The following is a 63,841-nucleotide window of genomic DNA, read 5'->3' as shown; positions in this document are numbered from 1 at the left end:
CCCTAAAAAAAAAGACTTTTGCAGGACTTCAAAAATTCAGGGGATCGGATTCCCTGACATGTGAAGCAATGGACAATAGATTGGTTTTGGACTATCTCTTTTGGGCTAAAGAAGGTGTTGTGTGACTGTTGTTTAATACCCACCTTCTAGGATTCTTGATCTTTTCCAACACCATGTTGATTTATTTGTTTGTTTCTGCTATTTTGGTAAATTCATTTTGTTACACCACATCGAGCCTAATGACTGAGGGGAGGTATCCAATAGCCTCGGTTATTGCTATGTGCTTGTGTAATACCTCCCATGCTGATGGGTTTGTGCAAATCCCTTGCCCAGAAACCTGCTAGCAACCCCATTTCCTTTTGGTGTTTTATTCCCTTCCTGGATGTCAGGTAGGGGATCATCTCCTTTTTTAGTGCTTTCACCTTTCCTGAGAAGTCAGGAGGCTTGATCACCTCCCGATGCTTTCACCTCCTTCTCTGAGGAAGTTAGGGGAGGCGGACCTTTGGGGGCTCACCTCCCTGAGGAATCAGGGATGGCATGACCATCTGTGTTCTAAAATAAAAAAAGCGGGAGATGTGGCTGGGTTTGAGTTGATGCACGAGGTCCCGACGTGAGGCTAAATAGTAATTGGCATACTTTATTAATATACATGATTGGATAAAGTGGTCCCTCCCACTCTCTTGCAAGTCCTGATGTTTGTATAGGAAATGGATTTTGGTGGTGGGGAGGGAAGAGACAGAAAGAAGCTGGGGAATTCCTGGGTTCCATACTCCTAACTGTGGTTTGTGGCTGTGGTCTATACTCTTGACTAAGGCACATTCTATCCCGATTCTCTTCCACCTCCTATCCTTCTTCACTGAGAATAAAGACTGACGATTTTCCCCTAACCTGAATTCCTGACTCCTGCTGATTTAAAAATACACAATCTTCACACTCTAGTTCATATACATACTTAGTATGGTGACATAATGGTTCTCTAGTTCATATAATACTTAGTATGGTGATGTAATGGTTCTCTCGTTCATATACATATTTAGTATGGTGATGTAATGGTTCTCTAGTTCATATTCATACTTAGTATGGTGATGTAATGGTTCTCTCGTTCATATACATACTTAGTATGGTGATGTAATGGTTTTCCTTCATACATATTTAGTATGGTGATGAATGGTTCTCTAGTTCATATTCTACTTAGTATGGTATGTAATGGTTTTCCTTCAATACATATTTAGTGGGATGTAATGGTTCTTAGTTCAATACATCTTTGAGGTGACATAATGGTTCTCTAGTTCAATACATACTTAGTATTGCGAATGGTTCTCTGTTCAATACATATTTAGTATGGTGATTAATGGTTCTCTAGTTCATATAATACTTAGATGGGCAATGGTTCTCTTCCTCATATACAATTTAGTATGGTGATGTAATGGTTTTCCTTCATATCCATATTTGATGGTGATGTAATGGTTTTCCCAGTTCATATACATACTTATATGGGACATAATGGTTTCTAGTTCATATACATCAGTTGGTGCTAATGGTTCCTGTTCATATACATATTTAGTTGGTGATGTAATGGTTCTCTAGTTCTATAATACTTAGTATGGTGACGTAATTTCCTCCATATACATTTTTGTATGGTGATGAGTTTCTAAGTTCATATTCATACTTAGTATGGTGATGTAATGGTTCTCTGTCATAATATTTAGTATGGTGATGTAATGGTTCCAGTTCATATAACTTAGTATGGTGATGTAATGGTTCTCTCGTCCACATATTTAGAGGATGTAATGGTCTCTAGTTCATTTCATACTTAGTATGGGATGTAATGGTTCTCTGCTCATATACATACTTAGTATGTGATGTAATGGTTTCTCCTTCAATACACTTAGTATGGTGATGTAATGGTTCTCTCGTCCATATACATATTTAGTATGGTGATGTAATGGTTCTCTAGTTCATATTCATACTTAGTATGGTGATGTAATGGTTCTCTCGTTCATATACATACTTAGTATGGTGATGTAATGGTTCTCTCCTTCATATACATATTTAGTATGGTGATGTAATGGTTCTCTAGTTCATATTCATACTTAGTATGGTGATGTAATGGTTCTCTCCTTCATATACATACTTAGTATGGTGATGTAATGGTTCTCTCCTTCATATACATATTTAGTATGGTGATGTAATGGTTCTCTAGTTCATATTCATACTTAGTATGGTGATGTAATGGTTCTCTCCTTCATATACATATTTAGTATGGTGATGTAATGGTTCTCTCCTTCATATACATATTTAGTATGGTGATGTAATGGTTCTCTCGTTCATATACATATTTAGTATGGTGACGTAATGGTTCTCTCGTTCATATACATACTTAGTATGGTGAAGTAATGGTTCTCTAGTTCACACATATCACATGCAATGATGTAATTGTAATAGGGTATTTAAACTGGGGACAAAATCAGACTTGGGGGGGGAAGACTGGTTGAGACTGGCAGACTTCTGGAGGATCCTGGGTCAGACGGAGACTGTGTAAGAGACAATAAAGACTTTGGACTCTATTCTTGTCCATTCTCGAGCCTGCTGAGACCAGGTCCTCCCGGAGGACCTCCAGAAATCTAACCCCAACATTACATGTCAACATGTAGCTATGTCATAGATGTAATTATACATATAGATATAATTATATATATGTGTGTGTGTATGCACGGTATCATTTGATCCTCGCTGACGACATTGGGAGGTGTTAAATTATGATTTACAGATGAGCAAAGAGAAGTTGAGAGATTATGCGATTTTCCCAGAGGCACCCTTTGCTAGTCCCTGGCGAAGTATCCGAATTCAAGCTTGGCAGAGTTCAAGAACATTTTATGTACTCCTCCGTGAGGACTAGGGCTCATTTAATCCCATTTCTTTTTTTACAGACTAAGAAACTGAGGTTAAGGGCAATTTTTTTTTCAGGGGCACAAAATAAGACTATCTAGAGTCTAGATCCAAATCTCTTTCCACTCCCTCACATTTTCATAACCAACTCCAGGTAGGGTTAACCCTTTAACAAGTGGGTTGATCCTGGAGATTAGATGGGGGGAGGAGGAGGGAAGGAGTAAAAAATCCGGCGCTGCCATTGGCTGACGCACCTGCCATTATTGCTCGGGACACCCTCTGTTCCCCGCCCCTTTGCCCTCTCCGCCCTCCTCCAGTCACCCTTCCCAGCCTTAAGCCCGCGCTTCCCCTTTAAGAGGCTGGACTTCCTGTTGCGTTGCCCCGGGAGTTGGAACGGGAAGTTTGCTTTCCGGAATACTCCTCCCGCCGCTCTCTTCTGTCGAATTCGGTCCCGCCACGTCTTGGGGGCTGCACCCCGTGGTCTCCGCCTCCTGTGTCCGTCTCGGCCGCCTGCCGCGGTTTCCGCCTCCACAGCCTCGCGGAGCCGGAGCCGGAGCCGGGGCCGGCCGCGTATCGCGGGGGCGGGCGGGGGGGCGGGGAGTCGGCGACGCTGCTGGTCCCGCGCGCTGGAGCTGCGAAGATGTCGGATCTCGGGGACTGGTTTAGGAGCATCCCTATCATCACGCGGTACTGGTTCGCCGGCGCCATCGTGGTGCCCTTCGTGGGCAAACTCGGCCTTATCAACCCAAGCTACTTTTTACTCTGGCCGGACGCCTTCCTGTACCACTTCCAGGTATCGGCCCACGGCGGGGCTCGGGAAGGGAGAAGATGGAGGGGGTGGGGTGGGGAAGAGAGAACTACAAGTCCCAGGTGACTTTTCGGCGGTTGGAGCCCAGGCGGTCCCGGGTCCTGGCGCACTTGGATCTCGGGTTTTGTAGTCCCTTATGTGCGAACGTAGGCTTCCTAGTGTAGGGTGGGGTCAAATCCTAGGGAACAGGGTGGAGAGGTCAAAGGCTGGTCTGGTTTTCTGTTCTACAAGGTTTTCGCACTTTTAACTCATTTCATTTTTCTCTGTTCAGTACAATCGGGCTTAGATAATCAAAATATAAGAGTCCAGAGAGGCAGAATGGGGTAAAGTCCTGGGATTTAGGACCACGACACCTGGATTTGAATCTGGGCGACCTTGGGCAGTTCTAATTAATCTGGGCCTCAGTTTCCTCATCAGTGAGATGGAGATTGGATTGCATGGACCCTTAGAGCCCTAAATACCGTCAACGTGGTGACGAATCAGATCTTCCAGAGAGAGAAGCATCTTTGAGTAGCCCATGACAGTCCTAAATTGCATTATATTCACAAGATTCAGAGTAAGCCATTCCTGAAGACAGGTGATCTTTACGAACTACTGTCTTCTCCCCTTCATTCCTTCCTTTCCTCCCTCCCGGCTTCCGTCCTCCGAGACACAAACGAGGAAATTAAGAGATGATGACAATTCCCAAGGGACCGGTTGGTTCTCAGATGCTTAAAGTGTCATAGTTACCAGATGGAAGGAGAGGAGGTGTAGGCTTTGGGTTTATTTGGGTTCCTGTGTCTTCACTTCGGTGAGTGGGTGGGTGACACTTTGTCATTTTATGTTTTCTTGTGTGTGAAGTTTCTTTAGATTCGACTTAAGGGTCTACTGGAAGAAGTCTTTGACTAAGTGCCACTCATTTTCTAAGTGAATATGATGACATCATGAGGGAAACACAAGACAAGTCAGAATTTGATGTGGATATCGGCATTATTGAAGAAATTCACCTATTCTAAAGTGTTAAGACATTTATGTACTAATTTGGTAGTGTTGTTTAGTTGTGTTCTACTCTAAAGTGACTCCTGGGGTTTGCTTGGCAGACACTGGAGTGGTTTGCCATTTCCTTCCCTGGCTCATTTTACAGATGAAGAAACTGAATCAAACAGGATTAAGTGACTTGCTGCTCAGGGTTACACTACTGGTTAGTGTCTGAGGCTGGATTTGAACTCTGGAAAAGGTGTCTTCCAGACTCCAGATCAGGCACACACTATGCTAGCTAACCAGTAATATAGTAGGATCTTTTATTTTATGGATTCAAATTTGCTGCTGGTTAAATCACATTCTCTGAAATATTATAATTGTAACTTACATGATATGGCACGTTGCTCATAATTCTGTTAGATTACATACTACAAATATCCCTATTTTATAAATGAGGAATGGGACTAAATAATTTCCCCATTGTCACACAACTAGCTAGTAGTGCTATAACTAGGAATTGAATCTAAATCCTCTTTCTTTAGTGGTGTTATATTAAAATAGAAAGAGGTCTCTGCAGCAGCATAACCAAAAAAACCACAGTTAATATTTACATATTGGATTGTATTTTTATTAAAAATTTACCAGTTATATTTTATTCTGGTTCAAGCCACACTTGAAAGTTTTGTAGGCCTCGAGCTATAAATTTGATATTCCTGAAATTAACAGCATGTTTTTCAGCAATTAATCTTATTTAACACAGCCTATTTCCTCACTGTTATAAGGGTTTTTCTCTCTATTTGCTAAGTGTTATCCTTATTGTCAGCTGATGACCAAATATGTTTAGAATCAACAAATAGTGAATGGCCACTATTTTTTCCCAAAGCTTTTCTTGACCCCTTGGGCAGTGAATGTACTCTTTCTCAGAACTGTCTGTATTTATGTTATTTTGTATAAGTTTAATATTTGTACATGGTTATAGTAATGTCTTCCTCATTAGAATGTAAGCCTTGAGGACAAGGAGTGTTTCACATTTGTAGCTCCAGATTTTAGCATAGTGCTTGGGGGCACCTACACTGCTTACAGTCTATTTGGGATTATTAAATGGCCCTTAAATTTTTAAGTTGTAAAGAGGAAGTTGAGAATGGAAATCTCACACGTCTTCAAATGAAATCTGATTGATTTCATGATCTAATCCTTCTCAATTTGTGTTTTTAGGGGGAAAAAGTGGTAACATGGATTTTTAAATAGGGGATAGGGTTAGGAGTGAGATAGAGAGGATATATGTGTGTCAGATGTAAACACCTTCTCCAAGAGTTTTCTCCACAACTAGTATTCTTCCTTATCAAGCATTTGGTTCAGAATTGAATGGACACAACCCAAGTTCACTTTTTATATATTATCCAGTGGGCCTAGGCTACAGCATGCCAGTAATTCTCAGATGTATAACTCCTGCTACACTTTATTCCACCTTGTCTTCTCCATTTATTGTCTGTGTCCTTGACTTCAGAAATTCTTTTTTTTTTATTTTTATTTTATTTAATAGCCTTTTATTTACAAGATATATACATGGGTAACTTTACAGCATTAACAATTGTCAAACCTCTTGTTCCAATTTTTCACCTCTTACCTCCCCACCCCCTCCCCTAGATGGCAGGATGACCAGTAGATGTTAAATATATTAAAATATAAATTAGATACACAATAAGTATACATGACCAAAACGTTATTTTGCTGTACAAAAAGAATCAGACTCTGAAATATTGTACAATTAGCTTGTGAAGGAAATCAAAAATGCAGGTGTGCATAAATATAGGGATTGGGAATTCAATGTAATGGTTTTTAGTCATCTCCCAGAGTTCTTTTTCTGGGTATAGCTAGTTCAGTTCATTACTGCTCCATTAGAAATGATTTGGTTGATCTCGTTGCTGAGGATGGCCTGATCCATCAGAACTGGTCATCGTCTAGTATTGTTGTTGAAGTATATAATGATCTCCTGGTCCTGCTCATTTCACTCAGCATCAGTTCGTGTAAGTCTCTCCAGGCCTTTGACTTCAGAAATTCTTAAAGCATGGATCAAGCCATGCAGAATACTAAGACGACCATGGTAAGTCCTTCTCTCTCTATGTATATTCTATTCTCTACTTGAAGACGGGTGAGCAAGCATTTATTACGGACCTGCTATGTATCAGACTACGCTAAGCACTCAGATTACAAAGAAAGACAAAAAATGGCCCCTCTTCTCAAGTTCCTCACAGTCTAATGATGGAGACAACATGCAAACAACTATGTATTGACTTGATATAGACAGAATAAATCGGGAGTGCTCTCAGAGAGAAGGCACTAAAATTAATTAGTTCTGGGAAAGACTTTTTATTGAAGTGGGGCTTTGGTTGAGACATGAAGGAAATTGGGGAATCCAAGAGGTAAATATGAGGAAGGGGAGGGTATTCTAGCCATGCAGAATAATCAATATAGATACTTGTAGAAGGCTAATGGAGTATAGTATTTGAGGAACAGCCAAGAGGCCAGGGTCACTTGATAATAGATTAAGTGCAGGGGAGTAATGTATTAAAAATACTTGAAAGAGAGAGGAAGAGGCCAGATTTTGAAGGGCTTTGGATGCCAAAGACAGTCTAGAATGCCTCCTAGCATATTTGATGGCTCACCTATAGAAAATGTAACATGTATATGTGTATAGTGAGCTAGATTCAGATTTTCAGATCTCATCAAGACAAAAAGCATATCTTCATTAGGCTGTTGAAAACAAAATTCAAATATGTATACATGTGTTTATATGTTTGTGTGTATACACACACATACACACATATTTCCAAGGGACTTTAGAAAGATGTTATTGAGTTCACTCATTTAATAGTTGAGGAAACTGAGGTCTCAGAAAGTGGTCAGGTCTACTTAGTTAGTTGCAGTTTCCTGTCTATTGCTATTTCTACTTTATCATGTTTTGTATTCTTCTGCCCTTTCCTGTTACTGTTTTAGACATGGAAGAGATCTCAGATATCCTCCAGGCAAATGGTGTCAGACTCAAATAGAAACGGGGACCAAGAGTCCTTGCTGTCAGCATATTGGCTAGGAAAATCATATATTATTTATGTTCTGTTTTATTTTTATTTGTTTTGTTAAAATTTTCCTATTAACATTTTAATCTGATTGTGGCCACACTAGGAGTGTTGTGGGAGGTGTGTTGGTGTGTTTGACACCATTTGTAATTTAAAAATCAATTGCTTACTTAGCCTTTTAAATAGTAGGCACTACTCTGTAACTTATCAATTTGGAACCTTAGGCAAAAGTAAATTATTCTTACTTTGGTGCAGCATAAATTTATTTGTCATAGGTGCTGCACCAATATGTCTTGTAACTTTTTGTAATTTTGTAATGTTCTCAAGCTTTCAATGTATGATGTCTGGAATTTCTTTTTTTTTACTCATGTACCATTCTCATGTTTCTAGCTTTTCAAATCTCCTAGTCATAATGGTGATGAAATTCCATTTTTTTTTTTTTTTTTTTTTTTTTTTTTTTTTTTTTTTTTTTTTTTTTTTTTTTTTTTTTTTAGAAATTCCATTTTCTTTTTGAAAACTTCACAGTGTTTGACTTTGGATGCTTTACAGATATATAATGAACATGTTAGTATCAGATTAGGGCAGGGAGAAGATAAAGAATTACTATTGCCCTTGATAAAGCTTTCCTTTATATAGTCCTTTAAAAATTACAAAGTAAAGGTAACAGTATAGTCTTGGCAAATCACTTTCCTTGTCAGTTAACCTGTTAACACTCTAAGAGCTATAAAGTTATGAATTTACATTGATGGAGTTTTCCATATTGGAACTTCTTTACCTGTGAAATCACAGACCAGGGACCCAACCATTGGACTTTCTTCCTAACAGTTCTGATCAGAGGATCTTAGAATGGACCTGGATAGGATCTCAGAGTGCATCTTGCTCAGCTCCCATTTTATATGCAAGGAAGTTGAGATCCTCATTGCATGCATTATTATGGTTAGTCTGGTCCATTTGAAATCAGAAGTACCTGGGTTGAAATCCTGCCTTTGATAATTACTAGCATTGTGGACATGGGCAAGTCACTTGAGCCTGGACTTTTCACATTTAACACAGATGAAGCTTAAATGAAATAATATGTTTCAAATGTGTGGAAACCTTTAAAGTGCCATGTGCATGTCATTTGCTGTTAAGTGATAATACTGCCATTTTACAGATGAGGAAACTAAGACACAGAAAGGTTAAGTGACTCAGGGGTCACACTTATGGCAAATTAGAACTGTTCATGTTCATGTTGGTTGAATCTAAACCACTGTTCTTTCTAAATATTCTAAAAATTAACATAATGTTAGTGATAAAAATATACATGTAAATTTATCCCTAGGTTGAACTAACAAAATTTACCTATCATTTCCTAAAATGATCTGAAACTTTTTGCTTTCCACCTGTTTTCTCAACCTACAGAAATAGAAACTGAAATTATAGTTTTGATCTTAGCAGAAAAAAATGATTCAGTTTCTAGGTTTGCTTGTGATAAAGAGGGAATTTCATCATTGCCTCTTTAATTCTGATTATTTTAACAAGGATTTTCTAATTGCTCTATTTTTCAAAATTAGCTTTCATTTTTTTGCATTCATAAGAATAAAACAACATTTCTCATGAAGTTCAGAATCTTGTTTGAGGGGAAGATTCTCCTTCCAAGTTGATTCTAACTAAGATATTACAAACGATTTTATTTTAGTCTTTAATATTAAGCTTTATATACTTTGCTCAATATTTCCCAATTACATGTAAAAGTTTTTTAACATTCATTATTTTAAATTTTGAGTTCCAAATTCTCCTCTTCCTGTCCTGCTCCCTCATTAAGACAGCAAGCAATTTTATATTAGGATACACGTGAAATCATGTAAAACATTTCCATATTAGGCATGGTTACAAACTAGTTTAACTTCATATCATTGTGAGGTTATTTGTAAAAAATTGTTTTTATTCTGTATGTAATGAGAATTAACATTTCCACGTTTAAAATAGCAAAAGGGAATTGTGTGAAACCATGAATCCATTATGTACAACTTACTTTTAAAAAATTAATAATAAATTCAACATATTAATTTCAAAGCAATCCTGTTTGCCTTTGTTTCCTTCTGAACTTTGTTCTGTTTTCTTTGTTGCCTTTTAAAAAATACTTAAGTGAGCATGAAGTCGTTTTCAAAGTGTGTTGAATCTGGTCTTGTTACTTCTGACTCACATTGAAGATTTTATCAAGAAATCAGAAATACTGGTTTCTAAAGCTAATAACATAGTGAATGATAGTGTTTGTTATTTGAAAATTTGTGAATTCCATGATCTTAATTTATATTGATACTGTCTACTTAATTCCTTTATATAATACCTAGCAAAGTATATAGCTGATGTTTAATAAAGATATTTTGTTATGACAATCTACACAATAAATTAATTTTCTCTTATACTTCTACCTACTATATTCACATCATAATTAAATACGGTTTTTAGTGGTTCTTTTTCTTTTTTCTTTTTTTTTAAGAAAAAAATACACACTGAAATGGGAGAGAATTGATCTTCAAATTTTATAGACTTATTTCAGGACATATGAAAAAATCCAATCACTCAATCCATGTCTGTTGGAAGACCCAGTATTCTGGGTTATTTTTCAGGGTTTAATTTTGATTTTTCTTCTATCATGATATTCTCTCCCTTGGTGATAGAATTTGTTTTTTTGGCTTCAGCTATTACTTCTCCATAGATGATTGTCATGTCAGTCAGTCAGTCAGTCAGTAAACATTTATTAAGTAAGCACTTACTGTGTGAAGCCCTGGGCTAAGTGCTTGGGATACAAAAGGAGGCAAAAGACAATGCTTTCTCCCAAGGAACTTACGATCTAATAAGAGAGATAATAAGCAGACAAATATATACAAACCAGTTATATATAGGGTAAATGAGAAATAAAGACGAGAGAGGAGGCTCTGGAATTAAGTAGTGTTGGGAAAAAGTTCTTATAAGAATAGGGCTTCTTAAAACTTTTTCCACTTGCTACCTCTGCCTGAGACATTTTTATAGGACTCCAGATATATAGGTATATAAAATAGGTATACAAATAAAACATTTACCGATGATCATAATTTTGTGATCTTTATATTTGGTTACAAGACTCTATATGGGGTTGCAACCCACAGTTTTTAAGAAGTTGGGTTGTAGAAGATGGCATTTTAGTTGGAATTTCAGGGAAGTCAGAGAAGCCAGTAAACAGATGAGAGGGGAGAGCCCCTCTAGAGCACATCTAGAATGAGAGCATTCTAGATGTGGGGGAAAAGCTAGAGAAAATTCCTGGATCTTAGAGATGGAATGTCTTGTTCTTGGGATATCCAGGAACTCCATGTCATTGTATCAGAAGGTGTGTAGCAGGACTTAAAAGTATAAGGACATTGGAAAGGTAGAAAGGAGCTAGGTTATGGAGAATTTTGAATTCCAGCAGTGTTTTATAGTTGATCCTTCGATGTTTGGGAACTATGAGAGGTTATGGAATATTTGGTCTCGCCTGCACATTTGGAAAATCACTTTGTTTGCTAAATAGAGGATGAATGGATTGGAATGGGGTGAGGCTCATAGATGCACCAGCAGACAGGGATATATTTCAAGAAATGTTGCCAAGGTAAAACAGAGACCATGGGGGGGGAGGGAAGTGAGATAATAATGAGTCACAGAAAACATTTGATTGTCCATCTGAGGGAATATGAGAATATATGTTGTCCTTTAAGAGTAATAGGGAAGGTAGAACATTAGAGGGAAAGATAATGAGTTCACTTTTGGACTTGTAACTTTGGAGATGTCTACTGGACATCTTCAAGATGATTGAGGTGTCTGACAGTTGGAAATGAGAGATTGGAGGTCCACAGATAGATTGGAGCAAGAAAGATAGATTTGAGAATTGTCAGCATAGGGATGGTTATTAAATCCATGGGAGCTGATGAGAACATGAAGTAAAGACTTATGAAGGGAGAAAAAAAGAGGGCCAAGAGATAGTGACCATTAGAGTTTCTAAAACTAAACCTCTCAGTCATCCCTCTGTACCACCCACAGTCCATTTTCTGTACTGTATTCTTCCTATCATCTCTCAATATATCTTAACATCCCTATTTATGAATATCTCTTATCATTCTTGTAATTCAGGTTCAAAACTTTGGAATTGTCTTTGACATCTCTGTTGTACCTACATCCAGTTATCAAGGCATATTGAATCTTCATTTCTAATTCCCATTCATTTTCATCTATATACCTTTCTTTCTATAAACCATCTTCAGATCCTCATTACTCTTTCTTGTTTGATTAAAATTATCTCCTGGTAGTTCTCAACACTCCATTCAGTGATGCAATCTTGTTCCCATGCTTTCCAAAGGCAAGTTTTGATCATGTTTGTCACTGTCTCATTCAAAAACCTTCAGTTGCTCCATGTTTCCTATCATTGTTGTTCCAAGCCCTATTTGGGATTTTCTTGGCAAAGATATTATGGTAGTTTATCATTTCCTTCTTCAGCTTATTTTACAGATGAAAAAACTGAGGCAAGCAGGGTAAGTGACTTGTCCAGAGTCAGATATACTAATGTATGTGACTTGTATACTAGTATGCTACTATCTGAGGCCAAATTTGATTTCAGAAAGTTGAGTCTTCCTGACTCTAGTTCAGCATTCTATCTTACACACCACCTAGTAATTCCCATTTCCCCAGTGAAAAATGTTCAGATTATTCCTGCTAATCAAGGCTCTCTACAAGCTGTCTCTAATATCTTTCCAGCATTATTTCCTACTATTCCTTTGCCAAAACTTTGTAGTTCTGTATCAGTTTCTCATTTTCAAGGTTCTGTTTATACTCTTCTGCCTCTTTCTGATGTCTCATTGTCATCCTTCAAGACTGCTCATGTCAGTTTTATCATGAAATCATACTTGATCCTTCTACTGACAAGTTGCATTTACAGCCTCTTTCACAACACCACAGCACAGTGTTTGGCACACAGGAAGCATTTAGTGTTCATTGACCAACACTATTTCTTATGAAACTATATATTTATCCGTGTGGATGGGTAGTATTGCATGGATTTGGAATCAGCAGAACTGACTTTGAACTCCTGCTTTGTGTGTATTGCTTTATCTTATGGCAGTAAGCACGTTACAGTTTTGTAGATTTTAGATTGAAAGGGGACCTAAGAGACCATCTGAGTTACAGGTTCTTAACCTGAGGGCTCTATGGACAGATTTCAGAGCAGTTTGTAAAGTTAGATGGGGAGAAAATTACGTTGTAATTTTCATCAGCCTTTGGTTTCCTTTGAAAGTTTGTATATTTTATTTTTGAAATGTAAACTTTAAACATAACATTTATTAAATGTAGTGCTCAGACAGGCACTGAGCCTAAGTGCTTTAGAGATATTATCTATCTTTTATCCGTCAAACCACTCTGGGAGGTAGGTGCTATTATCCTTATTTTGAAGGTTGAGAGGTTTGAGGTTTGAGACAAATAGAGATTAAATTATTTGCAAAGGATCACACACAGCTAGTAAGTGTTTTAGGCTGAATTTGAACTCGGGTTTCCTGGCTTCAATCTGTCATGGCATCCAGCTGTTTCCTTTTTTGAAAATGTTATCCTGAGGAGAACATAGACTTGTTCAGATCACTAGAGGTCCAGGATATGAACTTGGGCTAATCCCAATCTAGTCCAGCCAGTTTTCTCATGTATAAGTGAAAGGATTAGATGATCTTGTTAGTCGGACCTTGGATAAATGACAAATGCAAATGATAAATGCAAAATGGGGATAATACTTTACCTACCTCACAGGTTTGTAATGAAAGAATTTTTCAAATTGAAGCTGTATAACAATGCATTCTAAATGAATATGACCTTAATATTTAAAGGTTATAGTATAAAAAAATTGAAGCGAAGCAGATCACATTAGTTTTGCTTATGATAGAATCTACATACATGTTGGCTGTAATTACTTTGATTAGGACTATTAAAAAAATAGAGGCAATGGTTAATAATTTGTCTCAGTTTCTTCAACTGTAAAATGGGGTTAATGATAGCACTTTAAGGATTGTTGAGAGGAACAAATGAGATCTTTGTAAAGCAGTATTTGGCACATAGTAGCTGTTATGTAATGATTTTTTTTTTTTTTTTTTTTTTTTTTTAGTTTCTGCACTTTTTTTATTTACAAAACATGCATGGGTAATATTTCAACATTGACCCCTGCAAAACTTTCTGTTCCAAATTTTTCTCTCCTTTACCCCACCTCCTGCCCTAGATCGCAGATAGTCTAATACATGTTAAATATGTTAATCCAGTATATGTATATATATTAATACAGTCATCTTACTGCACAAGAAAAATCAGATCTAGAAGGAAAACAAAATGCAAACAAACATCAATAGAAAATTTGAAAATTCTATGTTGTGATTCACACTCAGTTCCCACAGGCCTCTCTCTGGGTGTATATGGCTTTCTTCATCACTGAACAATTTCAACTGGTTTGAATCATCTCATTATTGAAGATAGTCATGCTCATAATGATGTTTTTATTAGCATTGTTAAATATCATGATTTTGGTGTTCTAGGGCTAATTGTTAGCTGTGAGCTGCATATGCTGATTATCAACTGCAAATTGGCATTTAGTGAGAAAACTGGTGATCTTTCCTAACTTTTTGGGAATTGTGACACTTCCTGTTTTGCACTTGCCTGTCCTTGATTTTCAAATAATCCCTCTGCTCCCCTTCCCTAGCAAACCCCCTCACATTGCCTAACAGTTAGTTAGGAATTATTTCTGTTATTGGCCAAGCTCAGTTGACAGGCTCTCTCTTACTGGAGAAGGAGAAGTGTTCAGCTAATACTGCTTTGTTTTTCTTCTACAGAACCTTAGCTTCTGAAATATTTCAAGAAGTTCTGAATGAAAAAAAAAGTTGGAAGTTTTGTTAGCTACCAGAAAATAGTCTTTCTTTGAATAAGTAAGATACTGTAGGGATTTGTTTTAAAGGTTAAATTGATGTTCATTATTTTAAAATATTGTCACTTTCTTATCTCTAGAACCTCTTTTAGTGACAATGATGTACTTTTAAGCAAAGCAGATTGACACATTGAACACCTTATTGCACATCTCTAGTTTTTTGTCCTTCTGCTGAGAGGAGGGAAATTTACTTTTCTGAAGTCATGATTTGGTCATTGTAATGATCAGATTTCTGGATTTTTTTCCTATTACATAAATTTTCTTATTATGAACTTAACAAACCTTACACTACATAAAGAACAGAAGAAAGAATATACATGAAAGTGAACTTCTCTTTTGTGTAGCTAGGTTAAAAAAAGTTTTTAAAACTCGACACAGTAACAAAAATAGCCTGCTTGTCTATGTGACCTTCTGAACATCCTTCTGCTCTTTGTTGGGTCGTTTAAAAAATATTTCATTGAGCACCCCTCCTGCCCTTTCCTAATGATTTTTAGTATTATTTTCCTTTATATTACTGTGGTCATTGTGTAAATTGTTCTTCAGGTTCTGCTTGTTTTGTTGTGTATCAGTTCATACAAGTTTTCTCAAGTTTCTCCCCAATGTTCATATTCATTTTCTTCTTGTCATGATTTTATATATGTATGGATCAGATGAGATAATTATGATAAAGTGCTTAGTGGAGTAAGAACTAAATATAAACTTTAGTATTATTAATTATAGGCCTTCAGATCTAGCTCCTATACTATTCTTTTTGTTTTTTTTACCCTGAGGCAATTGGGGTTAAGTGACTTGCCCAGGGTCACACAACTAGAAAGTAAATTTGAATTCAGGTCCTTCTTACTTCAGGACTGGTGCTCTATCCACTGCACCACCTAGCTGCTCCTCATAGTTATATTTATAGTTGACAATTTATTCAGCTTTTCCTCAATCATTGAAGAATTTTTTCTCATTCTTTTTTGTTGCAGAAAGTTATATTATGAAGATTTTTGGATTGCTGTCTCTTGACTTCCTTAGGATATATGCCAAGGGAATGGTATAGATGAGTCAAAGGGCATGAACATAATAGATCTTTTCTAGAGTGTTTGAATTCTTTAACAGTTCCTTTAAAGAATTCACTCAAGTATTTCTCCTCCTCAGCTCTCCCAACAATAGTCTCCCCTATTGTCTTGTTCATTTCTGCTTGGTGTGAGGTGAAATGTTGAGGGATTCTCAATTGGGTGCATAGCTAGCCCCTAAGGGCTCTTTCCCTTGATTTTGTGACTTCCTCAATCTTACTGGTAATTGCTTTCATTTAAAACAAAATTCCACATGGTCCACACAGAAGATGAATAATTATGTTTTGTGTTTGTAGAAGCTTTTTTTTTTTTTACACCATATTTCATTTTAGCTTTACAATGATGTATAGTAATGAATTATTATCCCCAATTGATAAATAAGAAAATTAAAACATAAGTTATGTGTCTAAGATTATTAAGTAGCTCGTAGTCATGGGATATTTTTAGGGCAGATTGGTGATACAGTGGATATAATACAGGATTGCAATCAGAAAGACTTCCCCAAATTCAAATCTGGCCTCACATACTTAACTAGTTGTGTGATCTTAGGCAAGTTACTTTACCCTGTTTGACTCAGTTTCTTTAACTGTAAAATTAGTTGGAGAAGGAAATGGCCAATCCCTATGGTACCTCTGCCAAGAAAACCGTAATTGGAATTACAGAGTTGAACATGACTGGAAAACAACTAATCAGCAAAGCCATAGGATTTTAGAGGTACAGGATTGTATTATTTCTCTTAGATCATGTTGCTTCTAATCCATTTGATTTAATTCCAAAGGAATATTCAGTGATTGGCACGTTTAGTCTCCTAGTGGGTGTAGGGTAGTATTCCTTTCCTCCAGACTTTTGCAGATAAAATAAAAACTTTAGTCATCAGTATTTATTTGAGCAGGTGATCATATCTAAAAGAAGCTGTCAGATTGGAAGGGAAGAGATTTAGCTATACTGACAGTAGTCATATCATACTTTGATAGCATCCTATCTTTTCTGCACACTAATATTTATGATGTTTCACTTGGAGAGTTAAAATGTGGTTGAAGTCACTTTTTGTTGTTAAGTCATTTCAATCTAGTCTTCTTTGAGAACCCCATCTGAGATTTTCTTGGCAAATCTACTGAAGTTGCTTAATTCTTCCTTCTCCAGCATTATTTTATCAATGAGGAAATTGAGGCAGATAGGGTTGTCCAGTGGCTTGTCCAGAGTCTTATGACTGGTAAAGTGTCAGAGGTGGATTTGAATTTGGGAAGGTGGTAAATCTTCTTGACTTCAAGACTAGCATTTTGAGCAGGACTAGGAGATCATTATATACTTCAACAACAATACTATCAATTCTGATGGACATGGCATCTCCAGCAATGAGATGAATCAATCAGTTCCAATAGAGCAGTAATGAATTGAACCAGCTACAACCAGCGAAAGAACTCTGGGAGATGACTATGAACCATTACATAGAATTCCCAATCCCTATTTGCCCAATTTTGATTTCCTTCACAGGTTAATAGTACACTATTTCAAAGTCTGATTCTTTTTGTACGGCAAAATAACTATTAGGACATGTATAAGTATACATGTATTTATATTGTATTTAATTTATACTTTAACATTTAACATGTATTGGTCAATCTGCCATCCGGGGGAGAGAATGGGGAGGAGGGGAAAAACCGGAACAAAAGGATTGGCAATTGTCAATGCTGTAAAATTACCCATGCATATAACTTGTAAATAAAAAGATATAATAAAAAAAAGACTAGCATTTTGTCCACTGTATCATATAGTTGCCTTGAAGTTACTTAAATGCCAATAAAGCCAACTTCTTGGATAAATTTAATTAAGGAGAAAGGGGTTTTGTTTTGTTTTCTTTAATGTCAACAGCTATGAGTTTTAAAGAGCAGGTGTGCACTGTGTTGCTAAAAATAGAATTGTGGTATCTATTAGCATTTATAAATCTTGAGTCAGAAGGAACAATGGTAGTTTCTTGAATGAATAAAGCATTTATTAAATGTTTACTATGTGTAAAGCACTGGTGATCCAAATAGAAAATAAGACAAGCAGCTTGTTTTAAGGAGTTCCTGTTCTAATAATAGCACATAAGGAGGGTTTGGAGTCAAAGAGCAAGAGTGGTAATGTTTCCTCTTAATGTTATTTCCACTTATTTCTTTCCCAGTTTCTTAGGATATAATGATATGTAAGTGGTAGTCAGTGTAAGGGAAAGGCGGTAGAACTCTGGATGTTAAGGACTGAGCCTTAGGTCCCTTATCTGTTAAGTGACTGGGTTTGACTAGAAAGCCACTTTTAGTTTTAAAATTCTGTTTGTGATCAATTAAGCAAAGGAAATAGCGTAGATTTTGTAAGGATAGCTTCAGCCAGTATGTCATTATAATCTAGTGTTGGGAGATTCCCCAAGGAGGTGCAACCTGAGGTCAGACCTCTACCTGTTGACTTGTTTTCTAACATGAGCAATAACCCAGGAACTGACATTGAAGAGAAACAAGAACTCCTGTTTGACATTATTGTCTTTGGACTATTTTGAATGGCCAAAAACAAAACAAAAAATGAAACAACTGGGAATGTAAAACAGATAAATTATCCTTCTGGTTTCTTTCTCTCTCAATAAATTCCGATGGATCCCTATTACTTCCAGTATCAAATATGAAATCTAATGAAATCTAACCTTTCATAATTTGCCTCTTGAGGCCTTTTATTCCTTATTATTCTTACTTGTTGTTCTCTTAACTTTCCTTACCAATGCCTGGAAAATATTGGTGTTGGGAGATTGATTCTCCAAACTAAATAATGGTGGATGATATAGCACACTGAAAGAACAGTGACTCGCCTATTTAGATATGGTTGGTTGCCTGTCACTGTGCAGCTGCTCTTGGAGTGCCCTCCTTCCCTCACCTTCAACCTCTTACTTAGTTTTTTCCAGGCTCTTCTTTAACCCCAAGGTTTCTCTGAATGTTTTGAAACACATGTACCTATATGTGTGGAAGAGCTCTGAAAGTCTAGAAACTCCTTGAGATTTCATTTTCCCCTTTGCATTTCTAGCACCTCACACAGTAACAAGTAATATATAGTAGGTTTTTAAGAAATACTTGGAGCCTCAAATTACATTACAGCATCAGAGAGGTAGGTGTAGGCTTGATTATTAGGAATTTTTTTTTTTTATGGTTAGAGCCCTAACACCATAGAATGGACTACCCCAAGAGATAATGAGTTCTTTCAATATATTGGAGGGTCTTCAGACAAAGACTATTGTTAAGGTAGGGGAAAGTTGAATTCTGTTTTTGACATATTAAGTTTAATGTATCTACTAGACATATTTTAAGATGTCTGAAAGGCAGTTGGAGATTATATTTGGAGATCAGCAGAAAAATTGAGGTGAGATATATAGATAGAAGACTCATCAGCATAGAGATTGTAATTAAATCCATGGGAATTTATAAGACTATGTGAAGTAGAATAGAAAGAAGAGAAGAGGACCCAAGACAGAAGAACCCTGAGGGACATTGACAGAGAGAGGGATGGTTTGGAGGAGGATCCCGCTAGTGAGACAGAAGGAGTGGTCAAATAGGTAGGAGGAGAGTCGGGAGAGAATGGTGTCCTCAAAACCTCAAAGAAGAAAGAGTGATCAGTAGACTGCAGAGAAGTCAGTGAGAATGAGGATTGAGAAAGGGCCATTAGATATGTATAATAAAACATTAGTCACTTTTGAGAGAGCAGTGTCTTTGGAATGATTAAGTTGGAAACCAGATTGTAAGGAATTAAAAGAGTGAGAAAAGTAGAGACCTTTATTCTAGATGATCTTTTCCAGAATAGCTTCTTCCTCACATGGTGGTTGAGATAATATAGAAAAAGTACTTTATAAATCTTAAAGCCTTATATAATAAATGAATTCTGGGTAGCCTACATCTCGTCATTAGAATCAGTGATGTGTCTTACCTTAGAAAACATTCTAAGGTATTTTGCTCTCTGAATGTGTTCTGAGCTGAGAAGTGGAGCAGCAGGGGCAGTTAGACTGCTAGTTTTGGAGTCCAGAATATCCAAATTAGCAGGATGCTTATTGCCAGTAAGGGAGAGTGCTTTTCTCGGTAAATTTTGACTTTATTTTGTCTCAGAATAAGCTAAACTTATTAATGTTTATGATCTTTATTTTGATTTGGACAGATATGGAGGCCAATCACTGCAACCTTTTTTTTCCCAGTTGGCCCAGGAACTGGATTTCTCTACTTGGTGAATTTATATTTCTTATATCAGTATTCTACACGACTAGAAACAGGTATGTTTTTCTTTAGAATAATTTCCATATGGGTGTGGGCTTTCAGTGTGACCTTTGCATATAATCCATCTGTCCAAATGCTTTCTTATTTAATGGGATATTGAAATCAATTAAGGAGAAGAAAAGCCTAATGTATGCCTTATATCAGAGAAAAGCCACTTAATTTAAATTTCGAACTTGTATTTGTAATTGTGTATATTTATTTTCTTTTTATATTTTTTTGGTTGGGGATGAGGTACAGTATCTTGGATAATAAAGGCCAGATATGGTCTTAAGTGGAAGGAAGTCAATTAAAGAGAAACTTAGAAAGCTCAGTTTAGCTACATCCTTGAACTAGTTCCAGATTTATGGTTTGGATTATAGGTATACTGGAAGAATCTTCAGTTAAAATTTTCTGTTCACTAAATTGTAATTCATTCCCTGAAATACTCTTAAGTGCTTTTGTGAATTGCTGCTTATATTAAGAGATAGTAAATCAATACTACTGTGATAAAAATGTAAAAATAATTTAGCTGTTAAGTCTAAGTGGTTGCGAAAAGGTTGACTGATTTCATAGTCTTTATATTCTTAAAATAAATATATTGGCTATTAGTCCAGATTATAGATTGAGGGTCCTGAACTGCCCATGATTCTAATAAAGAACTTAAACTACTGAAAAATGGGAATTATATCTTTGTCATTAGGGAAATATGAAGCTTAATATTTTAAACATGAAAAAAAAATGCTATTGCACTTTTCTTTAGCTGATATTCTCAATAAAAAGCTGTTACAAAAATATATTTAGAGAATACAAGCATTTTATTGTTTATAGATATATATCTTAAATTTTGCCTTTGGAAAAGAGCCTTTAACTAGTACAAATTACATATGAGGAAACTTCAGAGAGTCTAGTGCCCAGAATTGCATAGCTTTTTGATGGCAGAAGGTCTGCTGAATGTCAACATTAAACTAGAGACTTTTGACATATATTTCTGAGAATATTGTTTCTCTTCATGAAATAGTCTTTGGATAATTTCTAAGTGCTGTTTCTATTCTCGAGTCTGTACTCTGAATATCAGTACTTAAATGCCATCTAAGTAGATTATCAAGGACCAATTTTTAATTCCAGGCTGATTTTCCTTAGTGTACGTGATCTGTTTGAGCCCATCTCTGCTTAGCCAGCCAATATTTACTCAGGAAATGCAAAATAATTTTTAATATTACTAGATCTATGGAAAAAATAATATGCCTTTCAAGGCCAAATTTGTTTTTGATTGTCTATTTTTTGCAGTTGTAACCCACCTATTTGCATGGATAATCGAAAGCTGACTATCCACAAATGTCATTGAGCAAACACGAATCTCCAGCAAATCACATAAGAAGTTTGAGGTAGTTCTTATCTTGGAGATCATTTTGTGCAGTATCTTTATTTTTGAGAATTTATTTTTGGAATCTGGAAAATTTAAGTGGCTTATTGAAAGTCACACAGCTTTTTTAGGATAGTCAGGACCTAGAACTCAGGCTTTCTGTCTTCCAGCTCAGTGCTTAATCCATGATACTATTTAGACTCAATAAATTGGATTTAATTCAGTTACTATCAGCCCCAGGTGTTGCTGCCTGAATATTTACCAGCCTGACCAAATTTTAAGGTGCTCAATATGTGTGGGTGTTTGCTTATTTATGAGGCTTCTGATTTGAATGGGAAATTGCAATTTGAGGCCTGTTAATTTGCAAGTTTTAATTCACTCAGGTAACTAAAATGTTAGTTTATTCAGTTTGTGTGATTACAATGTCTTAAGTATTCTGAATCTGAATTTGTTTTTGAAAAAATTATAAGGCTGAAATCCATTTTGAAGGGTGTAAGCCTTCATTCAGAAATCACATTGGAAGTTCACTCAAATTCATCACTGTTAAACCTTAACATGAAGCTTTTCTCAGTGCTGTGGTCAGAATACCCCACACTGCCACATTCAGGGGGAAACAAAGGAACTTAGAGACAAATGCTTGTGATTTATGTGCCACCTCCTAAATTGAACTATGGTCTGCTGGAAGTATGGATTTCAGTTTCTTTTCAGCTTCTTTAAAGACTCCTTGTAATCAAAAATATTCTAATTTGATTGGTGTCAGACATTTACTAGCTGTGTGACTTTGGGGATTTCATTTAACTATACTGAACTTCAGTTTTCTCACCTATAAAATAATTACTAATAACACCACCTACCCTTACCAGGGTTATCATAAAAATCAAATGTGATAACATATAGAGAGCTTTACAAATCTTAAAGTGCCATATAAATACTGTTATTACTAAGGTGACTAGTAACTTTACTTTATCTCACATATCTTAAAGTGTTTGCAATATGTCAAGCCTTGTGCTAGCCACTGTTCCTTATAAATTATTGGCTGATGGGGACTAGTCAACTTTTCGAGTAGACACACCTTCCCATGGAAAGAAATGCAAGTACTATCTTTATTTGTTCTGTTGGGCCTTGACCATCATCTTTAATGTCTGTATGTATTGGAGTTGTACACCTGAGCAATGCTGATCTCTTTGTGAGATGGCAATGTACAAACCTGGGTGTGTGCTCCAGTGACATTAAGTAAAACTAGGTCTAGAAATTAGAGACATTAATCTACTGTATGATTTAAAGCAAGTCTCTTCTTCGGTTCTTGATTCTTCTTCTTTAAAATGGAAATAATGCCTCTTCTCCCTCCCTACATTAGAGGGATTTTCTAAAGCTCGGTATACTTTCAAAATGTGAAGTATCATAAATATGACTGTAAATATTTAAAAAAATGATTGACATCTGGAACATAGTAATTCTTTATTACATGTTCTCACTAGGATGTTTCTTTTTTAATAAGGAACTATATAAATAACAATTTACATATTATTACATGGCTTTTGAATGGTCAATGAATGACTTTCATTGAACCTGGACTTGAGGAGTCCAGGATTTTAAACTTATAAATTTTAAAGAATTATTTTGGTGGTTATCCTCAGACCAGTTCTTTTTTCTGCCATCTTAACACTGCTTGATGTTATCCACCTTTTTCCTGTAGTACTTTCAAGAACACAATCCTGTTGTAAAGGGAAGATCAACTTGACTTTAGGATATTATGTTGTCCCACTTACAATGGAATGACTGTAGGCTGTGCCATGTGACTTTAATATGTGACTTTTAGTTTGCCTGCTATAGGCAGAGGGCCTAGGATCCAACCCTAACTGTCATGACTAGTTTTGTGATTGTGGCTAAGGCATTGAACTTCTTTGATTCTCAGTTGTCTGATCTATAAAATGTACACAATGCTTTTGACGACTACTAAGGATTGTCATGAGGAGCAAATGAGATAGTGTACATGAAAATGCTTTGTAAACTGTAAGTATTTTGTAAGTGCAATTATTGCATATTATCATATGTTATAGAATTTTGGAGAAACCTGAGACCTTATAATCATCAATCTAGTCCCTTAAAGTAAGGGTTGAGATTTTTAAAGGTGCAAAGTAGTCAAGTGGCTTGCCTGAGGTCACATACTAATTAGTGGTAAAGCTTTGACAAGAACCCAGGCCTCTCCTGGGCTTTGTCCAAGGCATCTTCTGTGATGCTTGCTTTTGGCGGCTGCTTGCCCTTCTTACCTCTCATCCCTCCAGTCCCCCTTGGAGACATTTAGAGTGGGATTATCCTCAGAGAGGGATTTGATCACAGAGCAGTGCATCAAAAGCATATTTAAATTCAGATGGGAAATTGGAGCTGACTTTTCTTGAGTGCTTTAGTTTAGGGTCTTATACGTCTGCATCATTTAAAATGTCAGAAAAAGTGTGTTTTAAAATAACCTTTTATTATTTTATTCAGCAGGCTTTCACCTGTGCTCTTCCTTGTCCCCTCCCTCCATGAAATTGAGTTCTTAGTTTTTCGGCATGATTTTTTTTTTGTTCCCTCATTTATTCTAGAAATATGCTATTTTATTTAAATTTTCACCACAGGGCCCATTTTGATCAGGAAATCTGAATTTGTTTATTTTTGTTTTCAGGGGCTTTTGATGGAAGGCCGGCAGACTATATGTTCATGCTTCTTTTTAACTGGGTTTGCATCGTTGTATCCTTCTCCTCGTCGTCGTTACTTTCTATGTGAATGAGCCCCTCCTTTTTATGTTTGAAAATCCAAACAGGAATTTATCAAATTCTGCACATTGTTGGTATCTTTGCTTACTAGCTAACTCAGTCTCTCCTTAAAAGCTTCCCCAGGGTTAAGAAGATGTGTGATGCTTCTTCTCACTGTTTCCTTTGTGAGAGTTTTCATATTTTTGTGTGGGTTTCATTCTTCTTCTTGCTTTCCTGTTCTTTGTGTTTTATATATGACAGCTTGTTGACTACTGAAAGAAAAGATGCAGTACCTTAAGGGAGTTTTGAAAACTGTGGTTATCCTGGAAATTTAGTCTGAAATCAGCCCCCTTTTGTCACTGCATTGTTTCCCTCGGCTTCAGACATTCAGTGGTAATTAAGTCCCCTCTTCTAATAAAAAGCCTCTGGAAAAGGACAGAGTGGAGTCCAGTTTACTTTTTGCATCAACAAAATTGTCAACAGGCTGGGCCCTGCATTTTCTGAGTCCTCCTGACAGATGGTGAGAGCAACAGAAGGAAGGGACTCGGTGGTTCAAATCCTGTGCAGAGTTGGTGAGGCTGGTGGCAAAAAAAAAAAAAAAAAATTGGGCTTTTAAGTTTCCATTTTTAGCTTGGAAGAGAACCAGTTATTTAGAACCTTTTCTCCCTTCTTTTTGGGAAGTTTTCCTATTATAACTACACTTTGGAGTCCAATAATGAACATTGCCCCAAGGAGTGATTGACAGCTCCTATTCTGTAGGGTTTGAGAGAAAAATGCTGAAATTCTTAAAAGATAAGGCAAAGGAAAGATAGGTAGGTTTGTTTTGTACATAAAAGCAATTTCTACTGTTGCTTGTTTCTTGATGGCATCTGTTTCAAAATGTGAAGAATCACCACAGACTGTGGCAGCGGTATATGCTTGGACATTTTAAGCAAACTGAACTATGGAAAATGTTTTTCACTTCTTAATTTTACTCTCATGCTTCACAGGAATGTCTTGGACTAGATGAATCCCCAACACAATCCCTCCAAACCAGATTCTGTAAAGGAAAACCCTTATATTGAAAAAATACTGTCACCAAATACCACTAGAAATCAAAAGACCAAATCAGATTTGATTGTGCAAATTATTTCCTGTTGAATTTTCCTTAACTCTCCAAACTAAGATTACTGGTTTAATAATGGACATGCAGGTAAGTGTCTCCATTAAAAATACATATTTCTAAAAATGTTTAATATATTAACTTTTATCAGAACTATTTTATCATATATATGTTATGATGTTTTAAAATATTAATAGTTTATTCAGAACTTTTTTTTGCATGATAAAATTGCTTCAGGCACTTATTTGTCTGTCTTTTGCATTGTATTGTTTTTAGTTCCCTCTTAAGATAACAGACACAATGTTTCTTAAATACCTTTCTATAGGAGAAAAAAAAAAGAATTTTGGAAAAAGCATTTGTTCTGCTTGCTAGCAAAATCATCAGTATGCATTATCTTAACACATTACTTGTGTATCTGTTGGAGTTTCCTAGCTGTGAGTTGCAGCCTCTTTCCCCTCTTCCCTTTTTGCTACCAATGCCACATGAGTTCTTGTTTGATAAAATATACATTGGACTGATTTATGGGCATTGCCTAAATGCATTTGAAAATGGGTAGGTTGTGTTGCACCTGATTTCTTCTTGCCTGATGGAATTGACCATTCACTTCAAGATTTCATTTTTTTTCCTCACTGTAGTGGTGGTTATACTATTCTTTTAGTTATTAATCCTTTTATTTTTCCCTTTTGATTAGGCATTTGGTGTTTGATTATCTCCAACATCTTGCTTGTACAGTTTTTGTGTGTGTCTCATTAGATTGCGAACTTCTTGAGAACAAGGACTATTTTCTTCCTTTTCTTTGTATTCCCAGAACTTAGCTCAGTGCCTGGCACATAATAGATGCATAATAAATATTTACTTGACTAATGACCAAATGTTTGTTTATAAATTAAAAAAAAAAGTAGATTATGACTTTTAATAGCCTAAATATGAAAACCACTAGATTTGGAATATGTTCCTTTTTTCTCTCCCTTTCCAAATTGGGGGTATTTTATTTATTTTTCTTTTTTACATCCACCAAAAATAGCACCACATTTGAGATGTTTGAATATCTTCAGGTTAAGGTCTAGCATGATAGGCAATAGAAAAAGTTGAGAACTAACTGGCTTTCTTTGTGAGTCTCTGTTCACTTAGCCTTATATGTCTGATTTCTTTTGCAGTTGCTGATGATTCCTTTGATTATGTCAGTACTCTATGTCTGGGCCCAGCTGAACAGAGAAATGATTGTATCATTTTGGTTTGGAACACGATTTAAGGTACATTCCCAAAGTAGCAATTCATTTTCTTTCACCCCTCTGGCCCCATCAGCCTTTTTTTTTTTTTTTTTTTTTTTTTTTTTTTTTTTTTTTTTTTTTTTTTTTTTTTTTTTTTTTTTTTTTAGCTCTGAGATAGTTTCTATCTCCCCCAGAAGAGGTCACTGCAGAGCAATATACTACAGGCAGTTTCAGGGACTGAGTTTTATTTATTTAGTCGGCTCAAAAAGACTAACCTTGTTTGAACTCCTGTGCTATTTTAATATGGGTAACACCTGTTGGAGCAAAAGGTGGTGGGTGCCTTACCTCACAAAACGGTCAATTTGTCTGAAGGCAGGCTAGTTTTTTCTCATTGAAATCAAGTAGGAAATGTTTTATTTAAAATCTTGTTTTTGAGCTTTTTCCATCTTCTCATTTCATCTGAGTACATTTATGTGAGGCCTAACGATGGAATGAATGATTAACATGGGTACACTTTCATTTCTCCTCAGCTATGTGATAGAAACATTTAAGCCCCTTTTGTTTTCAGTAGTCGAAGAAACTGAGGACTGGAACTCTGCTAGATGACTTGCCTGAATTTGTACATTTAGTTCATGGTAGAAATGGTTTGTTTTGGGCTAGTAAACATCATCTCCATTGAAAAAGTACAAAGCGTACTGTAAACAACACCTTCAAGCCAAGAGATGAAGGGGGCCTTCCAAGAGGGAGCTAGTATGGGCCAGTAAAGTGTCAGAAACTGGGGCCCTGGTCCCAGTTCTTCTGGCTTCTGATATTCTGGGACAGGATGAGCCACTTCACCATTCTGATGGACAGGTGTCACTAATGCCTGCTCCTGGCCACTACCTCACAAAGGCACTTACGTAATGAACAAATGAAAGGTGTAATGAACAAATGAAAGGTAAAACTTTTTGGACTTTGCTTTCACTTCCTTTCTTCCAATTCAGAACAACAACAGGTTACAACCATGAGGTTTAAACGTCATGCACATGTACATGGTCTATGTCAAGATCATGTTGCACATTATTTATGATCTTGCCTATATATGGTCTAAGTTTCTATTATGTAAAAAGTTTAGAAGTGATTGTTGTACTCACAAAGGGCTTTGTATAGCGTTCCTTTCCTTCTTACTGGGACTTAACGAGGTGTTAGCTTCATACTAACTGTTTGAGGGACAGCTAGGGGGCGCAGTGGAGAGAGCATCAGCCCTGAAGTCAGGAGGACCTGAGGTCAAATCTGCCCTCAGACACTTAGCACTTTCTTTCTAGCTGTGTGAACCCTGGGCAAGTCACTTAACCCCAATTGCCTCAGCAAAAAAACAAAAAAAAACTTAACTGCGTATATTTTTTCCTAGGCCTGTTACTTGCCTTGGGTCATTCTTGTATTCAACTACATTATTGGAGGATCGTAAGTATTAGTATATTTTGGTTTTTTTGAAACGTAATGATCTTTTTTTGCCTTTACTCTTTTCCCCCTCAGCCTTTATAAACATTAAAATTGAGAACACTATCTTGCAATGTACTGTCATTCCCATGAACAAATAGCTACATTGCACGAATGTAATATTACTTCTGTTCCTTAAATTGCTGAAGATTATTGAATGTCAGAGTGTGTTAAGTACTTAGGTTATGAAATGGTTACTATTTTAACAATTCATTGTTATTGGATGGCACATTTTAGTGTAGTAGAAAGTGTCTGACTTTTTCTTTATACAATGTATCTACATGCATCCTTTTTTCAAATTGACTTTGTAAATATATAAAATCCCTCCTTTAGGGATTTCATCTTTAAATAATTAACTAAAATTTTCACTTTATTCTCAAAATGCTTAGGAAACTCTGTTTCCTAATTTTGTGATCATTCTAGCAGTCACAGAAGTATAAGTTTTTTTCCTAGGTGAAAGCGTAAATGATTTTTAAAGTACATGAAAATTCTGTCACAGTTTTCCAATGAGGCCAAATTTTAAAGTTCTCTCTTTTGAGTATATTTTCATTATATGATGGTCTGGATCTGTACCAAACATTATTTGGGTGTGGGATTGGGAGTCAGACTTAGAAACACATTTGATCTAATAGGAATAAAAATGTTATTCAATTAAAATTTAATAAAGAATTTAAATAGGTAGAAATAATCTAAGCTGAAATAATATTCAGCATTCAGTAAACATGTTAAGCTCTTACTACATACCAGGTACTAGTGATGAAAAGACAAAAAGGAAATAATCCCTGCCTTCAAGAAGCTTTAAATTCTCTTTATTCTAAAGATTCTAAAAATTCTCTTTATTTCTGTAAAAGTGTCATTTGGTTTTAAATGACTCCAGACTGCTATTCTGTCACCTTATATCCCTGTACATAATTAGTTTATTACTATTCACTTGTCTCTAGTGAATAGTAATAAACTAAGTAAGTTAATGATGGAAGCAGTTGGTATTATATAGAGAATTAGAGAAAGGAAAAACAGCTCTCTCAAAACAAATTGATAAAATAGGAGAGAACATCCCCATTTGATGGAGAGTAATGGTTATTGACTGACTGCTGACAATAAGCAAGGTAACCACTGAAGTAGAGATTTTAGGTCTAGTGCCAGAAAAGAACAGAGAGATAGTGACCTATAATATCAAATACATAGAGATTTCTAAGCATAGGATTATAGAAAAACTGAAAAGGTAAAATATTTACTATAGGATGGCCCAGTGAAAGTCAAACTTTTTTATGTAAGTGTAATCATGGTACCTTAATCATTCATCAAATTGATGTTTTAGGGAATAAACTGCAACTAGTATTTCCCACCAACCTGTCCTGCCTTTTCTATTACTATTTTCTTTTTGGCAAAGCTATAATCATAACAATAGTTATAAGCCACCTGGTATGAATTCTTTCTTAATTCCATTCTTCATATTCCCTCGATACCATCTCCTATTTGCTTCATTTTTTCTTTGGTCTCTAAAAATGTAGATTTTTTTCTTTCCTCTCGTTTTGAGTTTATCTCATCCCCTGATTCAACCATTCCTTCAAGTTATTCTATATTTCCCCTTTTCAGACTTCCAAATTAAACAGTCTGCATTAAGTTTCTTTACATTTTCAACCCCCATTCACTTTCCAGTCCATTACAGTCTGCCTTTCAATTCAGCTTCTTGACTAAAGTTAGCTCCTAAGCTTTGGTGATATGAAAATGATCTCTTCCAATCTCCCAGGGGTATCCCAGTCATTAAATCTAGTGTTTGCTCAGTCCTCACCCTTGATTTCTTTTGTGTCTAGCACTGTTGATCCATCTTTCTTCCTAGATATTTTTTCAACTCTGGGTTTTCATGTTACTATTTTTTCTTGATTCTCTTCCTACCTGTCTGATCAGTTCTTATTCTCTTTTGCTGGATCATCATCATCCATGTTCTTTCTTATCAAGAGGTATACCCCTCCTGAACTCTGTTCTGGGTTCTCTTCTCTTTTTTCTTTATATTCTTCATTAAGATCTCACTAGTTACCATGGAAATCATTTATCAGCTCGGAGGCAGTTGGAGTTAAGTGATTTGCCCAGGGTCACACAGCTGGAAAGTGTTAAGTGTCTGAGGCCAGATTTGAACCCAGGTCCTCCTGACTTCAGGGCTGGTGCTTTCTGCACTGTGCCACCTAGCTGCCCCTGGTTCCCAAATCTTATTTCTCCTAAATTTCCAGTCCTATATTACACTTATCTGCCAGACATTTCAATCTAGATAGTCCAAAGGATGTCTCAAATGGAGCCTGTCCGAAATAGAACTCTTCTTTGTTCCTAAGATCATTTCCTTTCCTTAGTTTCCTGTTTCTGTTGAACGTACCACTATCCTTCTTGTCACTTAAGTTTGTAGCCTAGACATCACCATAAGTTTTTCCTTCTTCATATTCCTATTTTGGATGACTTTATCTGTTCAATTTGCTTGCCTTCTCAAAGATGAGGGAGGAGCAGGAAGAAGGGAGAGAATTTGGAATGCGATTAAAAAAAAAAGTAAAATTTTTTTTGATGTAATTGGAAAAATTTTAGCAAAATAGAGTTTTTAAAGGAAAAAAAATAATGAATACCTTAAATTAAAAAAAAAAAACTATCTGCAAAACAAATAAAAAAAGACATTTCCTATTTCCAATTTGTTGACTCCATCTCCACAACATCTCTCATCTGATTCATTATATCTACCCATTATCCTTATTCAGACTTTTGTAGTGCCTTGCCTAGACTTTTGAAATAGTCTTGTAATTGACACCCCATTTCACTCTCCCCACCTATTCTCTCTCCCTGCTTTCAAACTTTTTCTCCAATTCATTTTCTACATAGTGCCTAAGTTGAGTCTTTTATTTATTTATTTATTTTTATTTCATAGCCTTTTATTTACAGGATATATACATGGGTAACTTTACAGCATTAACAATTGCCAAACCCCTTGTTCCAATTCTTTACCTCCTACCCCCCCCCTCTCCTAAATGGCAGGATGACCAGTAGATGTTAAATATATTAAAATATAAATTAGATACACAATAAGTATACATGACCAAAACGTTATTTTGCTGTACAAAAAGAATCAGACTCTAAAATATTGTACAATTAGCTTATGAAGGAAATCAAAAATGCAGGTGGGCATAAATATAGGGATTGGGAATTCAATGTAATGGTTTTTAGTCATCTCCCAGAGTTCTTTTTCTGGGCATACCTAGTTCAGTTCATTACTGCTCCATTAGAAATGATTTGGTTGATTTCATTGCTGAGAAGGGCCTGATCCATCAGAACTGGTCATCATATAGTATTGTTGTTGAAGTATATAATGATCTCCTGGTCCTGCTCATTTCACTCGGCATCAGTTCATGTAAGTCTCTCCAGGCCTTTCTGAAATTATCCTGTTGGTCATTTCTTACAGAACAGTAATATTCCATAATTTTCATATACCACAATTTATTCAACCATTCTCCAACTGATGGACATCCATTCAGTTTCCAGTTTTTAGCCACTACAAAAAGGGCTGCCACAAACATTCGTGCACATACAGGTCCCTTTCCCTTCTTTATATAAGTTGATAGTCTTAAAGCTCAAATATGAACATGCCATTCTTTTGCTCCACAAACTTCAGTGGCTCCCTTTTACTTTTAGATTAAGAATCAGAGTCTTGTGTTTGTATTTATAAAGTTTCACAGTTCGACTCCAATTTATTTTTTAGACTCATTTCACATTACTTTCCCTTCCCTTTTTTCTTCTTACCCTGCTCTGCCATTTTCTACTTAAGTGATGTTCCCCTCACACAACATTCCAACTCATCTTTGTGCCCTGGCTCTGTGCCTGGCATTCTGTGCCTGTCAGGTCCTTTTCAAGACTTTGCTCAGGTGCCATCTTCATAGTCATTTTTACTTACATCCCTACTTCCAGTTGTCAGGACTCTCCCCCAAAGTTGCCTTAGATCTAGTACTTTCTCATCTATGTACATTCTGTTCCTCTTAGTAAAATGTAAGCTTCTTGAAGTTAAGATCTGTTTTCCCTTTGTCCAGCAAAGAATTTGGCCAAGCATATGAACTGAAATGAGTAATTGGGACTAAGCCTTGGAAAAGTTTCAAATAATGGGCTGTGTCAGGGCTAAATTTTCTTTGCCTTTCACTGAAATTCTTTCATAAGAGTATAGACTTGTAAAATTCTTATGTAGTCCGTGGGACTTGATCATGATGAGCCACAGTTTAGCACATTATTGCTGATGTCCCATAGGAGCACAGTTGATGAGGTGCTGGCCTTGGAGTCAGGAAGACCTGCATTCATGTATTGTCTCAGATATAACTAATTCTCTGATCCTGGGCAAGTCAACAACCTCTCCCACCTTCAATTTTCTTTTCTTATAGAATGGTGGTAATAAATACTTAATCTAACAGGGTTGTGGTGAGAATCAAATGAGATAACTGTATATAAAACACTTTTTAAATTGTAAAGCATTATGTAAATATTAATTTACTCCTTGCCTTCATTGTAAAGACTCAAAGCTTTTCATTGTTTTCAAAATTCAAAACAAAATTTTATGACTTTTATTTTTCAGGGTTATCAATGAACTGATAGGAAATCTTGTTGGACATCTATACTACTTCTTAATGTTCAAATATCCAATGGATTTGGGAGGAAGAACTTTTCTGTGTACACCTCAATGTCTGTGAGTGGTTTTCTTTTTTCATTTTAATTGTCACTAATTCAGTCTAAGACATATTAGGAAGAATATAAAGATTAAACTTCACTAGTGAAGTGATAAAAATTCCTTTTTTCGCCAATCCTGCCAGCTTATCTATGAGCTAAATAGGATAGGAATTAACTTCACATTGGGAGAAAAAAAATCTCACATTGGGAGATACAGACAATAAATGACTTGAGAAAAGGATCATAGGGTTTGTGGGAAGCCAAGTGTAATTAAGGACAGGTCTATGAATTCCTAAGCTACTTCTTTGAGCCTTCCATCAGTCTGTAAATATTAGATCATTGGCCCACAAAACATCATTCCTACTACCTGTTATCTGACAAAGTGCCTGAATTTAGGGGCAGTTTCCCTAGACAGAGGGTTGGCATTATTTATGTTTTATTCCGACTTCCACAACTAGGAAATAGTCGTCTAATCCTCTCCCCTAAGTTCACAAGTAAGAAAATTACAGTTAAAAGAATAAGAGCAATTTGCCCAAGATCATAGAGTTAATAGGTTATCCAACATTGTGTCTACCTTAAAGAATGCCTGCCATTTGGAGTAACATTATTTGAAAATCAGGCCACCAACTTCTGACTTGACTCTTTACCCCTATTTCTGAACTCCTACAGAAGTGATTGGCCCAGCAAGGCGAATTACATTTAAGCATAGAAAAGCTACTTTTTTATTTTTTATTTTATTTATTTATTAATTTTTTTAAAAGCTACTTTTTTAAAGTAGATATAGATATAGAGAATATATCACATCCCTAACACTTTTCCCCATGATACCATATCTGACTTTGATAGTTGAAATCACATTAAAGACAGGGATGAGGGTGTTATTAAGATAGTACTTTACTGAACTTTAGGGTTATTATGACTTCCATAGGTGATTGTTACCTCAAAAGAGGATCATGACATCAGGAATGGGATGCCATGACATGCAAATGAATTGGATTTAAGTGAGGGAGGGTCCTGCCTAAGATCCTCCAGACCCATCTGGGTCTAGTGGCAAGATACAGAATAGGATGATTGGAAATAACCTTGGATGCAGTAGGAGACCTTGGCCTTTTTAAGCTAAGTTCTTCAACAGGTCTTAGTTTAACTGAAGCTGCATCCATTCAGTGATTAAAGCTAGGGGCGAAGCACACAGGTGCTCACGTGTACACACACACACACACACACACAAAATGCATATGTAGGTATATTTGGAAAACTATTATTTTCTGAACATTTCAGAATAGATCTGATGTACTAAAGGAAAAGAATTTTTATCACTTCAGTAGTGAAGTTTAATCTTTATATTCTTACTAGTCTTAGACTGAATACCTTTCTGATAATTTTCTCAGTGACCAAGTAATTCTTACCATTTTCAAAGGTACCAATGCCTTAACCTTACAAAATTCCAAAGAAAATACTAATTTTGAAGTTATTACCCAGAATAAATTATTGCATAATGTTGATTGTGTTGTTTTTTAATGTAATGTCTGATCTTGAAGAATAGCATTTGAAAAGGGCACATGAGGATTGAAACTTCATTTTACAGACAAAGAAACTTCAGCTAGAGAGAAGAAATGATTCCTGCAAAGTAACATAACTTATTAGTAACATAGGATACTAGTTCTTGGAGTCAGTCTTATTTTTCAGCTACCTCATAATTAACCAGAAAATGGATCTACTTTTTAAGCTTACCTTAAGTTAAGAAAGAAAGAAAAACTAGAAGCTGAACAATATTTACACTATTGAAGAGGGGGAAAAGTATTATGTATCTATGAATGAAGGTAAAAGATAAATTGGGATTATAAAGTAAAATAAAAAGAACTTAGATGATGAAAAAACAATATATTGTAGTTAAATATTAAAAAAAGATTCTTTTTCTTTAGTGCTTATCACCAAATCTACTCTGTGAAGGTTAAATGTTTGATGCATAGGAAGCACATGGAATCTGAGTCGAAACTTATATTATTTTCCTAACCTCATTTCTGTTGAAAAATGTATTTCATTTTCTAAATGCCATCTAATGGATGAACTTTTAATATTCAACTTGTTTTTAAGGGACCTTGCCTCTTTTCTGAATGTGAATGAAAATATTGTCAATTAATTCTGGTGGTCAGGCCAGGGCAGAGGAGACAGACAGTACTACCCTCGTTCAGGCTGAATCTAGGAACAGGCTTTTTCTCTTCCAGAGACTTAAAAAGGGAATCTAAATACAATTAACAGAGCTCTCTTTAGATATGGAGGGGAAAACTAGAGAGTTCAGAACTCCAAAGGTAGAAATTAAAGTGAAGAGATTACCTGGAAGGAATTATTTAATGCTTTTAATCTATATCCCAAAAAACTTATTAACTTGAGCTCCTTAGCTATATGTTATTTATGTACCCCAATTCATTTTTAGCCATCACAAATAATAATAACAAAATCAGTTAGCACAAGATTTCTGAAAGGTTCAGCTAGGCTGGTGAAATGTTGAAGTCTTCAGAGGGATGGAAATGTTCTGATGGCATCATTGTGCCCATCTTCCTCCTGTTCTAAAATCCTAACAGATTCACAAGCATTTTGTTAAGGTTATATGTGCCAGGAACCATGATAAAACCTGAGAATAATTATTTGTGGTCTGTCATTGTATAGCCATCTTCCTAAGAGTTTTGGGAAAACCCTAACTCAAGCTCAAGAGAAGAGCATGGCTGCATTTGGGGTTGGGAGACCTTGGTGTTTATATCATTCTGCTGTTGCTTAATCATGTTATATAACTTTGGGAAGTCATTTCACTTATGAAATTCAAGTTTTCCTCATTTGTGAAATGAAGGGTATGGATTGAATGAGATCCTTAAAACTCTGTTCTCGCTTTCAATCTTTGGTCCTATAAGCTCTGTCTGATTTTTCTTGATTAGAAAGGAGACAAAAAGAAAATATCCTCATAATTTCAGACATAAGAATAGAGAAGGAGAAGACTTTAGTTCTCATCTTGACTAAGAATGGAGAAGAAGACTTTAGTTCTCATCTTGACTCTACTCTTCTATTGAACCAAGTCCATTAACCTCTCTGTGCCCAAATTCCCTGCTTTGTAAAATGAGTTGGGCTCAGCGGTTAACCAGGTCTAATCCAATGATTTCTTATGAGCCTTCAATAAAAGAAGTTAAAAAACCTATGGGTCAGCCACAGAACTATCTGGATGCTCAAGCCTGGCTGGCAGTCATGTCTGATCTCACATCTGAAACATGAAAATGTTTTGAAATCCTAAGGACTTCTATGTAGATTGTGCTTTTTATTTTTTAAGCCATTTTTTTATCCTGTCAGTTTGGCTGATTTGCTGTCCTGATTCCCAAATCTGACAGGAAAGGGAGAGCCTTGATGATTTAGGCAAAGCCTTATATTGTTTGTGAGTAGGAGGCTGTGGTCAGGAGAAGGGAATAGAGTTTGGAGAGTAGAGGCACAAAAGAGACTTAGTTCTCTTTTGGACTCTGTTGCTTCTAGTCTCTGAACACAATGACAAACCTGCTTTTTGAATGATCATATAACACACAACTGAATAACAGATTTTTATCTCTGGTTCACATCTTCCTGGTTGTGCGAGATAATTAACAAAATGAGCTACACTTTGGTTTTCCTCTTTTGGAGGAAGCAGGTAACTCCTTTTCCTTCTCTTATTCCAGGTGTCATAAATCCTGGGGCACTAAGTGGAACAGTATACATTAGATTTGTGATTTATAGTGCACAGGGGTAGACGGATCTGTGATTTGATTTCTAATGGCACCACAGCCCCTGCTTCCTACTGGAGCTTCTCCACTGCTGGAAGCCTTTCTGCTAAATTTTGTAAGACATCAGATTACAAAATGTAACTTAAAATACATTCCTTGCAAAAGCAATAACTGCTTCAGAATTACCATAAATTTTTGTTGATTATGTATAATTGGGTGTCTTTTTATACTAATTACTTGCATTTAATTTCTCTGTAATATGTTTGAGCTGCGGAAACAGCTTTAGTATTGTCTTACAGTAGCAGAGCAAAATTGCCTTTAGTGTGGTGTCTCTTTTTGGAACGGGGGGGGGGGGATTATGAATATTGTTATTTTACAACCAGTCATCATAGTTTTGAATAACAGGCATTGAAAATGTACTTTAATTTAATATTCAACATTTATTTGTTGAAAGAGGAGAAATGTCAGTGTTAGAATGCTAAGATGTGGCATTTTTGGCACATTCCATTTTAAATGGAATCCCAAGGGGGATAATGTTAGATATATACTCCTTTACTTTTCTGATGAAGAATGATTCTTTGTGCTTCTTGAAAGAAAACAATGCAATGAGAGATGATGTTCATGGTGGGAAATAAAATCATGTTTCATTTATAAGACTCAGAATGGTTATCATCAGAAACAAGACCATTAGAAGAGCTTTCATTGGCAATTTAGTCCAGTTTGTATCTCTTTATGACATTTCTGATCCGTGGTCATCTGCCCTTTACTACACCAAGTAAAGGGATAGTCACATATTCCTCTAAATTGCTTTAGGACAGTTTTAATTGTTAGAAAGTTCTTTCTGAAACTGTTTTAGTGACATCTTTCTGTGAAGTTGGTTTTTTTGACTTTTTTCATCTTAGATTGGACCCAGTAATCTTGATTTGTGGAGATCTCTGCTTTTGACAGTCATGCATGATGGTGGATATCCTTCATGCTTTTGTGTCATCTGCAGGTTTGATAAGGGTACCTACCATCTGAGTGATAAAATGTTGAATAGCATAGGGTTCCAGGATAAATCCTGTGATGGGCATTCTGCTTGAGATTTCTCAGTAAGTCAGTGTCACTTTAATGACTATTCTTTATGTTCAGTTATGCAACCTGAATCTACCATATAGTAATTTAACTCTCCCATTTCTCCAAACTTTTCAAAAGAACATGATTTATCAGCCAATTCATATATGTACTATTTTGGTACTTTTCAACCATTATGCTGTGTTCAAATCAGGAATTAATTGAGTTCTGATTAATAGCTAAGCTGGATAAAGAAGAGTAGGGGTCAAGGTCTTCAAAGAACCTATCTTTTTTTTGTTGGGTAGGCAAAAAACATAAGAACCCACAGGAGAACAACATAAGATCAGCAGGTTATAAAAGAGCCAGATTGTGTAGTACCAGAGAATAAGAACTAGAATAAGAGTTTAATAAGAGTTTAAAGAGAAGGGAATGCTCAGTGGGGTTGGAATAATTGGTGAAAACTTTGATATGGAAATATGTTTATAAGTATTATACATGTATAACTTGTGTCTTATGCTTGGCGTCTTAGGGAGAAAAAAATTGGAATGTAAAATCTTCCAAAAATGAATGTTAAACTCTCTTTACATGTATTTGGAAAAAATAAAATACTATTAAAAGGGGGGAAAAAACCTTTTGTCATGAAGGAATTGACTTTGGAAGTAGGCCCCAAAGGATGAGGAAGATTTGGCAGTATGCAAAGGAGAGGGTTCCTGGGCATTGTACTCTTTGTTATATAGATAGCACAGTTGAGTAAGATTCCACTCAACATATGGATCTATATGTTTAATAGTTTTTTTATTAAGTAATGTTCTTGTAGCTTGAAGCTTCTTTAGCTCTCTCTGATTTTGTTTTTCCCCTCTCAACTTTCAAAATATATTTTGAACATAATAGTTCAAATCTAAGCACACTTATAGAGTTGTTTTCTCATAATCCTAGCCTGGAAAAGGTAAGAAATGACTTCCTAGTACAGTGACTTCTCATCTGAGAGATTTAAACATTATTTAGTGTCTTTGTTTCTATTTTATTTTGTATTCACAGTAAACATTTAATGAGTGCCTAAAGATAGAGAGTACTGTATTAGGTAGAAAGGTCCAGTGAGGTCTTCCCACTTTGTAGAAGGCTCTGGATGTTAGGCAGATGCATTCGAATTCTATTCAGTAGGCATTAGAAAGCACTGGCATATTTTTGTGTATCTCTAAAATAGAAGATCTAAAGACTACAATTTGAAGAGAGATTAAAAATTAGGATTCTTTTTGTGTGGATGCAACAACTACAGTAATGTAGTTGAAGTTTATAAAAAGAACCTTTACCTAAATCCCAACAGTAATATACTTCCTAATATTTAATTGGGAAAAAGGCTGCTATAGAAATATTTGTAAGGAAAATGCTTCAGAAATATGAGTTGTTAATTTTATATTTTGAAACTGAGCAATGTTCATTAAGAATTTTTCTTGTAGAGGCGTGATTTTAAAGCTTCAGTTATGTGGAAATTCATTTATGTTTTTTTCCCTTCCTTCTTCCTCTCCTCCTTCCTTTACTGTTCTAGGTACCGCTGGCTTCCCAGTAGGAGAGGAAACGTCTCTGGATTTGGTGTTCCGCCTGCAAGCATGAGACGAGCTGCAGAACATCAGCTTGGTGGAGGTGGTCGACACAACTGGGGCCAGGGCTTCCGACTAGGAGATCAGTGAAAAACTCAGTGGTATTCAACAAACAGTGATACTGTGCAGTTAAGGATTCTTCCTGGTGTGGGTTATACTTAAGACCTGTGTTTTATCTAATGCTGGTGGACCTGGCCCATGCAGAGTGTCATTTTTTTTCGATACAAGACAAATTGTTAAAAGTCCTGAAGAGAAATGTAAAATTTCCCTCCAAATTAGTGATCACGCTCCACTCTTTACTACTCTGAAGAAAGAAACATCAACTCTGCATCTTTCAAAATGAGCTGCTGTTTTTGTGTCTTCTCTTACCCTTCCCCCTTTTCTGAACAGTGGGTACTCTGGTCCAAGATTGACTAGCTCTGTAGATGTTTGTTTCTGTGGCAATGTAACCAAAACTTTATCAAAAGACTGATTCTAAGGACCCCTCTCCCCAACTCTTCTCTTGCACTCCACCAAAAACGCCATAATCCTTTGAAATTTAGAGAAGGTTGTTCATTTTGTGATGCTGCCTTTATGGTGAGCTCTCTTATTTTTTATGATACTGACTCTTGGGGTCAGCTTGGGTGCCAGGAACTATTGTAGAAGAACAGTTTTCTTTGCCTGTGGTGGCAGAAAGGAGGAGAGGGCATCAGACAGAGCTTGAGAAAGAAGACAGGGAGAAGATTGGCTGAGAATGGAAGAAGAGATAAGGACAGAAGCTGGCTTTGGCCTGACTTTTAGCATGTTGGGTGTTGGAAGAGGTCCAGCACTCACTCTTCTGCAGGTGTTCATGCAGAGTTGCAGCCAGACCTCACCTGTGACCATTTGCCACACTTCTCCAGATATTTTTATGTTTCATTTGACATTTTATTGAGTAATTGAGCCCTGCAGATTTGTATTAGAATCAGCAACCTTATCCATTGTGGATTATGAATGGGAGAGTGTTGCTTGCCAGATTTTCCCTTTTTAAAAAACAAAAGATGTGAATTGATCCCAAACTGCATTATATATTAAAAGTTAAAATATTTTAAAAGTGAACAAACACAAGAAGGTCCAAATGGATTGCAAACACATTTTGGGTTATCAGGTGTATTTAGAATTGTTTCTGTTTTTGTCATTTTGAAATATGAGTGTATAACTTCTGTGAATCAAAACAATATGGAAATCTTTTTCCTAAGTAGGTTATTTTTTTCCCCCATCAGAGCAAGTTTTGTCACCAAATAAAGCTTTTGAAGCCTACAGTGTTTCACACAGCTAAATGTTTCTTTTTTCAGCATATGTTTTTAGTCTCAAATCAGCTGACTTTTGCCGTCATGTACTTAGTAGTTCCATAAATTTTGAGTCAGAATGAAACAGCTTTGAAACTTTTCTGATCCTCAAATCTCATTGAAAGAAGCATCATTCTGGGCCTTAGGGATGCATTGTTTCTCCATACATGGGCATATACGAGGAATTCTGGGATGGTTATGTGTGTTATTCAGGTTTTGTTGGTGGAGAAATAATTTCTTATTTTCAATACTAAATTTACATCTGCATTCTTAACATCTCCCTTTCCTCTCTAATTTTATTTATATTTTTTAAAAAGTTAGGCAGAAAGCATCTGAAATTTATTGTCATACATATTCTGCTGTTGGCCATAAATAAAGTTTACCTCTTTGATTTTAGAATCCATCATTCCTATTATGTTTTATCTGTACTACCACTGGTCTTGGGCCTTCCAGGAGTAGTCTTTGATACTGGTTCGTACTTTCTTTTAAAAGTGGAGCTTGATGGTGAGCTAAGCTTCAGCTGTTTAAAGATCAACTGCAATAGTTTCCAAAACTTTACAGATGATCTACACTGTGCTCATCATAACATTCTCTCTCTTAAACACATCTAAGAATATACAGTTGATTGATCTTGTCAGGATCCCTTGTTATGCTTGAAATTGGAGTGATGTTAACTAAAAGTGCTCCTTATATGTGCAGCTCACTAAAGCCTCTGATGACAGTGGAATATCTTTTTGTATAGACACTATCTTTTTATGTAATCAAACATTTTGTTTGCTATTTGGCATAAAGATGATAAATTAAAATTTTACAACTTGAAGGTTGTCTATATGTCATAAGTTTCCTTGCATCTTTCTTTTTTTTTGCTGAGGCAATTGGGATTAAATGACTTACCCAGGGTCCCACAGCTAGGAGGTGTTAAGTGTCTGACTTAAGGTCCTCCTGACTTAAGGGCCAGTGCTCTATCTACTGTGCTACCTAGCTGCCCCCTTCCATCTTTTGTATTGTTTCATAGTATCATTTCCTAGGATAGTGCTGGTAAGACTGAAGTCTTGAGGTTGAATCCTTTCAGCTTAGTACCCTCACATCCTGTATGCTCTATTGCTGTAGACTGTACTCTTAGCCCCAGCCATTTGCAAAGGAGTCCAGCAAGAGCTTATAGGTAACTTATTGCTGCATAATTGGTTACCAGCTCCAAGCAGTTTACTGACAGGGATTGACAATAGCCTCACTTTTGTTGATGAATGACTGCCAAAAACAGTTAAGTGGCAATGTCTAAAGCAACAATAAATGTCTAAAGTTTAATAAAAGTTGACTGACTGAAGCAGCTATCTTTCTATGCCTGTCTTGATTTTTGAGGACAGGGAAGACTCGCACTTGAAATATAGTGGCTTTATTATGAGGCATTGCTTACTGTCATCAGTTTATGTACTTTATATAGTAGTGGTTTGGGGGCATAGTTAGCAGACTAATGGTAAAGCAGTCCACCGTTCCCACCCTGCCAATCCCCTTCCAATCTTTTGTCTTTGCTGTGACAAAATAAACTTGGCAAAATCCACCAGAATTCATTGGGAAGCTCTTTTCAGAGTGAACCTGGAAGCATGTTTACCTCATAAATGTACAAGGCATGCTTCCTTCCAATGAAGTCCTTAAAGCCATTATAGCCAGAAAATTTAAGATAGGCACACAACCATAAGATAAGATATTTGGCATAGGAATGGATGCATTGTATTTCAGAAGAGGCTAACATCACCTCTAACTCAGGGAATCATCAGGGAAGTGTCAGGGAGGAGAGAAACTCTTAGAAGTAGATATTCAAAGATAAGTAGTTTTTTGATAAGCAGAGATTGAGAGCAAGTGGGGGGTGGTGTTTGTTGCATGTGAGACTGAAATACATGCATTTCAGAAATTCAGGCATACACATAAATCAACTCCTACTACAGATCCCAGTATATGAGTATATTGTCTAAACCCTGTGTGCTTCTATATACTTATGGCACCAGAGGGAAGTGGAGTGTTAATGTAAGCAGAGCTGCAATTCTAATTCTCTCTTCCCAGAATTTGTCATTGACCTAATGGCAGCCACTCTTGGTGTTAATGAAAAACTATGCATGTTATTAACAGGTTATTGTTTGGAACGTGCCACTTTAGAATAAAATAAATTCCCACCTCCCTCTGGGTTTGGTCCCTCTCTGCTCCACAATTAGAAGTTCTTGGAAAATTGGTTTTTATATAGGGTACTAGACCTAGACTGTTGAATTATTGAAAGAAGTTACTTAGAAGGATTGGAGGCATGCTTGGTGGACCTACCAGTTGAGCATAGTACAAGAGTACTTGACTTTTAGCTCAAAAACTTAGCTTCAGTTCCCATCTTTGATACTATTTGTGTGCAATGTCTCTGGGCCTCATAATAATTAATGCCCCTTTTTGCATGGACTTGTAAGGAAAGTGCTTTGGCAATTTATAATGTTCCCTGTAAATGTAATATCAGAGACTCCTGAGAGTCTGTATTAGGAAGATAAATGGAAGCAGCACAGTACTAATAATTAAAAACTCATTAAGTATGAGACATAAAATCACTTGAGCAGTGGGAGGCTCTGCAGAGATATTTCTGTCGGGAAAAAACGCTGGATTTGGAGCCAAAGGAACTGGGTTCAAATTCTAGCTGTCAGGAACACCCCAGGAAAGTCACAGCCTCTCGTCAATTTTGCTTCATCTATCAAATGAGGAATTTGGACCAGCTAAACCCCTAAGATTCCTCCCAACTTTTAGTCACGGTGATGATCTCTTAAAGTTGGATTGAATGATCTCTTTGGCCTTTTTTTTTAACCTCAGATTCTGTGATTACTGTTCTCCTTTATTATATTCAAATGATTAAAAATATTTTGAATCTCTGACACTTGTTATTTAGATTGCTCTAAATACTTGTAGTTTGCTACTCCCTGTGGGTAAGGCCATGCTGTTTTTTAATCAGAGCAGCAGAAATAATGTCAGCTGCTATTTTGGGGGTAGTCAGAATAAATAGCAATGGAAAATAGCTATTTAGCAAGTAGATGCTTAGCAAGTTTTACACAAAAGTTTAGCAGGAGTTGAAAAGTTCTGTGATTTTGCCAGAAAAAAACCAAAGGCCAACAGGAACTTGGCAACTAAGGCCTCTTGCCCTCACAAGTCACTTCATTTCTGTCATGACATCAGATCTACAAGGGACCTCAGAAATTAGGCCAACCCCCCTGCCCCTTACCATTTTCTTTCTTTAATATCATTTATGTGGGTACCCACTTATGAGTTTTTAATTACTATTACTATACTGCTTCAACTTATCTTCCCAATACTAGACTTTTAAGAGTCTAATATTTGAAAGTGAGCCCACATTTACAGGGAACATCTATGTGGTATAGATTATATCTTTTTATCTACGGACTCTTCTCTGTTCTCCCATACAGTAGTTCTGCTGAGTATGTGGGTCATTTGGGGGTCTTTTGTCAAGTTGGTATAGGACCACATGGATTGACCATCAGTGGTCTCATTCATACTACAGGACTAGTTTGCCTTCCTTTCTGGTCATACATCTTATTTGAGCATATACACTATTAGGCAGCAGGCATTTTGAAGTTACCATTAAAGCAGAGAGATGTTTGCTGAGAAGTTAAGTTTTTAGCATCAAAGACAGACTATAACTTTTTGGTTTGGTGTTCTATAGCACAGGTGGTTCAGGGGGCAAAGTATATTAGACATGGAGTTGAGGTATGAGTTTTAGTTCCATCAGCATCTGTGTGATTATGGGGTAGATTACTTAACCTCACTGGAACTCTGGTATAAAATGAAGGGATTGGATTTATATGATTTGGATTTATACTATCGTAGGGGCAGTACTAGGCTTGGAATCTCTTTCTAAATCTCATCTCACCCCCACAACAAATTGTGTGCCCATCGACGAGATATATTCTGGGCTTGAATAAATGTGAAATGAAATGGGACTCAATGGCCTCTAAAATTCCTTTTGCCTCTCTATGATCTGATCCAAGTTTCCTTCCTGCTGTCACATGTGATTCCATGCATGCTTTGTATTTCTAAAGATAAAACAAGTCCATCCTCTCAGGAATTTATCCTAAAAAATGTACCATAAGAACAGAAAGTGTGTGTGTGTGTGTGTGTGTGTGTGTGTGTGTGTGTGTGTGTATTAGCAACTGATCCCTCAGGTGAATTGCTGAAATCACTTATATGAACAAGAATTTTAAATAAATCAGGCATAGAAAGGTTTCTTGGACATAAGTCTAACACAATTTATGGTGTTTACAAAGAAGTTTTTATACTTAATTTGATTCTCACAGAAACTCTAAAATATCTATCCCCATATTTTACAATGAACCAAGTATTTTTTCAACACTTAGTGTCTGTCAGGTACTGAAAGAGTGTCTGCTTTCAAAGAGCCTACATTGTAGTGGCAGGTACCATGCTTTTGCCTTTTTTTTTCATCCCTAATGTTAGTGAAATACCTCTGACACAATAAGTGCTTAATGTATGCTTGTTGATTGTATATTCAAAGCAGATATTGGGTATTTCAAGGAGGGTCATATTCAGTAGCTGAATAGACTAGAAAATGCACAAAGTAATACTTGAAGTATTGAGTCTTGAAGCAGCCAAGGAATTATAAAGCCACAGAAATGGAATGTCATGTGTGAAGAACACCAAGAAGGCTATTCTGTCTGGGATATAGGAGGGAATGATGTATCAGATAAGATTGGTTGTAAAGAGCTTTTTTCTTTAAAAATTAAATTTTTATAAAGATTTAAAAATAATTTTGATTTTTTTTTCCCTTCTCAATTACACATACAGACAATTTAAAGTATTTGTTTCAAAAAAATTTTAATTCCAAATTCTTTCCCTCTCTTACTCTTGCCACGCCAGCAAGCAATTTGATATGGTTCTACATGTATAGTTATGTGAAACATTTTCATAATATTCAGATTGTGGAAGAAGACAGATCAAAAGAAAAAAAAAGTTTTATGTTTAAAATGATTGTACATGTTTAACCTGTATCAGATGGTTTTCTCTTTGGGGAAGGGGGGAGTTAAGGAGGGAAGGGAGAAAAAATTTGGATCTTAAAATCTCACAAAAATGAATGCTGAAAACTTTCAATACATAATTGAAAAGAAAATAACTATTGAGAAAAAAAATAAAAAAAAATAGTATGCTTTAATCTGCAATCAAACTCCAGTTCTTTCTCTGAAAGTGGATAGTATTTTTCATCATTAGTTCTTTGGGAATTGTGATAGATCATTATGTGGCTGAGAATAATTGCAAAGTTATTTGTAGTTGATCATTGTACAGTGTTGCTGTTTCTGTATCCAGTATTCTCCTGGTTCTGCTCACTTCATTTTGTATCCATTCATGTAAATCTGTCTAGGTTTTTCTGAGAGTATCTTGTTTGTCATTTCTTACAGTACAATAGTATTCGATCACAATCGTATACTATAACTTGTTTGGACATTCCCCAGTTGATGGGAATCTCCTTGATTTTCAATTCTTTGCCACCACAAGGAGACTTACTCTAAATATTTTTGTATATATAAATCTTTTTTTTTTTAATCTTTGAGATGAAGACCTAATAGTATACAGTTTTATAGTCCTTTGGTCCTCATTCCAGATGGTTGGATCTTAAGAATGGTTGGATCAGTTCACAATTACCCAGCAATGAATTAGTGTCCCAATTTTTCCACATCATTTCTATTTATCATTTCCCTTTTTTGTCTTTATTAGACAATCTGATGGATCAAGGTGGTACCTCAGAGGTGAAGAACTGTGTCTTTTTTTTTTTTTTTTTATAATCAATTTTTTAAAAAATTTAATAGCCTTTTATTTACAGGATATATGCATGGGTAACTTTACAGCATTAACAATTGCCAAACCTCTTGTTCCAATTTTTCACCTCTTACCCCCCCACCCCCTCCCCCAGATGACAGGATGACCAGTAGATGTTAAATACATTAAAATATAAATTAGATACACAATAAGTATACATGACCAAAACGTTATTTTGCTGTACAAGAACTGTGTCTTAAAGAAAAGTTTATTTTATCCTAGAAATACTGAGAAACTAGTGGAATTTATTGAGGAGCAGGGAATGTATATGGTCAGATCTATATTTCAGGAAAATCATTGGCAGCTTTCTGGAAAATGGGTTGGATGGGAGAGACTTAGGCAGGAAGGTACTTTGCAATAGTCCAGTTGAATGAGGCAATTGGGGGTAGTGATGTATTGAGAGAATAGAATAGTGAGAGTAGTGGGGCAAAATAAATATTTGGCAACTGATTTAGGAATGAAAGCTTACAAATTTGAGTGACTGGAAGGATTAGTGGTGCTTGGGACAAAAATGGGGAAGTTTGGAGGAGGTATGAGTTTTGGGGAAAAGATAAGGAATTATATTGGAGGAAATGGAAACTCCAGTTCTGTTTTTGATCTTATGAGAAATAGCGAGCATTAGGGATTTGGCCATCTTTACTTGAATGAATGAGACTAAAATCAAAAGATTTAGAATTGAAAGGGAATTTAGATAGTTCAACTCTTTCAGAGGAGGAAACTGAGAAGGCAAGTGACTAATCCAAGGTAATAACAGCTAACATGTAGTACCTTATCATGTGTGAGGCACTGTGCTGGTGCTTTACAAATATCTTGTTGCATCCTCACAGCAATCTTGCAAGACAGAGTTACCTCCATTTTTCAGTTGATAAAACTGAGATTAAATGACAAGCACACAGATGGTAAATAGCTGATACTGGATTTGAACGCGTTTGCAATATTCTTATTAAAATTATCTGAGTTCCATATTTTCTCCCTCCCTGTCCTCCTCACTTTAGAAGGCAAGCAATTTGAAGTAGCTTATACATGTTCAGTCATGCAGACATTTACATATCAGCCATGTTGCAAAAGAAAACACCAAAAAAAGAATAAATTTTTTAAAGTATGCTTCAATTTGTATTTAGACTCCATTGGTTCTTTCTCTGGAGGTGGTTAGAATTTTTCATCATAAGTTCTTCAGAATAGTCTTGGAACATTGTGGAGAATGGCTATGTCATCATACAATATTGCTATTACTGTGTATAATGTTCTGGTTTTGATCATGTCACTGCATCAGCTTACGTAAATCTTGTCACTTCCTATAGTACAATAGTATCCCATCACTACCATATATACCACAATTTGTTCAGCCATTCCCCAACTGATGAGCATCCCCTAAATTTCCAGTTTTTTTTGTCACCATAAAATAAGCTATTGTAATTAGTTTTGTACAAATAATTTCTTTTCCTTTAATTTATTTGAGATACAGATCTAGAAGTAATATTGTTGGGTCAAAGGGTATGCACAGTTTTGTAGCTCTTTGAGCATATTACCTCAGGTCTTTCAGAGTCTAGGCCCAATGATGTATTCATTGCAATGTCTAGTTGTCTGTCAAGTAGGAGAGTCAAGGTTTGAATACCAGACCTTATGATCCAGTAGTATTTTTACTTCACCATTACTTCTTTTTTTTTTTTTTTTTTTTTTTTTTAATTTAATAGCCTTTTATTTACAGGATATATACATGGGTAACTTTACAACATTAACAATTGCCAAACCTCTTGTTCCAATTTTTCACCTCTTACCCCCCCCCACCCCCTCCCCTAGATGGCAGGATGACCACTAGATGTTAAATATATTAAAATATAAATTAGATACACAATAAGTATACCTGACCAAAACGTTATTTTGCTGTAGAAAAAGAATCAGACTCTGAAATATTGTACAATTAGCTTGTGAAGGAAATCAAAAATGCAGGTGTGCATAAATATAGGGATTGGGAATTCAATGTAATGGTTTTTAGTCATCTCCCAGAGTTCTTTTTCTGGGCATAGCTAGTTCAGTTCATTACTGCTCCATTAGAAATGATTTGGTTGATCTCGTTGCTGAGGATGGCCTGATCCATCAGAACTTCACCATTACTTCTTTATCTCCATATTTCTGTTCTAACTTAAAGACAATGACTTTCCTCATTCTTCAATGAATTCTTCTTCAATGAATAGCTCCACTTAATATTTGTAATTAGGACTTTTAGTGACCATCACTGCTTATACTTTAGGGGATGTATCTTCCATAATAAATCCTAGATCCTTTCCTTTCCTACACTGTCTTAGTGATCTCCCATCCATGCAGAAAACTATACATTTAAATGTATATCTCTCCTGAACTCTTGAACATCACCAGCTATCTGCTAGACAATACCTGGATTCATTAGTAACTCAGTATGTTTAAAATGCAATCATCTCTCCTAAACCTACTTCTCTTCCCTCTTTCTATTAATGACACCTTTTAATTTTATTTTAGTTACTGAGGTTCCCAACCAAGGAGTTATTCTGTATTCATTCCTCTCTTTAATTACTCATATCCAACTCGGTTGCCAAGGCTTATTAATTTTACTACTACATTTCTGATGTTCAACTTTCCATTTAACATGGACCCTATCCTAATTTAGGCCTTCATCACTTGATGTCTGAACTACAATAGTCTTCTCATTGGACTCCTTTTTTAGATCTTCCCCTTCTCCAAAATTTCCAGGATAATTTTTCTTTTTTAAGGCACAAGTCTGATTTATTTCCATTTTCAAAGATTTTTTGATGATTCCCAATTGCTTCCAGGATAGAAATGTAAATTTTTCACTTCACATTTAAAGCCTTCCATAATCTGTCTTCAATTTGACTTTACAGATTTATTTTAAAATTCTCCCCCATCTCCCCTACTCTCCATTCCAAGTATTGTGTCCTATTAGTTACCTAAACTCAAGCTCTCATTTCTCTCATTTCTTTATACAATCTGTCTAACCATGTCTAGAATTCACTTCCTTTCTGCCACTTCATCACAGAATGGCTCTTCCTATTTTATGCTTTTCCTGATTTCCCTTTTCTGCTTCCATAGGTAGTGTCCTCTTCCTCCTCGAATTGCTCTCTATGATTAAATACCTGTGTACATAAAATTTTCCCATGTTTACTCCTCCACCCCCCTTAAAAGCAACAACAATTTTTTTTTTTTTTTTATTCTGGACTCTTGAGTCCATCAGTTCTCTTTCTGGAGGTGAGTAGCATTTTTTTATCATAAGTTTTAGAGTTGTGGTAAATCTTGTATCGATCAATTACTAATTCTTTCACAGTTGATTATTGTTACAATATTGCTGTCTTCCTGTACATTGTTCTCCTGTTTCTGCTTACTACATCAGTTCATAAAAAATCTTCAAATTGCCCAAAATTGATTTTACATATCTAAAAAATAACAATTTATCTGGAAGAACAAAAGGTAAAGAATATCAAGGAAATTAATGGGAAATAAATGTGAAGAAAGGTGATCTGCTCATATCAGTTCTCAAAGTGAATTTAAAGTAGTAAATGTTATAACTGTTTTGTACTGATAAGGAATAGAGTGGTAGATCAGTAAAATAAATCAGGTATATAAGACATAATAAATGATTGTACTAATCTAGTGTTTGAAAATCCAAAGACTTGTGGGTTTAGGACGAGAGCTTACTATTTGACAAAAACTTCTGGGAAAACTGGAAAACAGTTTGGCAGAAACCAGGTATAGACCAATATCTTACATAGTATATCAAGATAAGGTCAAAATGGGTACATGTTTTAGATATCAGCAAATTAGAAGAGAAAACAATAGTCTACTTGCCAAATTTATGGAGAAGGGAAAAATTTGTGACAAAATAGAGAATACTATTAAATATAAAATGGATAATTTTGATTATTTAAAAAAGTTTTACTAAAAACAAAACCAAACAAGATTAGAAGGAAAGCAAAAATGGGAAACAATTTTTATAGCCTTTATCTCTGATAAAGGCCTAATTTCCCAAATATATAAACTGAGTCAAATGTAAGAATACAAACCATTCTCCAATCGATAAATGGTCAAGGAATATTTTTTAGATGAAATCAAAAGTTCTATTGTACCAAAACAAAACAAAAAAAAAAAACTCAAAATCACTCGATTAGAGAAATGCAAATTAAAACAACCCTGAAGTGTACTACTTCACATCTATCAGATTGACCAATATGACAGAAAAGAAAAATAAATATTGTAGGGAATGTAGGAAAACTGGGCCACTAGTGCACTGTTGAAGTTGTGAAGGGATCTAGCCATTCTGAAGAGACATGCATTGTTGGTGGAATTGTGACGTGATCTAGCCATTCTGGAGATCAATTTGAAACTAAACCCAATAAAGATAAAGATAAAGGCTTTATTACTAAAATATAGAGAGAATTGACTCAAATAAAAATATGAGGCATTCTTCAATGGTTTAAATAGTCAAAAGATAAGAATAATTTTCAGACAAAACCATTTCTAGTCATATGAAAATGCTCTAAATCACTGTTGATTAGAGAAATGCAAATTAAGACAACCCTGAAGTACCATTACATACCTATCAGATTGGGTAAAATGACAGGAAAAGATAATGATGAATGTTGGAGGGGATGTGGGAAAACTGGGACACTGATGCATTGTAGGTGGAATTGTGAATGGATCCAACCATTCTGGTTGATTTGGAGAGCCATTGGAACTATGCTCAAAAAGTTATCAAACAGTGCACACCCTTTGACCCAGCAGTGTTTCTACTGGGCTTATATCCCAAAGAGATATTAAAAGAGAGAAAGGGACCCCCATATGTGCAAAAATGTTTGTTTCAGCCCTTTTTGTAGTGGCAAGAAACTGGAAACTGAGTGGATGCCCATCAGAGTGATGGTTGAATAAGTTATGGTATATGAATGTTAATATTATTGTTCTGTAAGAAGCAATTAACGGGATGACTTCAGAAAGGCCTGGAGAGACTTACTTGAACTGATGCTGAGTGAAGTGAGTAGAACTGAGAGAACATTGTACACAGCAACAACAATACTATATGATGATCAATTCTGATGGAGGTGGCTCTTCCAACAATCACATGATTGTGTTTCCAATAGACATGTGATGGAGAGAGCTATCTGCATTCAAAGAGAGGACTGTGGGGACTGAATGTAGATCACAACATAGTTTTTTTTCACTTTTTGTTTGCTTTTTTTTCTTATTTTTTTCCCTTTTTGATCTTATTTTTCTTGTGCAGCATGATAATTGTGGAAATATGCGTAGAAGAATTGCACATGTTTTACTTGCTGTCTGGGAGGAAAGGGAGGGAGAAAAATTTGGAACACAAGGTTTTGAAAGAGTAAATTTTGAAAATTATCTTTGCATGTATTTTGGAAATAAAAAGCTATTAAAAAACTATAAAAGGCTATAAAATTGCATATATCCCTTGACACAGCAATAACACTACTGGGACTGTATCTGAAAGAGGTGTTTAAAAGGGAGCAGTAGGGATTTGGAAGGGAAGGACAAAAATGTACATGCACATTATATAAGTTACATATATATATATATATATATATATATATATATATATATATATATATATATAATATAACTTCTTTTTGTGGTAGCAAAGAATTGGAAATTGAGGGGATGCCTGTCAGTTGGGGAATGGCTGAACAAGTTGTATCATACAATTTGATGGAGTACTATTTTGCTGTAAGAAATAGCAAGCAGAGGATGCCCTCAGAAAAACCTGGAAAAACTTACATGAACGGATGCAAAGTGAAAAGAACAGAATTTGAGGAACTTTGTACACTATAGCATCAATATTGTAGGATGATTAATTGTGAATGACTTCACTATTCTCAGCAATATGATGATCCCCATCACAACTCTCAAAGGATAAAAAAATCTATCCACATCCAAAAAAAGAACTGATGGAATATGAATGCTAGTTGGAGAATACAATTTTTTCATTTTTTTTTTTTTTTCATTTTTTTCTTTTGGTCTACTTTCACAAGATGACTACTATGGGTATGTTTGGTATATCACACATGTATAATTCATTGTAAATTGCTTACCATCTCGGGTTGAGGAGGTGAAGGAAGGAGTAAGGAGAAAATTTAAAATTAAAAAAATATTTTAAATTGTGTATGTGTAATTGGGGGAAAATAATAAAAATAAATATAGTATATGTAAATAGAGCTGCTTAACTGTAGCCTGCTTGAAGGAGGCGGTGGGGGGCAGTAAAAGGAGAGAATATAAAAATGTACAGCAGAGAACAAAATAACCTACAAGGAAGCAAAGAAAAGATGGAGTCATGAATATAATGCCTTTTATTATTTTATTTGTTTTCTTGAAATGGAAACTTATTGTTACACATTTTGAATACTTTCTGATGTTCTGCTGGATACATGACAATGGTTTTTTTTTTTTTTTTTTTTAGTTTTCCTTTTTCTATTTTTTCCTTGTCTTGTATTTAATTAAAAATAACTATATAAGAATATATTAAAGTCTTAATAGATTTTTCTGAAACCACCCTTCATTAATTCTTATAGCACAATAATATTCCAATAGCACAATAATATTCCACTACATTCATATACCATAACTTGTTCAGCGTTCCACAATTGATGGATATCTTCTCAGTTTCCAATTTTTTGCCACACCAAAAAGCTATTTTCAATATTTTTGAATATTTAGATCACAGTATTTTTGTATACATAAGTCCTGTCCCTTTTTATTTGCTGCTCTTGGGGTGTTACCTAGTAGTAGGATGTAGTGTTTCTGTTTGGTTTTCTGGAGGTCTTGGAGCAGCCTTCATTTCAATTTTGTAATCTTATGAGAATAGCCAGGTCCAAATTATTTTCTCCTTGCCTGGGGCTGGGCAGCTTTCTGGAGAGCCTTCAGACAGGCCTTGGTCTCAGTGGAGGAAGTGCAGGAAACCAGCCACCATGGTGGTGTGAGATGGAGTGAATGAATCTGGCTCTGAGTCTGAGGCCTTGTGCTTCAGCCTCCATCCACCACAAAGGTGGACGATTGAATGAATCTGTCTCTGAGTCCACCCTGGCTAAGTTTGTCCCAGATTATATGCTCTATTATAATTAGATCATTTACAGTATACCGAGTATAAGCCAATTATTATATCACTATGGAACCATTATTGTAAGATGAAATCAATCATACTGAACTATTATCACCATGCTAAACTAGATAACCTTGTCTTATTAATTCCACTGAGTTAGCACCTTGTAAGAATCCTTGTTTCAAGTACAGAGTTCTGGCCCATAACAGTGGGATAGCAGGTTTTTTTGTTTTTTTCCTGGTTATACATGTATAAACTTTTAAATACATTTATTTATGAATCATGTTGGGAGAGAAAAATCAGAACAAAAGGGGAAAACGAGGAAAAAAATAAAGAAAAAAGTGAACACAACACATGTTGGTTGATTTACATTCATTCTCTATAGTTATCTCTCTGGATGCAGATGGTGTTTCCTATCCAAAGTTTATAGGGATTGCCTTGGATCACTGCACCACTGAGATGAACCAAGTCTTTCATAATTGATCACTGCACAATCTTCTTGTTACTGTGTACTATGTGTACCTGTTTCTACTTGTATTGCTCAGCAACGGTTCTTGTAAATTCTCCAGGCTTTTCTAAAATCAGCTTGCTCATTTTTTTTATAAAACAATAATATCCCATCACTTTCATATACCGTAACTCATTCAGCCATTCTCCAGCTGTTGGGCATCCACTCAGTTTCCAATTCCTTGTCACCACAAAAAGTTGCTACTAACATTTTTGCACTTGTGAGTCCTTTTCCCTCATTTATGATTTCTTTGGGATACAGACCCAATAATGGCACAGCTAGGTGTATAAAACAGTTTTTTTAGCCCTTGGCATAGTTCCAAATTGCTCTCTTAAATGGTTGTATCAGCTCACAACTCCACCAACAATGTATTAGTGTCCCAGTTTTCCCACATCCCTTCCAATATATTTTCCTGCCATCGTAGCCAATCTGAGAAGTGTGAGGAGATGCCTGAGTTGTTTTAATTTACATTTCTCTAATCAGTGTTCTCCTGTTTCTATTCTACTTAGCATCAGTTCAAGTAATTTCTCCAGGCCTTTATTCTATAATCATCTTGCTCATTTTTTATAGAATAATATTCCATTACCTTCATGTACCACAGCTTGTTCAGCCATTCTCCAATTGATGGGCATCCACTGCTTTTCCAGTTCTTTGCTACTACAAAAAGAATTACTACAAACATTTTTCTACATGTGGGTCCTTTTCCTTTTTTTGTGATTTCTTTGGGCTATAGACCCAGTAAAGACACTGCTGGATCAAAGGGTATGCCCAGTTTAATAGCCCTTTGTGCATAGTTCCAAATTGTTCTCCAGAATGGTTGGATCAATTCACAGTTCCACCAATAATGTATTAGTGTCCCAGTTTTCCCACATCCCTTCCAATATTTATAATGATCTTTTCCTGCCATCGTAGCCAGTCTGAAAGGTGTGTAGTAGTATCCAAGAGTTGTCTTGATTAATGCAAAAATTTTAAATAAAATATTAGCAAAAAGATTACAGAAAATTATCCCCAGCATAATACACTATGACCAAATAGGAATTATACCAGGAATGCAGGACTGGTTCAATATCAGGAAAACTATTGCCATAGTTTACCATATCAATAATAAAACAATAGAAGTCATATGGCAATCTCAATAGATGCAGAAAAAGCTTTTGACAATATACAGTACCCATTCCTATGAAAAACACTAGCAAGCATAGACATAAAAGGAATTTTCCTTAAAATAAGCAGCATCTATAGAAGCTGGATGCATTCCTAATAGGATCAGGGGTGAACCAAGGATGTCCATTATCACCACTAGTGTTCAATATTATACTATAAATATTGATGTAAGCAATAAGAAAAGAAAAAGAAATGAAAAAAATTAGAATAGGTAATGAGGAGATAAAGTTATCACTTTGCAGACAATATGATATACTTAAATAATCCTAGAAAATCATCCAAATACCTACCTGAAACAATAGCTTTAGCAAAGTTGCAGTATATAAAACAAACTCACACAAACCATCAGCATTTCCATATATTGCTTGACAAAGCCCAAGAGCAAGAGATAGAAAGAGAAATCTCATTTAAAATAACTAGACAAAATATTTGGGTGTCTATCTCCCAAGACAAACCCAGGAACCATATGAACACAATTACAAAACACTTCTCACACAAATAAATCAGATCTAAACAACTGGAAGAATATTAATTGATCATGGATAGGCCAAGTTAATATAATAAAAATGGTAATTATACCTAAATTGGTCTACTTATTCAGTGCCATAACAAACTGCCAAAAAGTTATTTTATAGAGGTAAAAATAATAAAATTCATCTGGAAGTCTAAAAGATAAAGAATATCAAAGGAATTAATTTTAAAAAAAACCCCAAAAGGTGGTGGCCTAGCAGTACCAGACCTAAAACTATATTATAAAGCAGTCGTCATCAAAACCATTTGTTACTGGCTAAGAAATAGTAGATCAGTGGAATAGGTTGGATGTTCAAGACACAATAATCAATGACTATAGTAATCTAATATTTGACAAATCCCCAAATCCAGCTTCTGGGATGAGAACTCATTATTTCACAAAAATTACTGGGAAAACTGGAAAATATGTCAGAAAGTCAGCATAGACCTATATCTCACATCCCATATCAAAAGATCAAAATGAGTACATGATTGGGATGTAAAGGGTGATACCATATGTAAATTAGGAGAGCATGGAATAGTTTTCAGATCTTTGTAGAAACAAGGAATTTATGACCAAAGAACTAGAGAACATAATGAAATGCAAAATTAACAATTTTGATTACTTTAAATTAAAATGTTTTGTTTAAACAAAATCAACAAAAACAAGCTTAAAAGGGAAGCACAAAGCTGGAGGGAAATTTTGCAACCAGTGTTTCTGATAAAGGCCTCATTTCTAAAATATATAAAGAATCCTGTCAAATTTATAAGAATACAAGTCATTCCCCAATTGATAAATGGTCAAAGGCTATGAACAGATCATTTTCAGAGAAAGAAAACTAGAACACTAAGGCATTGTTGGTGGAGTTGTGAAATGATCCAGCCATTCTGGAAAGCAATTTGGAACTATGCCCAAAGGATTATAAAATTGCATATCCTTTCATCAACAGTGCTACTGGATCTATGGCAAGGAACTGGAAATTGAGGGATTGTCTTTCAGTTGGAGAATGGTTGAATAAATTATGGTGTAAGAAAGTCATGGAATATTATTGTTCTATAAGAAGCTGGATGATTTCAGAAAGACCTGAAGAGACTTACATGAATTGATGCCAAGTGAAGTGAGTAGAACTGAGAGAACATTGAACACAGCAACAAGAAGATTATGTGATATCAATTCTGATGGACATGGCTCTTTTCAACAGTGAAGTGATTCAGGCCAATTCCAATAGATTTTATAATGAAGAGAGCCATTTTCATAAGAGAGAGGACTATGGGGGACTGAATGTGAATCACAGCATAGTTTTTTCCACTTTTGTTATTGTTTGCTTGCTTTTTGTTTTTTCTTTCTCATTTCTCCCCTTTTTTATCTGATTTTCCTTGTGCAGCAAGATAAATGTGGAAATATACATAGAAGAATTGTACGTATTTAACATATGTTGGATTACTTCTTGGGAGGAGGTGGATAAAAGGAGAGAGAAATTTGGAACACAAGGTTTGCAAGAGGGAATGTTGAAAACTATCTTTGCATGTATTTTGAAAATAAAAAGCTATTATTTAACAAAGGGTTAAAAAAGTAGTAAGATTTTTTTTTTTTTTTTTTTTTTGCATTGATATTCATTAGGAAGACTTATCTGTAATTTTCTTTTTCTGTTTTGGCTCTTCCTGGTTTAAGTATCACTGCCATATTTGTGTCATAGAAGGAATTTGGCAGGACTCCTTTATCCATTTTTCCAAATAGTTTACATTTTATTGGAATTAATTGTTCTTTAAATATTTGATAGAATTCACTTGTAAATTCTTTTATATACTTTTTTTAGTCTTTTCTTAGAGAGTTCATTGATGACTTGTTCAATTTATTTTTCTAAAATGGGACTATTTAAGTAATTTATTTTCTCTTCTGTTAACCCGGGCAATTTATATTTTTGTAAATATCCATTCAATTAGATTTTCAGACTTGCTGGCATGCAGTTGGGCAAAATGGCTCCAAATTATTACTTTAATTTCTTTTTCATTGATGGTAAGTTCAAAAGGGTATAGTTTTTATAAACTTTTAGACCTACTTCCATATTGTTCTCCAGAATAGTTGGACTTGTTTATAACTCCACCTTTTTTCTTAAACTCCTTCAGCATTGTCATATTAGCCAATCTAATGGATATAATGTACTACTTTAGAATTGTTTTAATTTTCATTTCTTTAATAATTATTTAGAACATTTTTTTCATATGAGTACTGATTGCTTTGATTTCTTTCTCTGAAAACTGTTCATATCCTTTGACCATTTATCAACTGGGGAATGACTTGTACTTTTATAAATTTGACTCAATTCTTTATATATTTGAGAAATGAGATCTTTGTCAGGGAAATTTGATGTAAATTCTTCACCCCCCACCTAGTTTCCTTGTGTTTCTTCTCATTTTGTCTGCCTTGACTTAACTCCTTTGAACCTCACTATTTTTTTTTCTTTGCTTATGAACTTGTTTCTTTCCATAAATCTGACAAGTAATTTTTCTCATGCTCCCTTAATTTGTTTACCATCTCACCTTTTATTTCCAAATACCCATTTTGAGCTTATCTTGGTATATGATATGCTTGTCTATGCTTAGTTTTTGCCAGATAGCTTTCCCATCCGTTTTTGTCAAATAGAGAATCACTATTAAAATGCCGTGTGTTTTTTACTTTATTTTCTCTCCTTTCATTCCCTCTCCTACCTCCCCAAAGCAGGCTACAGTTAAGCACTGATATATTTATGTATACTATAATTATTTATTTTTAATATTTTATTTTTCCCAATTACACATAAAGACAATTTTTTTAGCATTCATTTAAAAAATTTAGTCTCAAATTTTCATTATTTGTCAAATTGCTGCGATCTTTGAGTTTCTCAAATACTGGCTTGTGCTCATTTGCTTTTATATATTGGGTACCTAATCTAGAGAGTGGACTAAAACTTAAAAACAATTTCTACAAAACATTTGCCTCACCAAGTTCACTTCCAAATGTAGCATAGCAGATGGGCAGGTTTCCTCCTCTTGTAGAAACCGGCATCTTGACTGCAGGATCATTCTATTGCTAGGCTGTGTCCTGGTTGTTCCTTAGGGAGGAAGCTTAAAGCTTCCTCTGGCTTTTAGGCTTCTGGTGGTTTGCTCTCCTGATCTTTTGAAGTTCATGCGGTCTCTTATCTTCACATAATCTTCACATAAGATTAGGAAATAGATACAACAGAGACAGAAGCAAGACATAACGTTGGTCTTTCTCTCCACTGGCGGGCTTCCAGAAGTCCTAGACTCCTCAATCCGATGCATTTCTGGCTCATCAGCCAACAAAAGCCTCCTTTTTTGAAAAATGTGACAAGAAGGCAGGAAACAATAACTTTCCATGCTCAGTTATTTCCCAGTGGTACTGAATTCCCTAATGACCTCAATGAACTCCATATGTAAATTGAATTAGCAGAACACATTGTACATATTCATAAGGACTGGATTTATTGGCTAGTCCCAATCCCTCATTATAATGATACATGGTGTGAACCTCAAAGGAGAAGTCACTGAGGGAGTGAGGTAAGGGAAGAGTCTGAAAGTGGTATTAAGAAGCAAAAAACCAACAACTTCTGTTGTCCCAGGAGAGTAGAGAGGGATGACATGAATGAAGGAATAATACTAGAGACTGTGCCCAGGTGTGCTCTCCTGTCCTGTCTTTGAACACTTTGAAATCCAATCTTTCAGATAGATTGCATGCCACATGAGATCTGCCTTGATCATTTTCCTCCATGGTTCCCTTCATTTTTTTTTTTTTTTTTTCTGGAATCAGTTCCTTCTAGAAAGACTGATTTATTCTTGGCAGGAAATTTATTCTATTCAGGAAAAACATCCTACTTAGAACTGTCCAAAAGTGGAATGGGTTATGTTGGGAGATAGTCCTTATTGGTGTTTTAAAAGAAATTCTTCTTCAGTACAGGTTGGACCTTGAAGCTCTCTCCTACATCTTCCTGAATTCAATTTTGTCACTTCTTACTGCATAACAATATTCCATTACAATCATAGGGGATTCTAGGGGAAACTTCCTCTACCTCAAGCTTCACACAAACCACATATCAAGAAGGAACTCTAAAAACTTAACCACATCTGGGCCTGCCAAGAATATCCCTCCGACATCTGGTACTGATTACCTGTTCTCAACCAAGCCAATTTTCTAGGATATATCATCTTGTCACCTGAATCCTAACTTTGAGAAGGTTCCCTTCCCATCATGTCTCCTTCACCCTGAAGCCAGGATGAGTTTCTTGCATGTAGGGACAAATCTCTATTTATACTGACATAATGTATGTTTTTTGTCTGCTTGCTTGCTAAGTTGCATGACAATTAAAGCTCCTGATTGTCTCATTTCCTGAATACCAATTTTTAAAAAATTCCAAACCCAGGCATTTTCTTTTTGATTTAAACAATTACCAATAGGGTTGTACATATTTTTGGTCAAAGATTGTGTTATATGACCAACAAATTATGAAATCAGATTAGAAGAAATGGAGTAGAGGTAGAGAAGTCTCTATAGCAAATATCAATAAAAGTCATATCCAAAATATATGGGAAAATAAAAAATAAGTGTAATATAATAAACATAAAACACTCAGAGCCTTCTCTGATAGGTGATAAAATAATATGAACAAGTAGTTTTCAAAAGAATAGCAAACTGTAGATCATGTGAAAACTTGTTTCAAATAGAGAGAAATCTAACAGAAATGCAAATTAGAACAGCTCTGAGATTTCACTTTATCCCTATGCAAATTGGAAAAGATGTAAAAGGGTGAGAATAGTTAATATTGTAGGGGTTATAGGAAAACAGACACACAGATGTTCTGTTGGTAGAGCTGTGAATTGCTTCTGGATTTCAGTTTGAAATTATGTAAGAAGGGTGTCTAAACTGACTTTGATCTAGCAATCTTGCTTCTGGGTGCACATGCCAAGGAAGTCAAAGATAGCAACAAAGGTCCAATGTATGACAAAATATTCATAGCAGCATTCTTTGTGGAGCAAAGAATTGGAAACAGTGGGTGTCTAGAGATTGGGGAATGGTTGAAAAAAATCAAACCTTAACCTATGATTATAATGGGATATTATTGTGCAGTAAGAAGTGACAAATTTGAAGAATTTAGGGAGATGTGGGAAGATTTGCAATCATTGCTATAGTGTGAAATGAACGGGACTAAGAGAACAATAATATACATAATGAAAATAATAATGTAAATGAATAGATGAGTAAAAAGAAGTTGGACTATCGGGCATGGAGGATACAATGAGAGTTCTAGGGAAGAGATAATGAAACTTATCTTCTCTCTTATGTCAGAAAGGAGGGGGACTACTAGCAGAAAATGTTATTTACATTGTTATTTGTGATCATTATCCTAGATAGTTTAGCTTAAGTATTTTTCTTTTTCAAGAGGGAAGGTGCTAGGTGTGAAGTGATGGTGATATGGAGACAACATCAATAAACTGTTTTTAAAAAACTAATTCAAAAGTCTCCTTCCATCTCTCTTTTCCTCCTCCATTTCCTCCTTGCTCCTCTCCTCCCTCACTTCTTCCTTCTTTCTATAACAACATAGGTATTGTCTTACCTAAAGAGTTATTACCATGGAAACTTGGTGATCCAGGAAAGCTGGCTGACTACTCCGAGTTTCTGAAGTTTTTGTCATCTTGTTCTTGAACTTGATAGATTTCTGGGAAGAAGCCAGCAGAACAGGTGCTACAGAGAAACACTGAGCAGAGCTGATGAAGGGACAACGTGTGGTGACCATAGGATTCCATTCAATATTGTTTGAGTGCAGAGAAGAGTGAAGATGGCTAGGAAGAGAGAATAGTTACGACTAAGAACAGAACAGTGATGATGGTTAGGAATAGAAAATATTGACGGTGTCTAGGAATAGAGAACAGCAGAGAGCTGAGGATGAGGATTTGCTAACCAAGCATGAGTCAAGAGGAACAAGATGTTAACCTCTAAAACTGTTTTTTCTCTCATTTGTTAATAAATCCCATCCTTTCTGCTTTTATCCCTAAAGAGTTTTGGTTTACTTTTATGTTTGTATTATCTAAACTGTTGTTATAAAAACTTGATGGTCATCATTCCTGAGACTGTTTTTGCTGTTAAACATTCACATTCACATATCTTCCCTCTCCCCATCACGCCACAGGATCCTACTCCTTAAAGTGATAGGAAGATTTTCCATTTCAGCTGTGGGGTAAGGGTATTGAAGAGAGAATGTCTATTGTTGTCATTATTTTCGAGAATTCTTTTCAGTTCCAATTCAACCCCAGGGTTTTTATTTTTCTTTAGTATGAATCTGAGCCAAGAAAACAGACAGACATAGACACACAGACACACACACAAACACACACATGAAAGATACATTATGTAATAGAGTAGGCTTCCTGTATGATTAATTTCTGAATAGCCTATCCCAATGAGGAGTGACAATTCACACATACACTATTGCTCAGAATTAGCTTCAATCACTCATACTCAGTTTTAGTGAGACCGAGTTGGCAAGATGTGTGTCTAGGATGACAGGACTCCTGGTCTCATTTAGCACTCAGAATACAGAATGGTCTTCCCAGAAGAAATAATGTAAAGGGATTCAAGGAATACATTCTGTTGTTAAGAGAGGGGAAAGAGAAAGGCTGGAAGAGACAGAGAGAGAGGGAGAGAGAGAAATAGAGACAGACAGAGACACAAAGACAAAGAGACAAAGAAAGACAAAGAGACAGAGACAGAGAAAGGGAGACAGAAAAAGAGAAAGAGAGAGAGAGAGAGAGAGAGAGAGAGAGAGAGAGAGAGAGAGAGAGAGAGAGAGAGATTATTGCTGATAATTCATTGCTGAGGGGTACAGGGACAGCTATTTGTTAGGGTAATAGAAACAATTATGAGGTCTTCTATCTTCTCATATATCCAAGATGTGACAAGAGACCCTCTCAAGACTTGTCAAACTGCATAACTAGTACTCACTTTTCATGATTTGTGTAGACATAAATCCTACTGCCAAAAGGAACCTCAAAATAATGAAGTCTTTGTCTTTCTTGAAATTTTAAAGTCTTTGTTAAGAAATTGTTTAGGGTCATAGGTAGCGTTTTCATCCCTACCAACTGAAGCTAAGGGATTCAGAAGAATAAGGTAGATTTGGAAAGTTAACATCTGATTAATAAGGTGCCTGAGAACAGGATTTGGATTTCTCAGCCAGGGCTTAAAATGAGGGAATAGAGGACAGGCTCTTGGTAAGAGATGGAGTGTACCTGACGAGGTATGATAAGGATGTATCTGAAGTTTTGAAAATCTAATCTTTGAAAAAGATTTGAATTGGAAAGGAAGATGGAGAGAAAACTGCTTATGTGTACCCACTAAATTAGATACCATGTTGGAAGAAGAATAGAAGGAGAGACATCTAGAAGTTCACAGGAGAAATTCAAGATAGGTGCCAGTCATAAAACACCAGGCTTTATAAAACTATCTAAAACAGTATTGCATATTGTTTATGCAATAAGCAATATGATTCAGGTTCTAAAGGAGGCAAATTTAAGCTTCTAGGTATCATTGACACCATAAATGGACTTTAAAATGAGACCATAAGTGGAATTTGTTTTGGAAGACATTTTATTTGAAATAAACAGAATAGGTGTTTTTTAAAAGGTGGGGAGAAGGAAGAAAGTAGCATATTGTATATTAAGAACATATACATACATGAAGACTGGAAAAACATGGTGCAATACCTGAATTCAAATCTGGTTTCAGACACTTAATACATATGATCCTGATCAAGTTATTTAACACTGTTTGCCTCAAAAAACAAAAACTAAAACAACTGAGTATTAATACCCATCTCATAAGGCTGTTGTGAGGGTCAAATGACATAATATATGTAAAATGTGTGGTAGAGTTTAAAGCACTATAACAATGTTAGCCACCATTCTAATAATAACAAATATTTATGGAGTACAAAATTTGCAAAGAATTTTTTATATATACTATCTTATTTGATCCTCACAACAGCCTTCTGAGACAAATGGCAGGGGTATTATTATACCCCGTTTACAAATGAAAAAAACAGGCTCAAAATCAAAAAGCATATTTGTTTTTTTGAAGTTACTCTTTAAACATCTTCTATTTAAGCTATATAATTATCTGTGAATGAACACATGTAAATTGGTTGATTCAGGCAAAATAATACTATTAGTCTTGAAAGTGTATGCAGGCAAGAAGCATGAGTATTTGAGGAAATTAATAGAAGGTATAAATTTAGCATTCTGTCCCCAGGGAACTTCTTTGGTGATGGTGATGTGTACAAACACACACATTTAATCCAAAGGATTTTTTTTTTTTTTTTTTTTGTCAGTGAGATTGGAGAGTTCAAGGAAGAACAGAATTGAAGAGCCAGAAATGCTCTTGGAAATGTTGACTAGGGCTTG

At 35.6% G+C, this 63,841-nt stretch overlaps 1 protein-coding gene across 1 annotated transcript; it reads left to right on the top strand.

Annotated features, from left to right (window-relative positions):
- Nucleotides 1–3,293: 3,293 nt before the first annotated feature.
- On the top strand, nucleotides 3,294–40,647 carry DERL1 (derlin 1). Its single transcript, XM_031947154.1, has 8 exons — nucleotides 3,294–3,682; nucleotides 19,894–20,005; nucleotides 24,017–24,081; nucleotides 25,252–25,278; nucleotides 26,346–26,441; nucleotides 27,790–27,842; nucleotides 32,470–32,580; nucleotides 38,898–40,647. Exons 1-8 carry the CDS (start codon nucleotides 3,530–3,532, stop codon nucleotides 39,037–39,039), a joined length of 759 nt encoding a protein of 252 aa, XP_031803014.1. The 5' UTR covers nucleotides 3,294–3,529; the 3' UTR covers nucleotides 39,040–40,647.
- Nucleotides 40,648–63,841: the final 23,194 nt, after the last annotated feature.

Source organism: Sarcophilus harrisii, chromosome 1, assembly GCF_902635505.1.
Source record: "Sarcophilus harrisii chromosome 1, mSarHar1.11, whole genome shotgun sequence".
Taxonomy (NCBI): domain Eukaryota; kingdom Metazoa; phylum Chordata; class Mammalia; order Dasyuromorphia; family Dasyuridae; genus Sarcophilus; species Sarcophilus harrisii.
This window is presented reverse-complemented; position numbering and strand designations above follow the sequence as displayed.

Excerpts from the sequence above, each read along its gene's own strand:
- DERL1 (XM_031947154.1), top strand. The coding sequence starts at position 3,530 with ATGTCGGATCTCGGGGACTGGTTTAGGAGCATCCCTATCATCACGCGG. Across the intron at positions 24,082-25,251 it reads TTAACTGGGTTTGCATCGTT|ATTACTGGTTTAATAATGGA; the intron begins GTATCCTTCTCC and ends CTCCAAACTAAG. Across the intron at positions 27,843-32,469 it reads AACTACATTATTGGAGGATC|GGTTATCAATGAACTGATAG; the intron begins GTAAGTATTAGT and ends TTTATTTTTCAG.